Raw genomic sequence first — 72,089 nt, 5'->3', positions numbered from 1 at the left:
AGGGAGATTGGTATAGAAATATGGAAGGCAGGGAAAGATAGGGAGAGATAATGATAGAAAGACGATGATGTGTAGAGGGTAGAGTAAGAGAGATAGATAGTAAGGATATAGAGAAATGTATGGATATTGAGAGGAAAATAGATATGAAGGGGCGAGAAGATGTTAGATATAGAGAAGATGATAGATTGATGAGATAAGAGAAAAATAGATAGAGAAATAAAGATAGATCTATAGAGAGATGACATTTAGAGAGGATGGGAGGGAGAGACACATATAGGGACAAATAATTAATTGAATTCCATATCTCCAAGGCATACCCATTGCACACTAAGGGTTTATTGGTAGTAATATTTTTATATTATTACATATTTAATATAAGAGTCAACACATCATCTATATGAAGTATGATGGATAGACCTAATATGTCTTGACCCATCTTCATATTATGTGTATGATGTATAATGATGTGTGAGAGAAGAAAGGCATACATGGGTTTGAATTAAATAAACATAGCTTCATGAGAAAAGCTCTAGCATAGATGTTTTGTTTCAAGAAAATTAGCACACAAATGGAAGCAATTGGCATCTTGGGAAAGTGGTACCTTTAAGGCTTGGCTTAATTGGCACACTGGAAGCTTTGACTGCTTCGAGTGTTTGTAATGGGTGCCATCCATAATTGTCCACTTAAGATTTTCCATTCACAAAGACTATTAATGGATGGATCCTATCTCATCCTCCATCATTTGTTCATCTGTTAGTACGATTGTCTAAGCAATCGATGATCTGGCAGACAATTATGTTATTTTCAAAAATTCCAACTCTTGCCCAATGATTAAACATTTTCTCAAATCAAGATAGAAAAATAATAGTGGCTAGGGAAGAGGCTAAGAAGATGACTTTACAAGGTTACATTACTGCGAGCTAGAATCCAACCAACATTTTAAGCTGAATGATTCATATTGCAACCAATTTTATTACATAGTTTTGTAACATTAAGTCATTTTTTTTCCAAAAGTTTGGACTATAAAATATTTGTAGTGCTTTTGTAAGAACACTTTATTTTTTTTCAATGGTGCATGGATTCGAATAGGTGAATCAAATACAAGAAAAATAATAACATTTCAATAAATTATCAATTAGGTACAATACAAAAAAAAAATTATTATGACCCATTTATAGAAGATTTAGAGAAATGATATTAATACTTAGTCATTCAAAAAATTATGGCATATTAGAGACCATAAGATTTATAAGACATAAACTAAAATAGGATATCTATTGTTGGTAGTTTAGAAATGGACAATTTGACTGCGTAAAATGAAATCCTCTATTTCGTACCATTTGAGCTAGTATTCAAATTATAGATTACAAAAATATCTATATCTTAGAGAAATTAGATTTGACTAACTTATTCTATAACTCATTGTAACATTGGACTCAATTACAATATTTGCAATATAAAAGCAATATATATTTATTAATCCATGTTAATAAATTTATGAAAATAGTAAAGCTATTAGTTTCAATTAATTATAATTAAGGTTTTTTTTTTAAAGTTAAGTATAAGGGTATGTGCAGGATAATGGTGTGCCAAAATGTGGGGATGTGCAAAAAGTGGAGTTTGAAAATGTCTAAAAGCATTCCAAAATCTACTTTGACTTTTTTCTACCCACCCTGATACCAACGCTAATACATTAGGGGTAAATTTGTGATGTCAATTTGCGACGGCAGGCAAATGTAATGTGTTTTTGGCTTCTTTTTTTCAATTGTAGCCCGACGGCGCTGCAATTGTGATGCTAATGGGATATAAGGAAAAAAATAAGCAGCTCCACAACAAATTCCTCTTAGACCAAAGTGATGACTTCACCGTCCTCAATAGAGCACTCTTGGGTGGACTCTCGGGGATTCTCAGCCATGTATGAAAAATGTTTACAAAGCTTCTTTACCCCTCCTCCTGTTTTACGTCATCAACTTCAATTGACTATTTTTTTCATCTCCATTTGGTAAGAACAACATTACTTAGTTATATCCCTGTACTTGCCCTTTTGCGGCCTAATGTTTATTTGTGTAAGTAGAATGTTTTTCTTGCACTTTTTCACTCCCTCAAAGGTTAATCAGAATATCAAATGGCCCAGTCATTTCTAAGGATGGGGAATGTCTAGGTTTGGACATTGAGCAATGCTTTTGTATGATTTGGACATTTATTCTTTTTCTAGGTCTTCCACAACTTGTTAGATAACTTTTTCATTCTCTCTTCATTCAATTTCCTCATCATCACTTTCCTTATTTATAGATTTATGACCTCTTCTTCTATCCTATTTAGCATCTAACTAGATAAGTACATTTTCTCTATTCTTCCAACAATATTAGCAACGGCTTGGCCTCTACCCATTCTTCAAGGAGGAACCTTGACTTTGGACCTTATGCAAACATCCTTTAATTTGGTGATATATCTACAAACTCCCCTACAAAGTACCTCAATGTCTTTCTTTATTTAAAAGCTTTCAATGTGGATAGCCAAAAATTCAATAATCTATTTACAAGAAAGAAACTTGGTTGTCTCTCATAATCTTTTCTCAACATTCAAAGTCATGCCTTGATACCATTTTGTACAGCTAAAGGGTCCAACTATGCAATCAAGTACAAGCATATAATGGAACTCAATATATATCAAATAAACAATGATAGGCCTTTGTTGATCAGCAATAATGAAATACATTACAGTTTGTTAGTATGGGCTTACAACAAAAGGCCTAAACCTTCAAAGATATATATGGGTGCAAATATGTTGTAAACCACAAAACCGTATGATATTACAATAAAATTATATTGATATGCTATCAACCTATGAGCCTTAGTTCTAGGTTAAAATCTCTCAATTTGATCTATTGAGAATGCTACTATACATTGCTCAGGAATGATGTTTATAAAGTGATCCTTAGCCTCTAAAATCATTTGTATCAGCCATAAGATGGTAGACAACTTGATGCAAGATAAAATATCTAATTGTGATACATGTAGAAGGGAATCTTATACATCAAATGTAACTAAGAATGTGAAATGGATCTATAAGAAATTCAAACCACAAAATTTTTTGAACCAGTGAGCTTGGAAATTTAAAAGTGTGGCTACAAAGTTTAAATGGTTGCCAAAAACTAAAAACTCTAATGCGCCTATGAATGAGCCTAAAAATCATAAGCACCTTAGTGATGTGAACCATAGATTGTGAACATATGATGGTTGGAACATTATAAAAAACCTGCATCAAATGAAAAAGGAAACATTTTTTGTTGATGCAAGATTGCTCATACACCTTGATTGCTTGCATTGGCTCAATAGCTTAGAAGATCTATTCATAATTACATCTATTATTTCTAAAAATCTTTCAATCTCTTGGTTAATATAATTGTGGTCCTCATGAAATTTTTGAAAACTTTGATACATGAGAAATGGTTTTAAGACATGTGCTCTATGGCATGGGTGATGATGATAAGATGCAAACAATTCAAGGTCGGTAAGTCAATTTGAATGGAAATCATCCTACATTCTAGCAAGAAGCCTAAGGAGGAAAAATGAATTTCCATCAACATTTATATCCTTGCTTAATTTAAGCCCTTCCAAGATTTTGTATAAATTTGATTTTTTCTCTAAAATTTCAAGGATTCTTATTTTCTATACAATGGAGAGATATACCCATCAAAAGGAAATATGCAATAATCTTGTCAGCGAGCATCTCTAACACCAAAATATTAAAGTTCCAATGAAAAAAAAAATTAGTCATCTTGAAAATTGCGCAAATTCATTTATCCAAGATTATATAAAAATAGATTTCCATAATAAATTTCATAGAAACATTTATGATGTGAATTTAAGCAAGAAATAAGTCAACGACACAGCATTATCTCAACAAACCTAAAAAGGGCTTCTTTCTTTGCTATGATGTTTATCCAGGTCAAACACACAAAAGAGTTATATAGTAGTCAAACTTACTGGCAGAGCTTTTATGTACTCCAGAATCATCTTGAAGTTGTTATCGTCCATTGATCCTTGTTTTGAAGTTGTAATAGTTGCTCTCTATTACATTTTACCAATGGAAGAAATCATAATTTGTCAAGTTATAAATAAAAGCAAGTCCTATTCAGTTGCAGTCTAGCCACATACAAATCTTTTCAAGTGCTTTTTATTTGTTAATGTGAAATAAGAAACAAATAATGTAAATAATACATGAACTAGAAAAAGGATTGCCCACTTTCCTGGCTCAAAGAGAATTCTCATCGTATGTACAAGGAATGGATCCAATCCAGGATCATCAGGTTTCACAAGCCAAAAAATGGAGAAAGGTAGCCTACAATACATGACAATAAGTAGCAACCAATTTCAGTAATTTGTGTTCACTATTTTTAATCTTTAGAGCTTTTATGATCATAATTAAATTATGTTAATATGTGTATGTGCTATAACCATTAACTGAATTTCAAAAACCAAAAGTTGTCTACCTTGCCATAGCCTATACATGTTGCAAACCATGTCAACTATAGTTTACATAGAGACGTATCCCCAGCTAGCCCAGTTTAGTATTATAGTATATGCCTTTCCATCTCCACCAACAGAGAATAATAGGCCTTCATATCTGTCAACAACAAGTATAGAAAAAGTTTATAGTTATTAAATGTTCAAAGGAAATTTACAATGCACTAGTATATATTTTAATTTAGTCTATGTCAAAATCATTTCCTATCAACTTTAAAGAATTTATTTATGAAATTAGATACTTCAAAAAATACCTCAAGGAAAGATATAACTTAAGGGGCTAAAAGTTTCTTTAAGAAACATTTATAGATACAGAAGTTGCTCTAAAATTGTTTGTACCATTTCGAATCTATTAATTGGCTAGTTAGATCATAAATGTATTTATAGAAGTGTTAACAATTAATCTCACTTTTATAATTACTATAATCTGTAATGATTTTTCCTCATGTTCCTTACATGTATACTATAATGAATAGTCCATAAAAGGAAAAACATCCAATTTTAATAACACACATTTGTACCTATCAAGTGTAAAACACAAGGGAAGAGAAAGCCTCTTTGTTATCTCCACATATCCAGTTCTAGTATACACAAATCCTACAAATGAAATTTATATTTATAAAGTAATAGACTTATCTGATAAGGAAAATACTCTTTTAGTGAAGGTGTCATCACTTAAGTCATGATATCATGTGGCAATTGAGATAGCAAGGAATTCATTCGATAAGTAAACAATTGAAAATTTATAATTGTATCCATTTACCATGCCATTGAAAAATTGTAAAGAAATTAAAAACTAAAGGACTACTGAGATAGTTCTAAATAGAAACATGAATGAACCAAGTTACAATTGTTTGTAATGGAGAAACCAATTATTTTAGTGATAGCGAGGATCAAATCAACTATAGATTTGCTAGATCTCTCATTAAATAGAACTTCCAAAGGTGGCCCCCCTTTGATTATTTCGATTAATTACCATTTTAAAAACGAAAGAAGCAACCAGATTTCCCTAAGACAGTCTTGTATTTTGAAATAAGTCTAGGCACTTGCACTTAATTTCTTCAACAAGAAGTTATTTGGTAAAGAATGAAATACGTATTCCTTTCCTTTCTCAGCATGTTCTACAATGTTACTTATCAATTGGTTATCTATCATGCATTTAATTAGCAATGACTTATCATTTTTATTTACAAAATGAAATTTGCAATAAATCCCAAAGGAGAAAAGTTAGAAAATCCTGGGACATTAAGAAAAAAGAGGAATCAAAAGAAGCAAACTTAATTTTGATTGGAGTCTAGTATTGCAATAAGTGGACCTCCTTTTAGAGATGAAGAGGTCATGAGCAAGAAGAAGTGTTGTCTAAATGTTGGATGGTGTTTTTGATTGAGTTAGCTAGGAAGCAACCTTGATCCCTCACAAGTTTAGTTTAGCTAACAATATCCAGTACAACCAACATAGAAACAATAGCAGGCAGAATACAGACAGAAGCATAAAACCTCACCCTACTATATAATAGCCCAATATACAAAAAAAAAGATGATCTATCAAAAACCTTAACCCATAGATCCCATTTAACACTATCATAGCCATAAGAAAAGTATTGGTATCACTAAAAGACTTATTAGTCCCATGCCCATACTTCTCACCAATATCTACAGTTAAACCATTATAGCTAATCACAACCATAGTAGGCATGCAGACCTTTACATTATTACTAGCATTATAGAAAAGCATACTAAAACTACATCTAAATAACTGCACCATCACACAGCACCAAGGCCTCAAAGTTTCAAATAAAATAGAAAACTTATGAAATATAACAAGACCAAAATGGCATAAAATCTAGTCGACCAATAGGAGAATCACCATCATTTAGAGCGTTCCTTGCAGGGCTCAGCTTCTCATCCATTGGCTATGGCACGAAATTGAAATTAGGGCCATTTAAAGTGCAAAATAATTTACCTTCCCTGCATTTAAACCCATATTTTTGGAACAAAGGTTATTATCATTTCTCAATCCATTTTCACTGTGATAGTGAATAGAAAAATTTCTTTATTTATTTCTTTTCTTGATACATTCACTACTCCCTCGACGACTACTCTTGTGTCTTATAAAGACCTTACTTTTCTAGACTTTTTCCCATCTAACTGACTCATAAAACTAAACCAAAGATCCCTTGGTCACCAACTGTCCCTCATAACTGTCACATGATAGTAACAAACACTTTTTTAACAACGCTCATTATTTTTTTTGTTATCCTTCCTGACAAGGACTTATAAATCCTTGTTTTTCATTCCTAGGGACTTATAAAAGACTTTTAAAACAACCTTCACACCCCTATAATCTCAACTAACCCATTCAATCCTTATTTGGCTTATGTTGCCAACATTGGCAATTTACAAGATCTTGCACTTTTAGTGCATTTTACCCTAGTTAGAGCCTTATTACATTATGTAAACAGTATTATTCATTGCCATCAACCTATAACTCTTCCTAGGACACTCTAGGACTTCAAATGACTTCACAATGACCCCTTACTTCACATTGCTATTCTTAGCAATACATTACAATTTGACAACTTTATGAAATTCCTTACATTTTGATGGCTTCAATAGCCATAATCCATCATCAAATGATTTAACATGTCTTTATTAGGCATTCATTTCCCTTGGTACCTTCATGGTCTCCTTCATGACTCCTGGTGTACCCTATAGGTTCATGTGTCCCTTGGGTGCCCCTGCACCATTGTACCACCTCACTAGTTGTGCTTCCTACATCAACCTTGTTTGTATCTTCAAAAATTACATCTCAAGTAGTAGCTGTTAATGTCTGTTGTGAATCATTATCTAGTTGAGCATCGATGATGTTAACTCCCCGAGCCTACTAAGAACTTTGTTCTAGCATTGGTGCATCAAAAATATTAACTACAGATGCCTGCTAAGAATTTTGATCCAAATTTGTGGATGTTTGATTTAAATTTTCTATCATTCTTTAGAGGGCAAGACAAATTCCAGCTGTCCCTATCTAACTATTTCATTTCTTCAATATGCCCCATGGATGACCATTTCATTTCTTCAATGTGCCCTATGGATGTCCCTATCTAACTATATATCTTTTGATTGCATATAATAACTAATTTATGTACTTTTTCATGACTATGTTTGACTCATATAATTGTGATATCTCTAGCACTATGATGTCATTTAATATGTCTTGCTAAAGCTTGTAAATTTTGTTCCTTTTTCCATGTCATGTAATATATCTTGGTTTGTAGATTATATATTTTGAAATTTCTGTTAGGCCTTGTAGCTTGTATAATTTGATTTCTCGAGAGCTTCTATAGCTAAGCAAGAAGGCCATTGCACGAGTTATAGCTAGGCGCTCAGGTATGAAAATTGTATATTTTTTAATCTAAAGTATATTTTAACTAGACTTTTATCTTATATGTTTTGAAATTTCTTTTAGTGGCTTAATCTTGTAAGATCTCTTGAAATAAGACCTTCAGGTAGTTCATCAAAGTTTTACAAATAATCTTATCCACAAATTTTCCTAGAGCAATTGACTGAATGTTATAAAAGTTGATTGGGTTAAATGTCTTAGGAATAAAGTCAAAGAAAGTATTTTAAAAATATTAAAGTATTTAGCTAGGTCTAAGAAGATTTGTGTGCTTTTGACAATTTTTCTTAGTTTGTGAAAGTTGTAGACTGAAGTTTTCATAGCCCAATTTTTGCTTCTTGTGAAGAATGATCATGTCAGATAATATAAGTGAAGAACAAAAAAGGGAGACAATTGCTATATTTTTGTCTAACTTGAAAAGAAAAGGTGATGGAAAACTTGCAAAATTTGTAATGGCTTAAACCGTAGAAGACTGCTAATCAAAATAGTTAAGAGACATTGTAGGGAGAATGGCCACATTGAAGGGGGGCATGACTATCATCCACTGGTAAGTTGTTCATTATATCATTTTAACAATTTATATACATATGAAATCACTTGATGATGAGTTGATGATCATGGTTTATTTATGTTAATCAATTTTATATAAGTTGATCTCCCTAGGGAAGTACATGATATGAACCACAACAACTTGAAGAATATGGTTTTCAAAGTGGAGGAACATGGAGGTGTGAATATCCAAGGTGAAGATAATGATCCCATGGAAGATGATGATCATCTACTAGAAAACACAATTGAAGATGATGGTATAAATAAATTGATCCATAACACATTTTGTCCAATCATATCTAATCATGATGATGATGATAGTCTCGATGTACCTCCACTTCAGAAGGCATACAAGCCCCTATACAAATACTCCCAAACAACTCTTCTCTCTATTGTATTGTTGTTGTTGAACTTGAAGGTTATGAATGGTTTATCCAACATAACAATGTCAGATATGTTAAGGTATGTCATATATGTCTTTATAGTTAACAAAGGGTGGATAATGTACCACTGATATTATTTATATTAACAACTTATATTTTTTGTTTTCGATTGATAGGTGAGTTTCTATTACCACCATCAAATATTCTACCTCACTCATATCGAGAATTAACTACTCTTATGAAAGATATTGGAATGGAGTATGAAGAAATACATGCTTGTCCCAATGATCATATTATATATTATAAAGAACATGAATTTGCAACACAATGCCCTATATGTCATACGAGTAGATATTGAATAGACTGACTAACAAAAAAGGTGCCTCAAAAGGTTCTTTGATACATCCCCATTATTCCACGGATGCGACAATTATTTAGGTGTAGTGGCTTGGCTCAATTTATGGATTATCATGCATGCAATAGAAGTTGAGATGACATTATTCAAATCCTTGCAGATGGTTTGGCATTTATGAACATAGAGGAAAAGTGGCAACACTTCAAAGAAGAACCTTGTAATCTGAAGCTTTCATTGGCAACAGACGGTGTCAATTTATTTGGATAGATGAGATCTGTTTACTTAGTGTGGCCTATTGTTGTTATCAACAATAACATTCCTTCATGGATGTCAATAAAGAAGGAGCACATTATGTTGGCAATGATTGTTCTAGGTGTCTTATCATTTGATAGTTATTAATTTACATGTACTTACAATCTTGTAGTGAAACAATCACAATAATTATGTAATGTTACTATTCATTCAAGTAGGTAAATATCAAGTAAAAGATATGAATGTATATATTGAGCCTCTTATCAACGAGTTGGTGGAGTTATGGAATAGTGTCACTATGTATGACACATCTAGACCAATAGGACAAAGAAAATTTCAATTCCATGCAATACTTGCATGGACAATACATGATGCCCCAGGGCTAACACATTTTTGTGGTATGTTATAGTGAATTCAAGTTGCGCACAATAATTCTAATTATAAAAATCAACATATTTAATAATCCAATTATATCATTATCTTGTAGGTCTTCAAACAAAGGGAAAATTTGCATGTCCAATTTGTGGTCCAAAGATGAAATCTTGTCATTCAAAAAGTTTAGGAAAGCAGGTGTTTGATGAGTGTAGACACTTCCTCCACAGGAATCATAAGTATCAAAGTATGAAAAAACATCTTTTCAATGGGAAAGAAGAGGCTACATCAAAGCCACGAAGAATGACACCTTGCCTATGGAAGTTGGAATATAATAGAATTAATCGTCAAGATAATGTCATTCCACCTAATAGTTTATATTTTTAATTTGTATAATTCTATTGTGATTTTTGTTTACTAATTGTGTAATTGATGATCATGAAGGTCGTCAAGGCAGTACTGACAACCTTCCAAAGGGACTAAAATGCTATCCCTAACAATTTAGTAGGTTGCCCTACTACATGCCCTTACAAATTGTGCATTTATTTGATACTATGCATATTGGAAAGAATATAATAGAGACATTGTGGAAAATATTGGGTGGAGGGCATGACAAAGAAAAAATTGTCAAAATTTGTAATTACATTCATGAATCCAATCATGTATTGAAGAATTTCATTCACTCAAATAGCAACAGAGATCAGATTAATATAAGTGCCCTTCCTTGGTTATTAACAAAGCAACAAAGTGATGCCATAAAAGAAGTCATATGAAAAATTTGATTTCCCACAGGATTTGCTACGAACATAAACAATCTCATATAAAAAAAAAGTGAATTTGAGCCAGGGCTCAAAATGCATGATTGGCATACTTTCGTCAAGGTAAGTTATGTTCTTTTGTATTTATAATATATTCATAAACTACGTGTATTTTTCATTATGTTATGTTAGGAAGTCATGAAATGATTGGTTTATAATTACTGCAATGCGTGCTTCCTCTATCTCTCCTAGAGCACTTCAACAGTAACATCAAACAAGTGATATACGATCTTGAAAAATACATGAGGTAAGCAGTAATATTTGTTCAATTTGTTGTATATATTTATTATATTTGCAAAAAAAATTTCTTCCTATGTAATCTATTGTATATTATTTTGTAAAGTCTCGTATCTATATATTTTTTGTGACTTGAATCTCTTAATGTAGGTGGTTGTCATCTAAAGAAATCCATAAAGAAGATATAAACTATTGGAAGAGAAGAATTCCTCATTTATTGTGTGAAATGCAAAAGTGTCTACCTCCAACTTTTTTCAATGCACAGGAACACTACCTCATACACCTAGTTGAGGAGATTGAATTGTGTGGACTTGTACACACTAGGTCAATGTGGATGATTGAGAGGAACTTGAAATGTTTGAAGGCTTTGGGTCAACAAAGAGCACATCTTGAGGGTCTATGGTAGAGGGATATATGGTATACCAGACTATGGTATACATTACTAAATATCTTCCTAAGTTTGCATTAAATATCTATGTAGATCGCATTTGGGATCTGAAGCCTTTCAAAAAATTAGAAGGGGAGTACTTGATGGAGAAAGGTACATTGAGGAAAGTGAGACATAATAAATTATAAGATTTTATTCTAAAAAATTATTTCTTAATCTTCAAAATAAATTGGTTGTAAGTTGTCCCTTTTTTTTTGTATAGATGCTGGAGAGTGGGATGCACTACATTTGTATATTGCAAACAATCTTGATTGATTGATGGTATGGATTGAATGATGTCAACATTCTAGTTGCACATTAACATGGGAAGGTGTATCTTCATTGGTTAAAGAAGCTCATTGTAATGGAGATTCCAATGTTACGCAAAGGAAAATAGATTTAGCACGTGGTTCAAGAGATTTCTAGGTATGTACAAATTTATTAATCACCTGTATGTTTATCAACTCATGATACAATAATTCTGACATGTTTCACATATTATTTTTGGTTAAACACCACAAGGCTATGTTCTATAATGGTCAAAAATTTTGCGTCAAAGTGTTGGATGACATGAAGAAAACTTGTGATTCAGGAATAATTGTAGTCTTTCAAGTGACTGATATTTCATCTAGAAATGACTTACATCCTTCAGAGTCTGAAAATTGATACTATGGCATTTTGGATGATATAATTGAGTGTGACTTTAGTTTCTTCAAATTAGTACTCTTCATTGTCAAATGGTACAAGCTACAACTTAATCCAAATGATCTTGATAGAACTATTATTGAACATGATAATGGATTTACAATGGTTAATACAAGGTCATTTGAGCTATTTGGGGATGAGCCCTATGTTCTTCCAAGCCAATGTGAGCAAGTATTTTACTCAGAGGTTCCACATAAACTGTGTTGGTCATTTGTTGTTAGAAATGAACTGAGAGGAAGGCCAATAAAGTGTAATGCAATGGAAGAAGAAGATATCAAAGAAGTAGAAGATGATGTAGATGGTGATCATGATCGATAGTTATTGGATGATGTTCCTGACACAAATTTTCATGAAGAAGAAGAAGAAGATGATGATGATGATGATGCTACTGATGATGATGATGAAGATGATGTTGATGTTGTTGATGATGATGACGATGATGACGATGACGATGATGGCAAGGATGATGATGACGATGACGATGATGATGATGAGGAGGAGGATGATGATGATGATAATGATGATGATGATGATGACAAAGATGATGATTATGAAATTTAGAGGTATGCCATCAATCCTTAATCTATTTAATATTCATTTCTTAATAGAAATGTATTTGTCTTTTATGGTTACATAGTGTATTCATTATCTATTTAAAAGCTACAAGTTTCAACTACAAATAGAATATTGCTAATCTAAATTAACTATTAATCTAAATTAATTAAATAAAACTATTTAAAACACATATTGATGCGTGAATGTATTGAGCCTTATTTTCTTTCAAGTCAAAAGCATTTGTAAGTGTTTAGTTTAGAAAAGTGAATTCATTAAATATCTATAAAAGGGAGTTGTATCTAGAATAAAATTCATAGGGAAAACATAGTATAAGTGCTTACCCAATTTGTTGGTTGATAATTCTACCTCTATAGGTGATGTAGAGACCCTAGGTGGACTTGCAATCATTCATAACAAGAGGGACTTCCATAGCGTTCTCACAACACCAACCAAGCATCTTCATAAGATCCCTCTCCTTGATCCAAGCCAACTGCATAACCTATCAGAGTGCATACCAAATCCGTATGCCACCTGATGTTTTACATCTTTGGAATAATCCCATGAATGTCCCTCAATCCATCCAATGGATTCATCCAAGCAATCTAATCAACAAACTATCAAATGCTCACAATGCCTCAATAGGTGCCAAACTTGACTTCACCTTAAGTAGGTGTTTCCTCCACCTCCACACACATCAAACAACTTCAAATAGCATGTCCCCAAGGTGACTAATCCATCAACTCATCAGCTGATAAAAAAACCTAGTTTTAGCCCTTCACTAGGCCTACTTCCCTAGTAGGCTTATAATGTGAGCCTGATTTAAGTGTTATATTGTGTACCTTTTAATGTTTTTAATTTTTATGTGATGCTTATGATGGATGTGATTATTATTATGATGTGATTATGCTCACAATAATTGAATTAAATTTGCTAGAAACTGAACCCCTTTCAGGAGCATCCCGCATAGTCGCATTGATCGATAGGTATAAGTCAATACTCCTTATAGACAATATATTTAATACACTTATCAATATTAAGATTGATGTCTTCTAAGATCCCTCCCATTTGTAGGTACCAGCAAATAGGTATTTGTCAGAAGTGTCTTCCTTGAGTGAGGGAAATATAGGAATAGAAAAGGAAAGTGAGACATGTAGTTTATCTAGAACAGGGAGATTAACTAGAGGTCAAAGGACTAGAAGGAAATTCAATAAAAACATGAAATTTTTCCTTGCTCAAGAGTGGTCATGTGTGAGGCCTCACCCTGACCCATCATAGCATAGTGATACATTACCCTTATTTTGTTATTCATGACTTGAGATGTCGAGACATTATCTGATGCTTAGAACATATTTTATTATTTCATGTTGTGTGATGTTATTTTTAGATATATTTGATGATTGTCATTTAATGTTTCATGTATATGTATGTTGATGAAATCAGTAAAAGTAGGATTGAGACTTTGATTTAAGAGATTTTAAATGATTAAGAATTAAGTAGGATAAAGAAACCCTTATTGATGTATGTTTTAATTTATGTGAATTTCTGAATACGTATACATTTATGTACATATGATTTTATGGGACTACTGATGTGTGCAATCAATGTGTAGATATTTAGCCGAGAAACCCTATGGAGGAACAAAATTGATCTCCATGTGCTAAATTTGAAAACCTTGTTGTTCGTAATTCACATATTTGTACTGTGAGATGTATGTATGCATCTTCTTTGTTTAGTGAATGTTAATGTTTGTAATTATGCTCTTTCAGTGTCGCTTGACACTCGTAAAATGTTATGTGCTTCAGTGGCTATTTAGGGTTAATTGTTTAACCTTTGGACCAAGTTGGTTTAAGTTAGTGTCAGTTTTTCTATTAGATTCTTAATTAAGGTTAGTCATCCCTTAATCCAGATTAGTGCTTGGTTGCATGTTAGAGTAGTTTGAGGGTGCTATTTTATTCTTAGATTTTTATTTAGCTCTAAACCTCCTTCCTAAGGCTTAAAGCATGATATTATTCTAACCAAAGGGTATGGGTATGGGTTAGGGGTCTTTTCCAACCCCTAAGCCCCTTTTTATGACTTTTGAGGTCACTCAAAAAGTCCCTTTTTGCCTTTGTACGAAAATTGACCATGGGTATCTTGTGTTACCTCACCTCATCTCCACTTAGGGTTTAACCATAGTGTAGATTGAGTTAGGAGTTTCTAGAGTTGCTAGTGGGTGGAGATAGTTATTGCTCCTTTTGGGTGGTTGAGTTGGAGGCTTATTTAGAGGCCTTCCTTGGACTAGTTGGTTGTTACCCAATCTCTACATTTCAAGAGGTATTCTTGAAGGTTGAAGGAAGAAAAGGGATACTCTACTCAAACTTGTTCATTGCCATTACCTCTTTGTGAAGGTAGGAAATTCTCATCTCCCTTATTCAATTTTTATGTTTTGTTTTAGGTTCATGTTACCTTGTTGTTGTTTCACTGTTGTATGGTTGTGGGTATGTTGGGAAGATTTGAAAACCATGTCATTTTGGTTGTTTTCTTTTTTGTATATGCTTGCAATTTTGTGTTTTTCCTTGCCTAGGTGTTTTGGTATTACTCACCCTTGGAGAGGGCAGAAGTGACCAATTTAGGGAGAGGTCTGTTTAGTTGGACTCCAACCAGTGTAGAGTCTCTTCTCAGGATGAGAAGAGGGATAAAGGGTAGGGTGTTATGGGCCCCTACCCGTCAGCACAAACCTAGTATGAATATGGCATGTGTAAATGGAAGAACGAAAGTTCTTGATTATTAGCCCCGATTGGGCATCTGAGTTGGTGTTGTGCTTGACTTCTCCTATTGGAAGAATCCACCTTTCCCTAGTCTTGATTCATTGTGAATCCTAATGCGTAAACCATGTATGATTATGCATGTTTGTGCTGACGGGTAGTGTGTTATGGGTCTCTTTTCTGAATCAAGACTAGGGAAAGGTGGATTCTTCCAACATTACAAATGTCTTGACTTTGATCATGAAGAAAATTCAATTTAAAATTTTGTAATTGGGATTGATATCCTATGAGATTGTATTTTAAACCTTATTACAAATGGCAACGAAGCCGAGTTTTCTTCCTGATTCTTTCCCGGCTGAGCCTTGAATCAGGTTTGCCAATAAAATTGGTGTTAAGTATAATTGCTTGTCATCTGATTTAATCATAAATTTTAATTTGGATGGATGCATATCAAAATAGGATGGAGTTATGATGATGGGTTAATCAAGCAAAATTTTCTAGTTCCTTATATGTTCAAAATGAAAATTATGTTAAGGAAAGAAAACAATGGCTATGGTTGATTTATTGCAATTCAAGTTATTTATGAGATCAAATTTGCCATGCATTATTGTGACACAATTATTAACTCCATGTTATAAATCTGTTCTATTAATATATTCCTTGTAGAACAAAAGAAAAATAAATATATCCATCACTTTGTAATCTATGCTTATAAGAAATTTAAAGCTTCAAAAGAAAATTTCCAAGAGCAAAATGCTCTCTGGATTTTGCATGGGAAAGGAAATTAAATCATTGTAGAACAAAGAATATTCTCTGTAGATCCTTTTGTTTAAATTTAAATTCAAAAATAATAATAATAATAATAATCAATAAATTAAACATGAATATTTTAAGTAATATAAAACTTATATCTAATACCCATAATATCCTGCCATACCGAATGAACTTTAAAACATAACTCCTTAGCCCTTACCTAAGCATAGTAGTTGGAGGCAAAGTCAACAATGGACATGGGGGGGGGGGGGGGGGGGGGGATGTCACCCTGTCCCCATGTCACATCCCCCCCTTTCTTTTCTCCTCTCAAAGCGTGCGCTCATCTTTTCCTTGGATGGGAAGTTGAGTGGTTTGTTTTAAAAAAAAATTTCATCCTTGCCTCATGTCAACTTGGGTTTCACTGTGGGTGGGGGACGAGACAAGATTGACATAGACCGTCAGTCATGTGGATCATTGCGCAGGGAAGTTTGGGAGGTCGATTTGATAGGTGGGTAGGTGTCTTAGGTGTAGGTTAGTATTAAGTTTTGTTTTTGTTTTGTTAGTTAGTTTTAATTATTTTAGTTTGAGTTTTATTAGATGTTTTAAAATTATTTTATAATGTTAAGGGGTTAGTTTAGATATTAGTTAGGTTAGATTAGTTGTTTTAGTAGTTAGGTTGTTAAATTTAATTTGGGTTTTATTTAATGTTAAAATATGCTAGTGAGTTTATTTTTTAGTTTTATTATTACTAAGCTATATCTTAGTAAGTGGTGTTAGTATTTAGTTTTTAGTTTTTATTAGTTTACAGTGTAATTTGTTAAAGTATGTTGTTTAAATTTTATATATATTTCTTTAGTAATGCTAGTTTAGTTTCATGTTTTAATTAATAGTCTTTAAATTTTATTTAAATTGTAAATTTAAGTTCTATTTAATAGATTAGACGTTCTTTTATGAATGTTTAGATCAACTATAAATTTAGTTAGTTAGTTTAAGATAAATTAGTTTAATATGAAATTAATATTAAATTTAGTTTAGATCTAATTTATATTCGATTAAATTTTTGTTGAAAATTAAGCTAAGTTGGAGATTTAAGAAATGTTGGTATTAATAGTATCTTTGAAAATTTGTTTAATTAGTGTCCTAATAGCTTAAGTTATTCGAATAATCTAAACCCAATATTTTTTAGATTGTTATTAAAACAATTTTCACATGATTGTTTGAGCAATGTAATAACGAATCAGTAAACATTTATATCAACCTAATAACAATGTACTTCAAAATCCTGACGATGTATTCCTCCACAAAAGTTTTTAAACCAAGAATGTTGTAGAGAAACTTTTCTTAAAACTGTAATCAATCTTTTCAAACTTAGAGCATGTTTAATTATTAATTATATTTAAAAAATAAAAAATAAAAAAATTGTGTGTGTTTTACCCTCGTAGTCTGGGCATGAAATTTTGGTATCAGAGCTCGTGTTTCAACACTAGGAACCTTAAACCATTGTGCTTCCTAAACATAACTCAAACTTTTAATTGTGTAGATGCCGCCTGTTACTCATAACCGGTGAGGCAGAGGTCGTAGGACTAGGGGTGGTAGAGTGGGACAGGAGGATGGACCACCACCTCCTCCACCACCACCTCCACCTCCACCTCCACCACCACCAAACCCAAACCAGGACATTATAGATGCACTTTAGACTTTGATCAGTGTAGTTTAGCATAGAGTAGTACCTGTAGTTCAGCCAATTCAGCAGATTCTAGTAGTGGAAGCAGAGGGACTTGGAGGAGGTGGGCCTAGAGTCAGAGAGAGGACTAGGAGTCCCCCACCGAGACAGTTAGAGGGTCAGGGTGAACACGAGGAAGAGTCCATACACAAGAGAGGACCCCCTTTTGACAGACCTCCTAGACATGTAGGAGATGACATCAGGGAATTGATTCGACTCAGACCACCATTGTTTACCGGTACCACCGAGGGTTCAGTAGTAGAGGCATGGTTACAGAGCTTACAGCGGTGCTCTGGGTTACGCCCTTATGGGAGTAATCTAAAAGAACGCCTAGCAATTTATCAGTTGAGAGGGGATGCCTCCAACTGGTGGCATCAGGAGGAGATCATTGGTTGAGTGAGGATGGACACCCTCACATGGGAATCTTTCCTAGAAAGATTCTGCGAGAGGTACTTGTCGGAGCATTTCTGGCAGAAATAGATAGAGGAGTTCCATTCTCTTTATCAGAGAGGCCTTACAGTGGCTCAGTACGAGAGTAGGTTTCTCGAGCTCCTTCCCTATGTGGAATACATGAAGGACGAGAAACTATGGGTGCATCGCTTTATCATAGGTTTGAATTTCTCTCTTTAGGGTCCAGTTAGGATGGCCTTCCCTACCACCTTCAGATAGGCAGTGGAGATAGCACTAGTTGCTGAGGATAATTGAGGTAGGTAGGAGTCACAGGATCGGTCTAAGAACCGAAACTCCTCCCAGTAGGAACCCCCTTGGGAAGGGAATCAGAACTATACAGCAGGGTCCTCTAGGGGCCAACAGTCTCAGCAGCCAAAACACTAGCAGCAGCAGTAGCAGAAACCTTCTCAGGGTTATCAGGGCTCTAAGCCCAAGCAGTGGCAGTCACAGGGTCCTAGGCAGGATTAAAAAGTATAGGCCCCACAGTCACAGTCAATGAAAACTCAGCAATCTTCTAGGGGATGATTCAGTGGATCTAGTAGGTCAGGAGGCCCACAGTAGTCTGGGTCACAGGGTGCATGATCTTATACTCGCAGACCATGCTACACTTGTGGTGGCATGGGTCATATAGCTAGGGAGTTTCCACAGAGATAGGCATCCAGTGGTCAGAGCAAGGCTTTTTCAGAGCCGACAGTTGGTGACATGGGTAGATCCCATAGAGTTTTTGCAGCGGTTGACAACCACCAGGCTGAGCATCAGGCCACAGTTATCGAGGCTACAGGTATTATGCAGGGCCATATGGTTGTAGTTTTATTTGATTTTGAGGCTACTAACTCTTGTATATCTTCATTTGTGGTAGAGCATTGCGGGCTAGTGGCAGTTAGACAGGATGTTAGTTGGGAGGTAGAGTTAGCCTCAGGAGCCAAAGTGTTAGTTAGTTCCATGGTGCGGAGTTGTCAAATGCAGATTGGAGACATGTCCACTAGGACTGATCTACGCATTACCCCTCTAGGTTCTTATGATGTTGTCCTTGGCATGGATTGGCTTTATGCCCACAGTGCCAAGATGGATTGTCAACAGAAGAGGGTGGAAAGTGTGGATGACGATGGTATCTCTAGGGAGATCTTCGGAGCGAAGAGGCCAGTGTACCTTCGTATGATTTTTGCTATGTAGCTTAGATGGTGCATGCGAAAGGGTTGTCAATTGTTTGCTATCACTATTAGTGACCGAGAGGAAGATTCAGAAAGGGAGCCATCCCTTGATGATTTTCCAATCCTTCAAGAGTTTGCAAATGTGTTTCCTTCAGAGCTTCCTGGTATGCCTCTACTGCGAGCAGTGGATTTTCACATAGACCTAGTGCTAGGAGCTAAGCCAATTTTGAGAGCACCATACAGGATGACTACTCATGAGCTTAGTGAGCTAAAGGCTCAGTTGGAGGAACTCTTGGAGAAGGTGCATATTTGACCTAGTGTGTCACCTTGGGGTGCACCGGTGATCTTTGTCAAGAAGAAGGATGGATCACTTAGGTTGTGTATCGATTATCGACAGTTGAACAAGGTGACCATCAAGAACCGATACCCTCTTCCCATAATCGATGATCTTTTTGATCAGTTGTAGGGTGCCCGAGTATTTTCAAATATTGACCTAAAGTCGGGTTACCATCAATTGAGGATTGTGAATAGTGATATCCCCAAAATAGATTTTCGTACTAGGTATGGCCACTACGAGTTCACTATGGTACCTTTTGGCCTTACAAATGCTCCAGTTGTATTCATGAGCCTCATGAATGGATTATTTTGTACCTTTTTGGATAAGTTTTTGGTTGTGTTTCTTGATGACATTTTGATTTATTCTCATGATGAGAGAGAGCATGAAGAGCACCTGAGACAGGTATTGCAGAGGCTGAGAGAGAATCAGTTGTTTGGCATCTTGTCGAAGTGTGCATTCTTCAGACCCGAGATACATTATTTGGGTCATGTCATATCAGGTGATGGTGTCTCAGTAGACCCATCAAAGATCAAGGCTATCATGGATTGGCCAACACCCACCAGTGTTACTAAAGTGAGGAGCTTTATGGGGCTAGCAAGTTATTATCGATGCTTCATTTCAAGATTCTCTAGATTGGCACACCCCATCACTTCTCTTTAGAGAAAGGGGAAGAAGTACGAGTGGATAGAGAAGTGTGGTAGAGCTTTTGAAGAGCTCAAGAGAGCCCTCACAAGTGCACCAATTCTTGCAGTACCAGATCCTATTGCAGATTTTGTGGTGTGCACTGATGCATCTTTAGATGGTTTAGGAGTAGTCCTTATGGAGGAAGGATGATCTATTTCCTTTGAGTCTAAAAAGTTGAAGACTCATGAACTCAATTATCCTACTCATGACCTAGAACTAGAGGTAGTGGTTCATGCCTTGGTGAGATGGTGACATTTCCTTCTAGGTCATAGATTCGAGCTTCATTCCGATCACCAGAGCTTGGAGTACATATTTTCTCAGCCAAACCTTAATGCTAGGAAAAGAAGGTGGATGGAGTTTCTGTGTGAGTATGATTTTGATGTACATTACATCAAGGGAAAGGAGAATGTGGTTGCAGATGCCTTAAGTAGAAGGTGCCATGAGCTTTCATCTGTGACTAATTGCACTGACTTGAGAGAGTGGATTTTGCAGGACTTACTAGCTGATGAGCTTTATGCAGAAGTTAGTCAGTTAGTACATTCTCAGAGACCTTTGGAAGGGAAGTTTGTAGAGTATTCCTTGGAGTTTGATGGACTTTTGCCTCATAGGGGATGTATGTATGTACCTTCCATTGGGGGTTTGCGTGAGCTCATTGTACTTGAGGCTCACAGAGCACCTTATGCAGTGCACCTTGGTGTTAAGAAGTTACATGCAGATTTGAGGTAGTTGTATCATTGGCCAGGCATGAGAGTGTAGATTGCTAGCATAGTTGCGAGATGCATCAAGTGCCAGAGGGTAAAAGTGGAGCACTGTCATCTTGGCGGGCTTTTTCAACCACATGAGATTGCAGTGTGGAAATGGGACACTATATCTATGGATTTTATTGTTCGTCTTCCTATGTCATCTCGTCGCCATGATGCCATTTTGGTGATAGTTGACACATTGACCAAAGTTGTCCATTTCTCACCCGTGCGTACTACATTCACAACATGAGATATATCTCAGGTGTTCTTCCGAGACATTGTTAGACTTCATGGTATTCCTTGTAAGATCATCTCTGATAGAGACTCCTTGTTCACTTCTTCATTTTGGAGAGAGTTGCAGTCGACTTTGGGCACCAGGCTCAATTTTAGTACAGCATACCATCCTCAGACTGATGGCCAAATTGAGCGAGTGAATCAAGTTTTGGAGGATATGCTACGTATGTACGTGATGGACCATCAGGTCAAATAGGAGGAATACCTTCATCTTGTCGAGTTTGCCTATAACAATGGGCATCATTCTTCCATAGGTATGCTTCCTTATGAGGCTTTTTATGGGAGACCGTGCAGGACACCCTTGAGTTGGGATAGGATCGAGAATCGAGTATCTATTGGTCCCTAGTTAGTAAAGGAGATGGAGCAGTAGGTGACCCTGATTAGACAGCGCCTGAGAGAGGCACAAGATAGGCAGAAGAAGTATGCAGATGCGAAGAGGACACATCGAGAGTATCAGGTTGGAGATAGAGTGTTCCTGAGGGTGTAACCACATAAGAGTCTGATTCATTTTGGAAAGGGCTCTAAGTTGGTACCCCTGTTTGTTGAGCCATTCGAGATCCTTGAGAGGATAGGACCTATTGCATACCATTTAGTTTTGCCACCTAGCTTGTCATGCATCCACGATGTGTTTCATATTTCAGTACTTAGAGAATACATTTATGATGAGTCTCATATTATAGATTGGGATGCTTTACAGGTGGAGTCAGACGGACAGCTAGCACTGGAGCCTATCTGCATTATTTCTCGATGGACCCTAGCACTTCGAGGCTGAGAGCTGGACCAGGTTAGGGTCCAATGGGATTGTTATGATGAGGTCACGGCTTCATGGGAGGATACAGCGCAAATGTAATCTCAGTACCCGTACCTTTTTGATGAACTCCAGAATGTAGTTCATGCCTAGTGGGGGAGGATGTGAGGCCTCGCCTCGACCCATCGTAGCATAGTGGTACATTACCCTTATTTTGTTATTCATGACTCGAGATTTCGACACATTATCTGATGCTTAGAACATATTTTATTATTTCATGTTGTGTGATGTTATTTTCAGATATATTTGATGATTGTCATTTAATGTTTCATGTATATGTATGTTGATGAAATCAGTAAATGTAGGATTGAGACTTTGATTTAAGAGATTTTAAATGATTAAGAATTAAGTAGGATAAAGAAACCCTTATTGATGTATGTTTTAATTTATGTGAATTTTTGAATACGTATACATTTATGTACATGTGATTTTATGAGACTACTAATGTGTGCAATGAGTGTGTAGATATTTAGCCGAGAAACCCTACGGAGGAACAAAACTAATCTCCATGTGCTAAATTTGAAAACCTTGTTGTTCGTAATTCACATATTTGTACTGTGAGATGTATGTATGCATCTTCTTTGTTCAGTGAATGTTAATATTCGTAATTATGTTCTTTTAGTGTCTCTTGACACTTGTAAAATGTTATTAGCTTCAGTGGCTATTTAGGGTTAATTGTTTAACCTTTGGACCAAGTTGGTTTAAGTTAGTGTCATTTTTTCTATTAGGTTCTTAATTAAGGTTAGTCATCCCTTAATCTAGATTAGTGCTTGGTTGCATGTTAGAGTAGTTTGAGGGTGCTATTTTATTCTTAGATTTTTATTTAGCTCTAAACCTCCTTCCTAAGGCTTAAAGCATGATATTATTCTAACCAAAGGGTATGGGTATGGGTTAGGGGTCTTTTCCAACCCCTAAGCCCCTTTTTTTGACTTTTGAGGTCACTCAAAAAGTCCCTTTTTGCCTTTGTGCGAAAATTTACCATGGGTATCTTGTGTTACCTCACCTCATCTCCACATAGGGTTTAACCATAGTGTAGATTGAGTTAGGAGTTTCTAGAGTTGCTAGTGGGTGGAGATAGTTATTGCTCCTTTTCGGTGGTTGAGTTGGAGGCTTATTTAGAGGCCTTCCTTGGACTAGTTGGTTGTTACCCAATCTCTACATTTCGAGAGGCATTCTTGAAGGTTGAAGGAAGCAAAGGGATACTCTACTCAAACTTGTTCATTGCCATTACCTCTTTGTGAAGGTGGGAAATTCTCATCTCCCTTATTCAATTTTTATGTTTTGTTTCAGGTTCATGTTACCTTGTTTTTGTTTCACTGTTGTATGGTTGTGGGTATGTTGGGAAGATTTGAAAACCATGTCATTTGGGTTGTTTTCTTTTTTGTATATGCTTGCAATTTTGTGTTTTTCCTTGCCTGGGTGTTTTGGTATTACTCACCCTTGGAGAGGGAAGAAGTGACCAATTTAGGGAGAGGTCTATTTAGTTGGACACCAACTAGTGTAGAGTCTCTTCTAAGGATGAGAAGAGGGATAAAGGGTAGGGTGTTATGGGCCCCTACCTGTCAGCACAAACGTAGTATGAATATTGCATGTGTAAATGGAAGAATAGAAGTTCTTGATTATTAGCCCCGATTGGGCATCTGAATTGGTGTTGTGCTTGACTTCTCCTGTTGGAAGAATCCACCTTTCCCTAGTCTTGATTCATTGTGAATCCTAGTGTGTAAACCATGTATGATTATGCATGTTTGATTTTCTTTTGGTTCTTCTTGGTTGTCACCCGATCAGATATTGGTTTCCTCCATGGTTCTTGAAATGAGATTCAGAAAATATTACAAATTTCTTGACTTTGATCATGAAGAAAATTCAATTTAAAATGTTTTAATTGGGATTGATATCCTATGAAATTGTATTTTAAACCTTATTGTAAATGGCAACGAAGCCGAGTTTTCTTCCTGATTCTTTCCCGGTTGAGCCTTGAATAAGGTTTGCCAATAAAATTGGTGTTAAGTATAATTTCTTGTCATGTGATTTAATTGTAAATTTTAATTTGGATGGATGCATATCCAAATAGGATGGAGTTATGATGATGGGTTAATCAAACAAAATTTTCTAGTTCCTTATCTGTTCAAAATGAAAATTATGTTAAGGAAAGAAAACAATGGCTATGGTTGATTTATTGCAATTCAAGTTATTTATGAGATCAAATTTACCATGCATTATTGTGGCACGATTATTAACTCCATGTTATAAATCTGTTCTATTAATATATTCCTTGTAGAACAAAAGAAAAATAAATATATCCATCACTTTGTAATCTATGCTTATAAAAAAATTAAAGCTTCAAAAGAAAATTTCCAAGAGAAAAATGCTCTCTTTATTTTGCATGGGAAAGAAAATTAAATCATTGTAGAACAAAGAATATTCTCTGTAGATCCTTTTGTTCAAATTTAAATTCAAAAACTAAAATAAAAATAAATAATCAATAAATTAAACATGAATATCTAAAGTAATATAAAACTTATATCTAATACCCATAATATCCTACCATACCAAATAAACTTTAAAACATAACTCCTTAGCCCTTACCTAGGCACAGTAGTTGGAGGAAAAGTCAACAATGGACATGGGGGGGGGGGGGGGGGGTGACATCACCCTGTCCCCATGTCACATCCCCCCCTTTCTTTTCTTGGATGGGAAGTTGAGTTGTTTGTTTTAAAAAAGAATTTCATCCTTGCCTCACGTCAACTTGGATTTCAATGTGGGTGGGGGATGAGACAAGACTGACACAGACCTTCAGTCACATGGATCATTGCGCAGGGAAGTTTGGGAGGTCGATTTGATAGGTGGGAGGGGGTAGGTGTCTTAGGTGTAGGTTAGTATTAAGCTTTGTTTTTGTTTTGTTAGTTAGTTTTAATTATTTTAGTTTTAGTTTTATTAGATGTTTTAAAATTATGTTAGAATGTTAAGGGGTTAGTTTAGATATTAGTTAGGTTAGATTAGTTGTTTTAGTAGTTAGGTTGTTAAATTTAATTTTGGTTTTTTTTAATGTTAAAATATGTTAGTGAGTTTATTTTTTAGTTTTATTATTATTAAGCTATATTTTAGTAAGTGGTGTTAGTATTTATTTTTTAGTTTTTAATAGTTTAAAGTGTAATTTGTTAAAGTATGTTGTTTAAATTTTATATATATTGCTTTAGTAATGCTAGTTTAGTTTCATGTTTTAATTAATAGTCTTTAAATTTTATTTAAATTGTAAAGTTAAGTTCTATTTAATAGATTAGACGTTCTTTTATCAATGATTAGATCAACTATAAATTTAGTTAGTTAGTTTAAGATAAATTAGTTTAATATGAAATTAATATTAAATTTAGTTTAGATCTAATTTATATTCGATTAATTTTTTGTTGAAAATTAAGCTAAGTTGGAGATTTAAGAAATGTTGGTATTAATAGTATCTTTGAAATTTTGTTTAATTAGTGTCCTAATAGCTTAAGTTATTCAAATAATCTAAACCCAATCTTCTTTAGATTGGTATTAAAATAATTTTTGCATGATTGTTTAAGCAATGTAATAACGAATTAGTAAACATTTATATTAACCTAATAACAATGTACTTCAAAATCTTGACGATGTATTCCTCCACAAAATTTTTTAAACCAAGAATGTTGTAGAGAAACTTTTCTTAAAACTATAATCAATCTTTTCAAACTTAGAGCATGTTTAATTATTAATTATATTTTTTTATTAAAAAAAAAAAAAATTGTGTGTGTTTTACCCTCGTAGTCTGGGCATGACATCATGTTCTTATGATGATGAGACAGAAGGTGACATAGAGGTGCCCTTGAGGTACCAACATGTACAAAAACATTGGGTAACCAAGGAACTTCCTCCAATAAACACTGATTTTTGTGTTAACGAGAGGATATATCGCATAGCACCATCATCATTACATGGTTTGGGCCTATTTTCTATGGATGGCATAAAGGTGTCTTACAATAAAGTTTTTGAATTGATGGAGTATGTTGGACCATGTTATGATTATAAAATTTGGATGCATATTGTTCAATAAAAAAAAAGTATGCATAGGTATACCCTCTCGAAAACTTATATATACAATAGCAAGACAATAATCAAAGTAAAAGTGTGGCTATATACATTGATGGAAGGCCAAAAGCAACAAGGAATATTGCAAGTTTTACAAATAGTACATGACTTGTTTCAACTATAAAGAAACCCAATTGCATATTTGAGGCCCGCAAGGGAAATCATGTATATATCTGTGTGATAAAATCAATACATGTAGGGGAAAAGCTTCTTATTGATTACAATTTGAACTGAATAGATACAAATGAGGCTACCATGATGGGGATGGTACATACTATTAAACCAACTTCTAATCAATGACTCCAACATACCATTTAGTCAATATATTTTTGGCTAACATTTTTATACTTGATCTTTGACACAGGGGCACAATATGGAGTAACCGCCCAAAGGGGATGCTGGTGATGTTCCTGGCTCATCTACACATGAGCAAGTAAAACTCATTGTAATTGTGCAAACTAGATAGAAGAAAAATGTTATTTTTTTAATGTTGTTTTCTTCATTGTTTTGGAGTAATTTTGATAATACTAATACTATTGTTGTACAGAGGGCTAGTGGTTGGAGCGAGGGAAAGGAACCTGCAGTCCCTCCATAGCCCCCCCCTAAGGAGAACCCTTTCTATATTGATTTAGCAGAGACTGATGACCCGATCGGTTTGATTAAAAAGGTGCCAAAGAAAATTGGGAGAGAAACTATACGTTTGGCAACCATAAAGCCTACTACTCAGGAAATAAAAGATAGGGGATCTAAATTTTTGCACACCTCTAAAACCTTAAAAGTAAGTATTAATGAAATTTTTAATTATAACAAGTGTTCAATAATGGTTTTTATGTTATGCTCTTTTATGGCATTAATTAAAATATGGATGCGTTGTCTTTACAGAGTTTTTTGCATGATTTCGAGCCCCATTCCCATGATGAGGGTGCTGCAGGTGGTTTAGGTAGGTCACATGTTCCATTCCCCACGTGTTTTCCACTGAATATATATAGGAATGATCATAATCATTGACAATACATGCTCGAACAATCCATTTTTTTAATGCTCTAACAATCTTGTCCATCCTAGTCCACACGTTCTATATTTATGCATGCTCTAACAATATTATTCTTCAGCTTCAAATCAATTGTATCCTATGATGATGCCGACTCCATCCAGGGAAACCACAAATCTATTTCCGACTGTTGAGTCAACAACACATAGCTTACAAGCATCAACTGTTACACCATCTACTGGTACAAAAATTCCTCTTTTTCTCTCTTATGAAGGATGTCATATTGATCGTCAGTGACAATGAAGGCATTCCATTAAAAGTAGCCAAAGTTCCAGGTAATTTAAAGTTATTATTATTCTATAGTGATATAATAGTAATTTAGTTTTTGATCACTCTTCATCAACTAATGATCCCATGATATTTTTTTAGGGAATGATGTTTTTTGGAGAAAACTTGGTGATGAGTGTTTGGGAATATTTGGGCCCACCCTACGTACCTGGTGGAACATCATATCCTAACTAAAACCCCAAACCACTATTTTGATTTCATAACATTGCTAGAATAGTTTTCCTTTTCATCCATTTCTTGAACTATATTAAAGGTAGCTTCACTTCATTTATGAGTCTAACATGTTTTTTTTTTACTTAAAGGGTGGAATAACCAAGGAAAACCATTGAAGGATGATCTAATAGAGAGCATGACCCTACTCTTTGGACTACGTGCATTCAAGAGAAACAAGCTCCTTGAAAAAGTTGGTTTATGTTTGAAATATATTAGGGACCAATACAAAAAAAAATTATAGGATAACCCCAGGTACAAGCGTGTGCCCTATGTTCCTGAGGCTAAGTGGCAGGCTCTGATTTTGGATGGAAAGTATAAAGCTGACAAGAAAAATAATATTACACCAGTAGAGGGTACAACAATGTATGTGATACTATTGAGAATGTAATTATGTACTCATTAACCTCTATATTTATACTATCTAACATATTTCAAACTTTTCATAGATTGCCCAACACATCAAAGGCAACAAAGGCAAGAATAGAAAAGCATGGGACACACAAGCTCAGCTCTGGTGGTTTTTTGAAACTTCAAGCATGAGTTGTAAGGATTAGTAAATGAAAAATTGTATCAATATTTTTATATAATGTGATGGGAAACGCTAGGATAGACTAGCTTGTCTATGATCCTGATCCTCAACTTGGATCTCAGTGTTCCTCCACACCAATATATGATGCAGAGTAACATGCTTTGGAAGCACCAAAAAACTCCTAGCACCTTGGAACAACTAAGAAATTCAAGTTATCACCCCAATCCTCTATTCTCCACAAGAACATTCAAGGCTTGATTGACCTTCAAACAAGGAACTAATCTGCTATTACAATTTCTCCTTTAATTCATGGACGCAACTCAACACATAAGGTTTCATACTAGTTACTTCTCCCTTGTACCATTCAAGGCCTCATACACCCAACCTTGACACCAATTGTTTTGGACAAATCCAACCCTCTAACATAAATGGAAACTAGAACAAACATCAACACAACCCAAAACAAATCAGGTCTAAGGAAAACTTGTTGTTACCAGTCACAGGGAAAATTGCAGCTCTTGACCTTTATTCTACACACCCAACCAAGAGTGCAATTGGATCCTCTAGGAGTCCCAAACACCAAAGATAGTTTAGAACAACTCCAACATGACCAAAATAAAGTGTAACAAGGGTTGGAAACCCTGCTAACTATTTATTGTTTCCTTTTGATATTTTAACTACCCTCCATTGGTTGATGAAAAAATGCAAGTAAAATTCACCATACAATGCTAAAATACAGGGCTCAGTGTTCAAGAGATGCCTCATAGAAGAGGATAAGAGAATTGGCTTCCAACAAGGCTATAGAGCTATGGCTAAATGGCTACGAGCTGAAATTAGTGTGGAATGTTCTAATAATGATGCACTGAGCCACAGGTAAATCAACTAAATGAAATTTATTTCAAATTGAATACTTTACCAATTAGTCTATTTGATGTTAAGTTCCAATATAAAGTGAGTATATCTATTTTAAGCAAGAAATGATAACAATGTGTAGGATGTTGGAATGCATCCTGACAATCCTTCTACACAATCTGTGGATGTTGAAGGTTTGCATTATGTGCATCCCAGTGGTGGAGGTATACATTTGCAATTAAAATTTTTTATATGTAATTGCAATTGGTGTTTGGATTAATGTAAGATTTTGTATAGTAGTTATAGAGGATCGAGGGGTCAATGTTCATGAGCATGTTGATGTTGAGTCTAGACAAAATGATGTGGTCAAATCAGGTAAAGAGCGCCACAGTTATGTTATTTAAAATAATTAAATACTTGTAACAATTATAATAAATTATTTTTAATTTAACTCTTTTATTTGTTATTGCAAATGACCCCCCTTCGCAACAACATAGGAATTTGAGATCATCAAGAATAGAGAATAGAACAACTGATGAGGGGGGAATTGATGATGACACTAATGCTCCTCTTAGAGCTTACATAGAAAAAATAAATAGAAAGAAAAAAAAGAAATGATTGTCATCTACATACCTTAATTTATAATGATGAAATTTTATGTCTCAATGAATTTAATTATGTGCTAATGAATGTTCATGAATTATGTGTTAATGTAGAATATTGATGAATGTTTCATGCTAACGAATCTAATGTGTTAATGAATGTTATCATGCGATATTGATTGAATGTTGTCATGTGATATTAATTGAATGTTATATTTTATTAATGGTTGAAAGAATGAATGAATGTTAGATGTTAACAAGGAATGTAGAGTGATGTTAGGGGGAGGAGGGTGGGGCCAAATGAGCTTCCACCTTCACATGGTTGGCCCTGTTTAGTAGAGAATATTAAACTATTCTCGAAACAAAGTGAAGCTCAATAAGATACTAAATATTTCTCTATTTTTTCCTATGTTTAGACTATTGTCCTATGCATCTATGCTTCATGCTTTGAACTATCATGAAGTTCTAAACTTGTAGCTTTTTTATTGCTTCCTTGGATCTCAGCACTATCTTGGGATTGTGTTATCACCAATGATATGATTATCATAATTAACTAGGGAAATAATGAGTCCCTATGTTTCATTGGATCTCTTGCAATGATAGAAAGGAAATGAGAGTACAAATACTTGTGATGAGAATTGAGAAAACCTTTGTGTGTCTACCCTACATTATCATACAATCAACTTACAATTGATGCATGTGTACAAGATCTTAAAATTTACAATACAATTTCCTCACTATCATGATCAGCCTACCTTTTCTAGATGATTCCTAACTCAAAAAGTGAGAGGGGAAAAAGACTGACCAGTATCCACCTCATGCCAATAGATTGTAGTTAGACAATGTCAAAATCAAAAGATCACAATTCAAGTCAATAGAATTAATTAAAATATTGCCTGTATATGATTTGTAAAACAAAATCAATTTTACCAATCTTATTTATAAATTATTCGAATAGGAGGACCTATGGAAAATATTTAGACTAACAAGACATCAAGTCATAGATATTCATAAAATAATAAAATACTAATTGACATAAATTTGTATGTAGATTCATCACATTTAGTTCATTGTATCGAAACATCAAATGCACACGAATAAATAGTTAGTTAATAATCAATTTTTTTATTCACATAACAAGTTAATAAAATGGGTTGTGAAAAATAATATAAAATGCTCATTGAATTTGGAAAAGACAAGAAAGCTTATAAATAATATAATCAGGGCCACAAATGTCATACTCAGCATCTCACCTCACTGTAACTGAGCCTAAATTGGATAGTTCAATCTTCAGAAAAAATCTCAAACCTTACTTTGATTTCCACTTTTTTGTATCATGGATTGTTTAAGCAGTATACAAATCTAGTCCTAATGTCATTATTGTATTTTCTTGTGAAGGTATATGGGCAAGTATGAAAATTGTGTGCTATCTTGATGGGAAAACTTATGAATGGATGGGAATAAGTCAAGAGCACAGTATTATGGGTAAGGTAAGTATTATCTTCATGCTCAATTTTCCTTATCCAAGTAGAAAAGTATACTATTTTTTAAAATTTCTATAGTGGCTGTAAGGGAAAGTATGGGCAAATGCTTATTACCACTGTAGACGAGGTAGGAACTTCTTGACTATAGACTAGTAGCAAGTGAGCTATTTGAATTCCATCATTTAAAAAAAACAATAAAATAAAAAGGAAAATGCCAAAATGGGAGCTTTTGAAAAAATGTGCAACTACTGAAGTAATTATGACATCTTACAGAAGACTTCTAAACTGTATGATCCAAAGTCCAGACTATTGAAGCATAACAAGGCACATGAATTGTCTTGTCCAGACTATTAAAGTAATGTGTTCTTTTGTAATATCCAATTACAAGATAGTTAAACATGGGCATTCAAATGGAATCCCCAATGTTTTTTAAATGAAACTAACCTCTCTCATCTGATGCTTGTCAGAAATAGATAGATTGTTGAAGGAATGATCGATTGGGAAATTCCTGCAGACCTAACTAATTAAATATATTTATATTGTGTACATGATTTACTCACACATTTGCCTCAACCAGAGAATGAGAAAAATATGTGTTCAAAGGCTTGATTCACCTTCAAAATTTGTCCCTCATTCTTACAAAAAAGGAAAAGAATACTGAAAATAAGAATACAAAGGAGAAAAGAGAACAAAATTTAATATTACAGTTTCTTAGGAAGTCATTAAACCTATCAAGAAAAGTTGAAGAACTTAATGTTAAAACTAAAGGATTCTTTTAATGTTAAAATTTTCCTACCTACAGGCAAAGCCGAATAACTTAAAGAAGAAAATTAAAAGTAAATTACCAAGCCAATTCTAGAATTCAAGACACTAAACCTTTTCAACTAGCAACTGCCACTAACTATGCTATTATTTATGATTTTATTTATGGTCATGACTTGTATGTAATGGAAGTATCTCCCAGGAATGACTATTGTGTGATCACTCATGATGGCTAGTTCTATATTTTTGAAGGAGCCTTGAAGATAATTAGTACCCAGATTACTAGTTGATTTGGTTAGATAGATGTAAACAAAAATATGGTAAATCTAGTATTTAGAAAAACCAAAGAAGAGATTAGAGAGAGATGTAATAGAAGTATGGTAAATCTGATTTTTAGAATGGCATTTCTCTTTAAAAATGTTATGATTGTAACATACAATGAAATTTTCTATTAACATGTCTTCTCTTGAGGTAGAATGTCTATATCAAAAAATGTAAGCTAATTCATATAGATTTGAATAGGTTCAAAGTAATGCAAATACTAATCATTATTATATTCGTAACTTCTCCTCCTACATTTACATTTCCCTGTTTCTTGATTTTTCTTTATATATTTGTATTTTTCTACTCCTATTGTGATCCAAAATTTTCTATCAAACCTATCTCTGTTTCTCATGTTTTCCTTTTGAGCTTACTTCATTAGTAATTGAAATTATTGAAATGACAATGCATATACAGTGCTTACTTCATTAGCAATTGAAATTATCTAAATGGACTCTAGTCATAACTTCAAGGTAAGCTTCCTTCTGGCATGGGGGTTTCCAAAGCCTAAAATTAAAAGGAAGTTGAGTACATCAACATTCTTAACAATAGTATCTCACCAACTATGAGAATTTATCAAAGGAACCATTTGTTCAAGCTACCCTATTTTTGCTAGTGGCTCCTTGCAAATCAATCTTAGGAAATCAAACATGTTGATCACACCATCTTATATAACCTATATGAACTTTTAAATCTTTATTTCAATGATTTATTGATGACAAATTTTATTTATAGTCATTAGCTTGTGGATTAGATTGTATTTATATTTTTAATATTAACGTTTTGAATCACATTCAATGATCTCTCTTTCATTCTGATGATAGGTTATTATAATTCAAAAACTAATCATTATAATTGTAATGAGTAATGCTAAAGTTTCAATGACAATCTAATTCAAAAACTAATCATTGTAACTGTAATTGTAATGGATTGTGGAAATCTGATATTTCTAAAAGATTCCATATCATCATATTCAACCCATATAGAAAAATGATTATATGTTATTTCAATCTTAACAACTTTATAATTAATTTTTATAAATGTAAATAGGGTTGTCCACCTGTAGAGTGGTTCTCCATCTAGGTATAGGGAGGTCAAAATCTAGAGGGGGTGGCTTTTGGAAGGGATGGTGAGCTTTTGAAAGGAACACTTAGATTATTTGTTTTTCAGGGCTCCCTTCATAGAACTTGGTTGGTTGTTTTTCCATGTGGAATATTTCTTGCCTTTTGAGGAAGCATATACCATTGTGGTGTACCCATCTATGCATAAATATACATTGGCGAGAAAGAGTTTGGGGTAAGAATTGACATGTTAGCTAAGCTAAAGGGATTGATGATTGTAGATATTGGGTAATCATTGTAACTCATTTTCTTGTGCCTAACTAAGAATTTTAATTTCACCCGCGAGTTTTCATTGCACTAAAGGATGTATTTCTCAAAGCATTTTACCGTAGCGAGTCAAAGATGAGTAACAAGTAATTTCTTTAGAAGGAGGGCTTCAGAGTTTCTTCACAAGTAATTTCAAATCTATCTAAGACTTAATTGAATCTCATTCTTATTTGAGCAGTGTTAATTGGTAATATTTGGGCATTGGATTAACCTTATGTTGTCCCGTTTGTGGGGAAGAAGACTATTTAAAAAAGTTCTTTTTATTTTGTTCTTGTGTGAGATTATTATGGACTACCCTTAAAACCTCCATTTAGTCTTCAAATTTGGAAAACTAAAGCTGATGTCCAATCACAATTTTCTGCTTAGAAACTCCTTCAAGCCAAACTTCCAGTCAAATCTTGTCTTAAATTCCTCATTCCAACCCCATGTTGCCACTTTTGTGGGGAAGAAGAATATTTAAAAAATTATTTTTGACTTTGTTTTTGACCTTGGCTCTTAGTTTCCTTTGGGCTTTTCTCCTCCTGCTGTAATGTTGTTGCTATAGTTATTTTGTTCATGATGCTACTATGATTCTAGTGTAACAATTTTGTTAACTTTGCTTCTTAATTCAATTAAAAATAGATATGGAATACACATTATTGTTATTATCAAATCTTTGTATAGAGGGAAAGGAGATCCATGTCCCTTGTATATGTGTTTCATTTTTTTCTAATGCTATGAACATAAAAATTTATTACATATTTATCCAAATAATTGGCACCTATTCTTAGTATTTTGACATCATCCAAAATCTTCCATAATCTTGAAATTACTTTTTTTTTATAAAAATTATTGATACATTTGTGAGAATGCTCAGCTAATACTATAAGGAAAAGTTAGACAAAGAAAAAAGTTAAAACCTCCAGAATGGCTCAAGGTATATCATTCTTATTAAATTCATTAGAAAAAAGTTACATAGTACTTAGGCAAACTACAAAGTTTGGTAAAGAGAAATATAATGTGTGGGGTCGATGAATTATTGGACATGATATAGGAAAATTCATGAAGTATGGTGAATGTCCAAAGTATAATTATTTTTTTGCATACACATGTGCATTTGAGAAAGAAAAGCGGGCAGGAATTCAAATCTTGTGAGAAGACTTGACTAGAGAGTGTAACTAATGGAGTGAAAACCTAGTGTAGTAGAGGATTTGAAACCTAGTAAGGAAGTGTGACTCCTGCAGGCTGATGCTACACTTTCTTGCATACTTTCTGGTCCACACACTATAACACCCATAGTTTTTCCATCCATTTCCAGACCAAATTTTCCAATTATGTCTTCCAATTTGACATGCCAATCACAAAGAAGAATTATAAGCATTTGGGTCAAGAAAACTACAAGAATGTTTTAGTTCATAATAGAGCCATATAAAATAGTTGATACAAAAACAAAGGTATGCAACACTTGGAGTACTAGATACTTGTGATATTTCTATCAGGATTCAACTGATGAATTTATTTTTTTTGTTTTACTTTGTATCTGTCACAATTACAATGTCAACCACAAGCATTGCGACGAGGTCGCTATAGCTACAACACCATCTGCTATCACAATTGCCAGGGTTTCTGTCACAATTGTGACATTGGCCACAATAATTGTGATGGGGTTGATGTCACAATAAAGTGGTTGCATAGCGACAGATACTCATCATAATTGCGACGGTATAGGATAGACATCATAATTTGCGACTAAAAAACAATGACATCTTTTACTGTCACAGTGGCAACATATTTCTGTCATAATTGTAACACATAGCTGTTGCAAATCGATGCCAAATGTATTAGTGCAAGGAAAAAAGGTTAGGCCAAACCTTATCGGGTATCTGATCCATTATCAAGTATCTGAGATCATATCAAGCATCCAATATGAGATCGAATACCCAAAACCTGTGATATGAATTTAGAAAAAAAACATGAGAGCAAATAATACATTTGTGTTTGGGTTTGTTTTGAGTTGACTCCATTTTAGGTATATTATGTAACAATGGGTATATATTATTGGTAAGGATTTTATTTTTATTTTTTAATGATTTTGAATGAATTTTAATATAAATTAGGTTTTTTAAATAGAAATGGTTGAAAATTAGTTTTTTTTAATAAAAATAGTTGAGAGTTAATTTTTTTTAATAGAAATGTTATTTTACAATTTAATAGGTATGGCTAACTCGAACGATGACACTAAGGCAGGAATAAATGTTCCTCATAACTCTCCACCAAATGATCCAGTACCCCCTCAAAACCATATACCAAATGATCCCCTACCCTCTCAAAATCATCCTCAAGTTGAAGATTTGATATATGAATATCTCACCGAACTAAGGGTTTTGCAAACCACATATAACAATATACTTGCATTGGCTCCCATGTTATCCATGATAAACACCATAGTGGATAATATTGAAACACTTACTAATGAACATAATGTTGCTCTTCACTAGCATGAGAAAATGCATGCCATGTTTGATGATGGGTCAGAATATGATGAGGTTGCAACCCTAAATATAAGTAAAGATGATATAGTTAACCCTTTTACAGACCCAAAAATCGGTTAACAAGTAGAATGATGAAAGCCCAAATTATCAATTAATGGTGCACAAATGAGGCTATGTGTGCAAACTTTTGGGATTGTTGGTAAGTGGTATTTGAAAAGCCTCTACATAGCAATTTAGAGGTTCCATTCTATTTCATTAAAAATTTGTATACCAAATTTGTATTGCACCTCAAGGTCAACTAGTGGAGCATGAGGCCCAACATAGGTGTAGGAGGAGGATGAGCTCCTCAAAATAGACCCTTTGCCCAATAGAAGAAAGTTGGCACCTTTGTCCCCTCTACTGATATCTCCCCCCATCCTCTAGTGCAGAATCCTAAATCATTAGAGAGGCTAGCTCTAATAAAAATTAGAGCCATCCATAGATTGAGTAGCCTATTGATGTCTCAGGCTAGGTCAGTATTGCCTCCCCATGTTGATGATGCAGGCACAAGTTCATCATTTGTGAGCTCATCACATGTTTGTGTGCCCCATACTTGCATAATGTGCAAGAATATTTTTTTGGATCCCATAGGTGATCTTTCTGAGTATCAATTTCTATTTGAGGAGGAGGATACACCAGATGCGTGTACTGAGACTATACACCTTGAAATGAGAGAGGAGGGGCATGTAGAGGCATTCCATCCTACTGTGTCAGTACATGTATACATTTTTTTGTTACAACTTATGTTATTTAAAGTTAATCTTTATAATAGAGTAATTTTAATCCATACTAACTTATACATGTATGTGATCTTCATTTATGATTACATGATGATTGAGGAGGAGCTTAGTGATGCAGGAGCATCTAGAGGTATAAGGGCAATCCTGTGTCACCCAAAAAAATGTACTTAGACTTAGTTTCTATTTTATGTCTTTGCATTTTTGGATACCCATTTGGCTCAAATAAAGGTTCCAACTCTCATAGTTCAACTATCAGTGCATTTAAAAATCCCGAAAAAATAGGAGCATACAATTTGACCATCATTTTGGTGACCTAGAAGGTGTGACTTGGCCAGATGAATGTAATCGAGATTTAGAGAATTCCAGAAAAAGAATCAGGTCAAAAGGCCCCACGGTTTGAAATTTATTGCAGTTTTTCAGGTTTTGGAGACCCCCTAAGAATGCTTCAAAGTTAGGTTTGGGGCATTAAATGACCTCGAAAAGGGTCGAAAAATGGGCTATAGAGCTCTTCGAGAGCTTTTCAAAAATGTAAACGGTTCGTCAATCAGAGTTACGGTTCAAAAGTTATGCCTCCCGGAAGTTCGACTACCATTTTTGGATTCTTCTAGAATTGCACCGACTTCTAACGCAGCTTTCGGAACCTTCTATTTTGTCGGTGAATGCCTACTAGCACTTTCTAGAATGTACTCCTAGTCCTTAACCCTCCGGGGTCTATTTAAGGAGATTTCTGTCATTGTAAAAGGCAGTTCGGGGTGGAGTTTGAGAGGAGGTGCTATAAGGAGAAATATTCTCCAGATTTATGCTATTGTAAGCCCGTAGGGCATGTTTTGAAGTTTATTTTCTCTGCACTGTTTGTACTAGCATATTTTCTTGGTTAATATAATTCCCCCTTTCTGTTGTGTCTATTCTGTTGTTGGGTTGTGTCCCCATCACTTAGATAGGTTGATTTTGTCATGCTCTCAGCTATTTAATTTTTCCTTGAGACATCTATGATACATTATGTTGTGTTCTCATTATTATTCTATTTGATATTCGAGCATATATGGTTTCTAATCTTTCTTTTCTCTTGTAGGTATCACCTGTCAGTGGGGGCTAGAGTGTGGGGGTGAGGCACAACCCATTGATAAGGGAAAGGTAATTAGGTGCTTTAAAGTGATTAAATATCAATGCATTCTTGTAAAATGTTTGTGGTAATGAAATTTAATTACATTCTTTATTGTACAAGGCATGGCTACTAGTGATCAATCCAGGAAAATTTGGTGTCACAGACCATTTGACATTTCCATTTGTAGTGAGAGCCCCATCGTATGTATAAATATAATTTATTTTTTCAGTTTCCTTATTTTCATAAACAAATTTAAAACTAATTTTTGTGATATTAACAACTAGCCTTTGTATCTCATAGGAAACACCTAGTGCATAGGAGGCTAGATGACAGAGTTTTGTATCTTTTCTCATGAAGCCATTATATCCAAAGGAGGATTTGACAAAGGTTAGTTGTAATTTGAATTCTTGATTATATGCTATAAATTTAGTATGCTATGAATTATAATGTTATAGTTTAAGCTATAGATCTGTCTGAAAAACATACTTGAACATATATAGGCCATAATCAGCGAGGTTCAAGCATTGTTGAGCAGATATGAGAGGACTCATGACCGATGCAAGAGGTTGATGAGAGAGGTATTTATGACGAAATTTTAATACTATAAAAATTAATTAAAAAAGGATCATTATGCATTTGAGTAATTTAATTTTAGATACATAGAGTCATATAAATTTAGTAGTCTAACTTTGGATTTTCCTTTTTTGTTTATGTAGGAGGCATTTGATCCATCTAGTGCAGTGAAGAGGCTACATTTTGATCATCCACCAATAGCATGGTATAGTATAGTTGTCATAGGATGCATCTAAGACATATTGAGATGGCATATGCCACATTATATATAGAAACATTGATACTATACATATTTTGATGGCATGATCAGCCACATTTTGTATATGTATCTATGTATTTTGATATATATTTGCATCATTTGTCTATGGATATGTCAAATTTTGTGTGTGTGTGTAATTTTTCTATGGATACATGTATTTTGATATATATTTTTGTCATTTATGTGCACAATGATATACATATTAATTAATATAGTATTGTTCAATTTATCGTGGATCATGTGTATTTTTCATGTTTATGGAATATCATTCATTTTGATCATGTTTGTTATATTTGGTTCAAATACAATAATTTGTAAAGAACATTTTAACAACTATTATTATCAAATTTTGATGCAATATTTAATTGAGATTATATCATTATGTTTAATTTGAAATTATCTATGCAATCCCTTAAATTTTCACTATGGTTCACCCAACCAAAGGAAATTAGAGCACCTTAAAGACTCTCCAGTATGGGGTGGCCACGAATGTTGGAGGCTCTATACAGTTGAAATAATGGTGTCACTATGGTTCACCCACCCATTGGAGGCAAATGATGCTTACAATTCGATGCCAAGATCATTAGTTTCAAAGCTACACAATGATGCATCAATGAACTGAGGTACACTACAAATTTTGGCATTGAGCAAGATTGTTGTGCCATATAAAAATGAAATCTAATATCTAAAAAATGAGATAAGTTATTATAGGTCTTGGCATGACTATCTTGTAGCATTCAATATTTCACTGAAAGCCCCCATGAGCTTCGAGTTACGACCCTCAAAAGGTCGATCTCCAAACACACTTAGAGCACATTCGAGACTCTTTAGTACGAAGTGGTTGCAAATGTTGGAGGCTTTCCATGGCCAAAAAAAGGGTTTCACTAGGGTTCCCTCACCCAACTGAAGCTAATGGCACTAACAATTTGATGCCAAAATCAGTGGTTTCAAAGTTACGCAGTGATACACCAATGAATTGAGGCACACTAAATTTTTTGGCATAGAGTGAGATCATTGTACCAAATCCAAATAGAATATGATCTCTTAGAAATGAGTTGGGTTATTGTAGCCCTCGACATGACCATCTTATCACATTTGAGGTTTCACTGATAGCTCCCACGAGCTCTAAGTTATGACCCTTGGAAGATTGACCTCCAAACACACTTAGAGCACCTTAGAGACTCTTCAGTATGGGGTGGTCGTGAATATTAGAGGCTCTCCATGACTAGAAAAAGAGTGTCACTAGGTTTCACCCACCCATATGGAGCTAATGGCACTGATGATTCAATGTCAATGTCAGTGGTTTCAAATTTTGGTGTTAGTATTAATTAAAATAAAAAAAATTTAGGTCCCTCCACATAAATTACATTAAGTAAAAACATATTTGTTTCTTACATTAAGTTAACAAGTTTATATTTACAATATCTCAAGAATTTCATCATTATTACATCAATACACAACTACCAAAAATCATAGTGTCAAAAATTGTAGTGTCAAAAATTGCAGTGTTGAGAATCGTTGTGTCAAAAATTGTAGTGTTAGAAATAGAATAGATTTTTCTTCATTCTACTCCTTATTTAGTTTTTGTCTTCATCTATGGCTACTCTTCATGATGTACCTACATTCCAATATCATAAAAAAAATTGGTAAATAATGGTATTAAACAAGATAATCATCAGTTCACGAAATCATTATGAAAAAAAGAACATAAGAAGTAAATATACCTAATTGAGTGTTCCTATAGGATCCTCTCTCTATTTTAGGGTCTCCAATAGGGCTTCATGATCAGTATTAGTAATAGTGAAAAGTTCTTTCACTTTGGTCTTCCTCGATGTTTCAACAACTTCACATTTGTTGCTATAATAAGATGTAAATATATGAGAATTATTTTATGCTTTTGATAGTATTTGAATGCAGAAATTCCATTCCTTCTAAGCATGTATGTCCCCAACCATGTTCTAGGAACAACAATTGAACTAGTAGGATATTTGAATCCATCATCATTTGTGATCAGTTGTGCAAACTTTTGCTTACCTCTTACACAAATTCTAACCAATAATTTGATTTCTCATCATTCCCCTATGGTACAACTAATGCAAAGACATGCCTTGGCTAAAGAAGATCTGATAGCTAGTTATGCTCAAGTGAGAGGTGACCTTCCTTTGTATTTGATTTTTTTTAGAAATTGAGAGTCTTGATCTTGGGGTGTAATGAGCTTCATGTTCATCCTACTCGGTCCATGGAAAACCTCACAAATCTATAGGTTCTAGATTTATCAAACAACAAGTTTGATGGAGGAATACCCACTAATCTTGCTAATCTCTAGGTATTTGAAAAGCTAGGAGATCCAAAATTGAGTGGAAACACATTGTATGAGGACTTATCCATTGCAATGAAAGGAAATGAGTACAAGGTGCAATATGTAGTTGTTGGAATATCTTATTGGAAAGAATTATTTTGAGAGGGGGGGTGAATCAGAAGTACTAGCTTTTGACCTATGTTTAAATCTTTAATAACATATCTTTGAAATGAACATGCATGCATACAAACTTTAAGCAATCATGAAAAAAAAAAATGCATCGCCACATAACACTTGAGATTTTGGTAACCCAGAAACCCTCCAAGAATAAGAAGGTAAAACTGGGGTGGGGATGATACCCACAAAATCACTACAGTAATAATGTTCGACCACTTCTGATGGTCCGCCCTGTTAAAGGCTTGCCCTGTTAAAGGCTTTACACTGTATCAATAGTGACCTAGTTAAAGGATTTACAAACACTTTACATAAAGTGTTACCCTATCAAAGGATTTAATCACCTATTTAAAGGATCTACAAAATAGCTGTTAAGCTAACCTATCATCATAGGATTTCTTTTTTAATACAATGGCTAAAGAGTATTAGGTATAATAAACCTGATAGCTTACAATCCTTGATTGTTGAATACAAGCACTTGATCTACTTTCTTCTAATCTTGATCCTCTGAGATCTGATACTCATTTGTATTCCCTACTTGTTCTGAATAACTGGATATTTAACTGCTGATCTCTTCCTCTAAGTCTTTTACTTTGAACTCTGAACTCCACTAGAGTTTTCATTCACTCCTTCATCAATCTACATGATTCAATGAGATTTTTTCTTCCTTATAAAGACATTCAAAGACTTAGGGTTAGACATGGATCTACAATCCATATTGAATCTCTAATTCCCACTCATTCCTTGCACTTTTATCATCGATTGCATGCCTTCTCCATTTTTCTTATTGGCTACATGTAGATTGCATAGGAAATATAATTGATTTGATCTTATCACTTAAGTAGTTCAAGATTCGACATATGTCGGCCATGAGAAATGGTTTACATCTGAGTTTGTGAAGTTACAAACTCATATGTTGATTCTAAGTTACTTGACACTTACTGATTCCTGATGCTCGACACCTTCTGTAACTCGGCTCCTGTATTGTTCCTATCTTGCTTGGCATCATTTATGACTCAGCACTTGAGTATTGCTTAACACTTGGATCATGCTCAACACTTGGATCATACTTGACACCTATAGTCACTCGGCACTTGAAGGCTGTTCAGCACTTGGAGATCACTCGGCACCTGATGGATTTCCTGACTCGATACAAGCTGTGCCTCGGCATACATAGTGTACTTGGCTTCAATGTAGAAAGTGGTTAAGTGTTTTGGCACTCAAGTGTCAAAACCATTTTGAGACTAACAGTAGTGACATCAAATACCATACTTGATTTTTCATGTAACAATCTCAGTGAAAGGATACCCGAAAGCATGGGGAATATGAGTAGCCTGAGATTGCGGGATCTATCTGGAAACCATTTGGAAGGAGAGATACTAGACTCTCTTAGGTGGATATCAACTCTAGAGCAGCTAGATTTGTTTCAAAACAAGCTAGAGGGGAGAATTTTGGAGGATTTTTCTATGTTCACAAAGCTAGCCTCATTGGATCTATGTTCCAATAGGTTTTGTAGACAGATATAGAGAGGAATGCAACTACAATCATTCAACACCACTTTATCCCAGAAGAACTTTCCATGCTTATGTGGGGAACCTCTAGAGGGTTGTAACTTGAAGAATAAAACTCCTCTACTCCCATCCACAGAGGGTGCAGGAAAATCAATATGGACTATAATAGATGAAAGAGTCTACATGATTGTTGTGGGGATGGGCTCTGGGATTGCGTTTGGTGGAACAATATGAGGGATTGTATGGTGGAACAATATCAGACTTTGGTATAACATGAAGTCCCTCAAAATTAGAGCATTATATGAATTTGTGGATTCTAAAACATGTAGCTAGAGTTTGAAGTATCGCCCTCATTTTACATTTCACTCATCCATGTCCATGTCCACATTTGTCATCACTAGCTAGACATTGTTCTGTCTATTCTTCAATTTTCGTATAGCCCACTTGTTGAAAAATTTAATAGTTTCCCTATTCCTTGTTAGATGATATACTAAATAATTAAAGATAAAATAGTACAATAAAGCATGAGAAGGGCACTATCTAAATAGCCAAAAGTTTGCACCGTTTAACTTTTTGCTATTTACCTATGCCAGTCTGTTTGGTCAATCTATTTACAATAAGGCATATTATGTCCATAGAATTTTTATTACTTGCAATGCAATGACAAGACATGTTAATTATCATGCAATGATAAACATACATTAACTCTTAGGAGTTATAGAAAATTTCTTTTCTGTTCTTCTTCTTAAAATTTCATAGAAAAAATTATATGTAGCTTTATTTAATTTCATAGTTTTTAAGAAACAAATTAAAACTTTTTTTTGTTAATGAAGTTATAGAATTTGTATATTATATTATGTTAATAAAATTATTTTATTTAATTCATTTAAGAAATATGGTTCTATTTTTTTAAAGGTAACATTAAGCTACAATCTAGCTTAAGAGAATTAGGTTAATGTTTTTAATTGTTATTAAACTTCTATAAAAAAAATTTAGCATTAAAAGTTATTTCAATTTACTCAAGTCTTTTAAATTTAAACATCTAAAAAATTTAAAACAAATTAGGATAGAAAAATAATTTTATAAAGTTTTAAAAGAGTAATTAATTTAACTTTGCTTGCTTATGAATCATGTGCTCAAATTTTTTACATAAATTTGAAGTTAATTTTATCTAAAACAATTTATTTTTTTAATACTATATAATATTTTTTTAAAGAATTTTCTAATATAATATAATCTATTTATTTTACTTTGTTAAATTAATAATTTTTAATACTAGATAATTTTTTTTTTTAGTATATTTCATAATATAAATATTTAAAATAAAAATAAATTATTATATATAATAAAATAAATGATTACACACACACACACACACACAATATTATTTAAAGTTAATTAAATAATATTTAAAAAGTTTTTTAAAAACTTGAATTATTAATTAAAATAAAGTTCTTATACAATTTTAAAAATAAAAGTGTAAGAAAAGAAAATGAAAGAAAAAAATTAGAATCTTATGTTCTTATATTTGACTTCTATTATGAAAATTGTGTAATAACTCTTTTTAAAACATGATGAAATTTATTCTATACTAAATTCTTACAAAATTTATGTATGTTCGGATTTGAAATATTTTTAGATGGTAATAAATTACTTTTGAAAAAATTGAATAAACTGAAATAACTTCAAATTAATGTTAATCAAATTGCATAAAAAATTTTAAAAAGATGAAATTAATACAAATTCAACAACATAAAACTAATTATCATTAATTTAAAATAAGTTTATTAAAATCAAATAACATATTGTTAAATTGACAAATTTAAATAAATTTAACAACAAAAATACAAATTAATTCATCTTTAAAAACTTAAAGATTTAAATAAGATAAAGCTATTGTATTATTTTTTCTATAAAATTTTAAGAAAGGAAAATGAAAAATAAAATATTCTAGAACGCATATCTTATATTTCATTGTTTTCACATTTTGAAAGATAGGGAGAGATTAATACACCTTGTCATTGCATTGCATGGTAATAAAAATGTCATCGATACAATACCACTTGATGCAACCAATTTGACGAAGGTAAATGACATTAGCTATCAACGAGTTCAAATTTTTGGCTATTTAGCTAGTGCCCATGGGAAGCACATATTCTCCTTCCAAGCTTAGAAGTGCTCTACATATACTATATTGTGTGTGAGTACTAATACATTCCTTTTTTTTAACATATTAACTATCGATCACACCTTTGGGTACAATGGGTGTGTTGAAGTGTACTAGTATTTTATAGATTAAAAATGGTAGCAATTTATTGTTTTATTTGGCTGTGAAAATTTTATTGCTATCTATTAGGTAACATCATTGAAATCATAGACACATCTCTATGGGGAAATGTACAATGTATTTATAAAAATACAAAATAAGTTGGTTATATAATATATATATATATATATATATATATATAATAAGTTGTAGATATATTGTATTTTTTACAATATTCACATTCGTTTTTGTTCATTTACTTTGTGTTGTCTAGAGGAGTGGTGGGTTTAGGCATGCTGAACTAGTACAAGGGCCATTACAAGATTTGTAATGGATGGAACGTACAATTGACTTGGGTCCATGTTGGTACTTCATCTTCAACAATTATGCCGAGTCGTTCATATAGAGTGAAGGCTAAATATGTGCCTTGTGGGCCCCATTTTTGTACAATCTATTGGTTCCATAGGGTGTTGGAGATGACTACAAACCATGGTTTCATAGGGTTTTGGAGTAGGCTACAAACTATAGATGGTAGATACATCAGTGGTATTGTAGGTCTTGTAGACCAATAGTATTGGCCTACGGCATGTGAAGCATATTTTCAATCCACAATTGTCTTGTTCCTTGTAGGAGACTAGTGTTGATATTGACACTAGTTGGAACATTATTTCACTTGTTATATGGTGTAATTTTGATTGAGTGCACATTATATAGGTTTTATATGTTATTATTATTTTTATTATAAGGAGCATTTGGCTTTTACATGTTATTAATCTTTTTTTATTATAAGGAGCATTTTTCTGCTATTCCAATAGACATTTCTTCTTGTTGGAGGTTGTGGAGGTCCATGTGTTTGAAGAATTCATTGGTCACAAGTGTTCTTATGTGTTTGAAGAATTTGTTGGTCACAAATGTCCTTATGTGTTACATATATCTATGTAGCAAAACAAGGTGAGTAACTAGTTGTAGCAGAGGAAAACTATAGTAAAATATAGTAGTATAAAAATGGAAATGTAGAATTGTATTAAAAGGGAATCTTGTGCAACAAAGCCATGTTTGTTAGTACTCTCTATTTGTGCCCAAATTAGTAGATTAGGTTTCATATGGAATGATGATTCAATTATGGTAACTCCTAATAGCAATTTTCCCATTGACAAGTTCCACTCTAAATGAATGTGAACCACTACAATTTTGGCTCTGCAAAACTAAGTTTGGTAGGCGTATATCTCACACCTTAGAGGCCTTTTTGAGAAGATAACTTGGGTGACCTGGGTATGTAAAGGAAATCGATTAAGAAGTTGAGAAATATTTTCTGGTATGATATGTGAATGTATGATGTATCGATGATCTTTGTAAACTTGGATATGTGTCCTTTTTGCAATAACCATAAAAACTTAGTATAATAATCAAAAGACCAGTGCCTTAACCAATGGAGTCTTTACCATTATTCTATCAATCATTAAAAAAATTTAAAGTAAGCCTGAGATATAGACAATAAATCCCTTCAAGAAAAATTGTTATGAATTTAATGATATATGAATTGTTGAATACTTAAGTAATTTTCAATACTAAGTCTTATTGAATTTAACTCTCCTCAAGAGCTATACAAGACAACAATGTAGATCAGCTAATCAATACAATATTATTAATTTACAAACATTGAAATAACTTACTGCATTCAACCAATTGAACATTCAATTAAAGAAAACTTAAAATTTGATCTGAGGAAACAAAATGAATGAGGCAATAATGATATTAGTGCCAAAAGATCAATCAAGAACTTGAAGCCCTTGTAGTGAACTTGAAATATTTGACCACAAATACACGTTTTATTTGTGAATACATATAACATAATCCAAGGTAAACAGGATAGTGAATTGGTTACAAAATGAAAAGGTGTGCCCTTTTGTTTACAAAATTTATCATAATCGGCGAACTAATAACTAACTCTGATTTGTCAATCAATCAACACAAGTATATAAGAGAAAATTTTTCATTAAGATTAATCTAATGTCGATTCCTCAATAAAATCATTGCATTGTCTTATATGCTCTTGATATTTATCATCCTCAAGCAAGTTTACATCATAGATCACTTCACAAGCCCTAATCTCAAACTAAATCATCTGCTTAATCTGCTCACTAGTTCTAGTCATCTCCAAATTGTCATTCCTTAATGCTCCCAAGGCCTATTGCTACATTGCATGGAAAATTATCATCCATGTTTCCTAATTGATAGCTTTTCCATCTGTGTCATGCCAGGATAGAACTTCATGCTCTATTACCAAATCTTAAAATAACTTGAAAGTGGTCTTGATTAATTTATCTACCTCTTGAATATCTTCCTCCTCTACAAGATCACCCTTTTCTTTGACAATCTTTCAGTACATCTCATTATGCTAGACCGTCAAGGGTTTTTACTCATTGTATAAATCTCGAACATGTCCTAGTTTGATGAACAACATTCTAAAATGAATTTTTAATATGGAGCAAGATATTTCCCTTCTAATCAAGTATACATCCTATAGACTTTTATTTTCTCCCTCCATTCTCTTCAATTCACTCTTCAAAGCATCATCAGGTGATTGAATCATAGACAGTGTTGTTGGCTTTCCTATTTTCAGCAAGCTCTCATACATTTCTTTCTAATTGTCTCTACCAAATTTCACTTGCTTCATGTGTGACCAATTAAACATGGTCATGTCTACTTGTATAGTTGCTAATTTGTTAAGATTTGTTACCCCTACTTTCGAGGTCATTATATGTCCAAAAGCTTGATCAATATCAATAATATATGGCCTCTTGTGTGGAGGATAGAGGGAGCATAATAGCATAGAGCTTTCAATAAATTGAAGTTGATCATAATAATAATTAATAATTAATTATAATAACCTAAATTTCTAACCTAGGTTGCATCATAATAATTAATAAAATAATTAATTATTATATGCCTAAAGTTTAGCTTAAGTAGACTAGAGTTAATTAGGAAATATCTAATTACTCTAACACCCCCCCTTAAGAAAAACATAGGGAGTAGCTAAAAACCTAGAAACTACTACTAAAAGTAGATTTGGGTCCTGCCAAACAAGGCTTGATGAGGTACCCAAGCACACCTAAATCTTTGAAAAGAGGAGAAATAGCAAAAACCACATGGAAAAAACCCTACTCCAAAAATAGAAGGACTGAAGAACTGAAAAAGCCTCCAAATTAGGGAATGGCCCAGAAGATAGCAACAAAATATGATCATGAAGAACACACTAAAGAATATAGAGGCTAAAAAGCTCTATCAAAAGTAACTATTGATCTAAAAAACCTTCACTGAAATAGAACCCAACCAAGTAGAGAGGATTGTAATCTACATCAAACCATGAAGTATACAAACACAAACAACTGAACTCTAAGATTTAGATGGCATGAAACACCAAAGCCTGAAGAGATGATCAATTAAACTAAGGAAGCATGGGAAACAATAAAAGAATCCCCTTGAATACAGATAAGGTTGAGGTGATAGGTGACTTGAAACATGGGCCAAAAGAACTACAAGTCAAGGAACCACAATCAAGATGCACAAAATAGTATGTATGTGTACTGAGGTGATCAACCTTAGACATGTCATGAGGCTAATGTCACAAAAGGGACACTCACTGGACAAAGGAAGATGGAAAACAAAGAAAAAACATCAACCCCCCATAGCACTTCAATCAAAGTAGTGCATGTACAATAAGGAACAAGATATGATGAATCCCAAGGATACAATAATTTGCATGAGTTTCCTTAGATGAAACTACTTGAATCAGAAGACAAAGTAAGTCAAAATAACTAAAATGAAAATATATATGCAAAAGGACACTTTATCTCAGTGTGTTTGTGAAAATGTGTACAAATGATGTCTAAATAGACCAGAATAAATATAGGACTAATATAATAGATAGTACAAGTCATGATGAATCATATAAAGTAATGAAATTAATCCTCAAACCTGAAACAACCAAGTTATCCCATAGAATGCAAAAATGTAGAAAAATGAATAGAATGTGCCTAGAGTAGAATCTAGAAAAACAACCACCATCACTGAAAAGAGCTCGGAAAGACCTTACCAACAATATAAAGAATTCCCAAATCAGAGATTGGATGCTCAAGATATGTCTCCCAGAGTGCAAAACTATACCGCTGACTTTGATAGTAGAAGAAGCTATTAAAAAAGCATCAAAATTAAAAATCACATCTACCACTGTGATGGGCTTGGAACTAGCTTTCCATCGATATCTTAGTTTTTCAACAAGTGGAGTGCTAATGTTTGTGGGGTAAAAAATTTCTTCCATAATTAACATATAGGTCATCTATAGTTGGCACAAAAGTTAAAGGCGTCTCCTCCCATCAAAACTCTTAGCAAGGTCACACCCTTCACATTAACAACCACACTCTAATCTCCACTAGTGGGACTTCCATTTACATAAGGAGAGATCTGAAGGTCATGATGAGGTGCAGGTGATTGAAGATGAAGTGAGCCACTTTTATGAGAACTTTGGCCTAATGAGACTACCATTGGCATATGGTGAAGCTCGATGATCATGAGGAGGTGAAGATCATTGCAGAAAAGATGAGTGATTTCTATAAGAACCTCTGCAATAGGACTTTGATGATCATAAGGAGATGTTCATGGTGTTAGCACTTTGAATAGGAAAGCAAAGAGTTTCTTGGAGAATTCTTGTCAAGATTGCCTATTCCAATGCCATTTTGAGGAAGAAAATAAAAACGCATGTGAAAATAGAGCACGACCTCCAAAAAAAAGTAGAGGAAGTATAATTTGGCCAATATAAGACCTAAAATGGCAACAAGAGTTCTATGCAAAGTCATTCTCTACACCAACACTATGCTCTGGAGCATTGCAATGTTGATCTTGAGAGAAGTGACCAGATCCACATGAGCCCAACACACCATGTGAAGCTAAAACATAGGCTCCACCATGAAAAAATAGATGATGCACTTTTAATTTCTTTAACCAAGAAATATGGTTTTAAAAAAAACCTCACCTCGGTTTGCATGCCCAAGTCACAAAATACCTTGGGTACAAATTTTATTTTATTAAATTTGTATGTTATTGAAATCTAAGGCAAAATAAAATAAAATTTCCCAAATTAGATGTCTGATTTTATATGGTATTTTATCCAAATTAGATGTCTAATTTTCCCAAAGTTCCCCCCCCCCCCCCTCCCCCCAAATCCAATACAAAACACTCCTAAAAACTAAAATCCTTTGAAAGAGAAAACTTAGATCTAAAAAATGATGTCAAATTTCTCACAAACAGAACTAGGGCATGAAGATTGAGAGCTCTAATATCATGTTGAAGTTGATGAAAGATCAACCCCATAGCTCCCAAGAAACACCTACATGCAAACACCTATCACAAAAAGAAAGGAAAAAAGCTATGGATGCAAGAACTGCCAAATCCATAGATGGGACATTCTTGATGAGAAAAGAAGAGATTGCTATTATCAACAATGAATTGATCTCAATTAATGTTTACAGTGAGAGATCATCCTTATAAGGGAGATCGAAGCCCTAAAAAGGTCTAACCTAGGTTGCATCATAATAATTAATAAAAGAATTAATTATTATCTGCCTAAAGTTTAGCTTAAGTAGACAAGGGTTAATTAGGAAATATCTAATTACTCTAACATCATCTTCCACAAAACTATAACCAATGATCATATCCTTCACACCCTGCACATCCAATTTCAAATCCTTCTTTCAAAATTTAATTAGACTATCAAAGATATAGGATGCACTCAAATCCTATCCTTGCAAAATAATGACTCCTTCCTCATTAAGAAATTGTCTCTCTCTTGCTGGAGTCATATTCTCCACTTCCCTCTTGATATCCTCCTTCAAATTAGCCATCAACTCATTTTCATTTTATGAAGTGATGTTTTGAATACTCTACCTTAACATCTCAACTTTGTAATTTTACAAAACATAAATAAATTCTTTATATTTGACCAAGTCATCATCACCGAAAAACCTGCTAGATTCAAGGATTCTTTCATCCTTTTCAACATCTATTCTATAAAGTATATGAACATCATATTCCAATTCTTGATGTGTTGCCTTGTCTAGAGTTCTAGTCAATGGAACAGGGGAATCTAGAATATACTTTATGTCATTTTTGAATTTCTCCAATTCTTGATGTCTCTTCTCTTTGAGCTCTTTGTTTCATTCCTACAACTTTGATTGAACTTCCAACCATTCCATATGCTTCAAATTCTCTTCATCTTCAATGCTCAGATGGACATAGTCTCCCAATTTTTTTGACTTTCTATAGGTATGGATATATCCTTCAAGATCATAATGGGTCCATGGATCCATAGTGTACATATGATATTCATTTTGTAAACTTTCCCTAATTTTATCTTATGACTTGGTGGCACAAATAGTAAAATCTCGAAAGGACAAAGTGGTAGGGAGAAAAATTTTCTTCCTTTACTTCTCTCCAAAATGTTGTTTGCTTGATTCTAACATTTTCCTTACAATCTACAAATAAGAAATTCTATCAGGTACTAAGACTGGTAGTTTGTATGGTTTACCCTCAAATCCAAAAACTCTAAAACATGTGAAATAATCATATGCATACCAATCACCCCAATTGTGCTTAATCTTTTATCCCAACCCATTATCCTTAGGTCTTAGAACCCTTTTAATGTTAGGGTTGATGGAAGGAAAATCTTGATGTCCAAATAGAGTATATAAGGGCTAAGACAAAATGATCTTCAAAAGTAAGATAGAAAGACACACAATATCTATATTCCCATATTGAATTCCACATTTGAACTAGCCTCTCCTTGGATTTTTTTTTTTCCATACATTTAATTTCAAATTTTCATGCCATAAACCTCTCAATTGACCATAATACAAAACCATATGCATCAGCAAAAGATAATGTCTAAAAGTAGGGCATTCAAAATCATTAAAAATAACAAAATAAGAATGAATATTGTCAATAAAATAATTAGCATGATCATAGGGCCCTGGCTCCATCATTTGAATTTTAGATGCCAGTACCATTGGTTCAATCTCCATTAGGTCTGGAACTCCCATTCGTCATACTTGCTTACATGATTGATATGTCATGTCAAGGTATGTCTTGAACATGTTAATATTAAATGGAGGTCCATCTACTATAGTCAATGGTTTCCTAACAACCTTTTGCAACATTAGCTTCCACTACATGTAGAATATATCTAACCTCTCTTATTTAGTTTTCAACTCAGTAAATGAAAATTTCTTTGTGGGACCATCTATTAATATGGAAACTTCATTTAAGGAATCAATTGAAATCTCCACAAATTTCTCCCCCAAATTTTCATAGATAAACATATCATCAACATTATACTTAATGGTAATAACCTTCAACGATTCAACATTTACGAATACATTAAAGATGGTCAGTTTCCCTAAATTCATCTCCCATGGATGAAAAGTAGGTGTTTTGTGATTTCTCCTGACATAGTATTATAGGAAGACTTCATAACCCCTTTTTCTAGTGTAGGAACCTCCTACTTTACTGTGTTTCTCTTCTAATTTTTCCAAAGAAGTCAACTTACTTGTTTTGGATTTGGTCTTGACAAAATCCATTTGTTTTATCAAGTCTTCACTTAGCTTTCTAGGTGAAATTTCTCCTTCCATTCTCTATTTCTTCTCAGCTTTACCGTTCTTCACCTTCTCAACCTTCCTTTTCTATGCCAAACTAGAACTCTCCATATTTTACTAAAAAATTCTTTATGAATTAGACCACTACAAACTCAATGTACTAAAAGAAAACCTTACCGCTCTATGAAATTATTTGAATTCAAAATGCAAAATGATTATTATTTTTGTACAATGCACCTTATATGTGTGTGCATTTATTTCCCACCATGAATCAACACCATAAATATTTTGATCATTGCAATACAACATACACTGACAGTATTCATTTCCTATCATTACTTCCCCACCTTATAAAATATATTGAAATATTTTATCACCAAAGGTTCCAATGAAAAACATATGTACACCTTTGACCACTATGTCTTAGACCCTAAATAGTGATTCTATTCTTTTTTTCAAATTTATTGTTATAATAATGTTGATAACCCTATCACTCATCATGGTTTCAAAAACCCGTTATCTCTGAGCTTTGATGGATGGTCTTGCTATAGGGTACAAAAATCAAGAGCTTTAGTCTTTGTTGTAGTTTCTCATACTATTGCTATAGTACATAGTGATATGTAGATGCTCATCACTTATCACAATGTTCATATTTCTCCATGTATGATCCACAATCAATTTTGATCTATTGCTATAGGCAATAGCGATCACCATTGATAATCATACTACTTTATCACTATAGAACGTAGTGACCAACCAATCTTATCACTAATAGCTAAAACCAAAATCTTATTTCTTCAGTTCTCGATGATTTCTAAAGGTCATAGTGATATATCTCTCTTTATTGTTCATCCCTATGTGAATAATGTGTCCTCTTTGCATAACAATAGACTTGATTGCAATATGTTATAGTGATATCTCACCAAACTTTTGAAAATGACTACTTTAACATTACTATAGCATACAACGATACTTGGTGCTTCATCATTGTAGTGATAATGATACATGAAAATCACATATCTCACATAGTTTCAAGAAAATCAAAACTAGGATACATTAAAAAGGATTTCCATGTGATGAGTAAGCCCTAGGAATGCATTTTGGGATAGGCACCTTTGGTTTAGATGGTATATTATGATTCCTTGCAAACACAAAGAAATGTAGTAAGTGATTCTTTTATTTGATCACAATCATAAAATCAACTTAGGCTATGAATACAATCCTTGAAATGATACATAATTTGCAACATAAAAATAAATCAATGAGATCAACTATAATCAAGGAAAATAAAAGGTGGAAAATACCTTTAAAATACTGAGTTCCACCACTCTCAACTCAAGAAATTTTTACATTTTAATTGAAGTAATTTAGGCATAAAGTAGTATTCTCTAATTGAAAGAAACCTTTTCTCATATTCTAAGTATCTTGATTGGTGGCTTTCTTCTTTTAATAAAGTATAGTCCTTTGAATTAGTTGAGTTTTGTAATGGTGAAGAAGATGTTTATTACCTAGCTTGGTTCATTTTAGAGTTGAAAAGAACATGTGGTTGGACATATAGGTTATCTCTTGTCTTATTTTTCATTTAGTATTTTAATAGTGACAAGAATTTGGATTCTAGTTTTGTTTGGAGAAATGGTGATCATCAGTTTGTGTGTTTTACTCTTCTTTAATAAAAATAATAGGAGTTTTCTTGACATCTTTCTATTATTTAGTGTGAAGTAATTGGGGAAGCTATTAGAATAAGTTGTAAGAGGTATTGTACTATTTTTTTTATCGAGGTCTTCTAGAATATCATTTTGGCTATTTGGTGCAAGAGTACAATTCTTACAACTAAATCTCTTTAGCTAGGAGCCAAAGACTAAGAGGTATCCATCTTGCCAAATTCATCAGGGACACAATCTTGACATTGTCCCTTTTGATTTTGGAACCTTACACTCAGCAAGACATGATCTCTGGTACCTTTCAACTTCACCAATAGACAAAGAGCCCATTGACAAACATTACACTATATTTGTTTATAACATTTTTTATATTATGACATATTTAATATAAGAGTCAACACATCCTATATATGAAGGATAATGGATAGACTTGATATGTCTTGACCCATCTTCATATTTTGTGTACGATGTATATTGATGTGAGAGAGAAGAAAAGCATATGCAAGTTTGAATTAAATAAACATGGCTTCATAAAAAAAGCACTAGTGTAGGCCTCAATTTTTCAAGTAAATTAGCAATTGGCAGCTTGGCTCAAGTCAATATGACATGAGGAGTAGAAGGAATGGTAGGCAAAAGACACGGTACTAGCTTGGGCATTGAATTATTGGGGGTAGGCTTGGTACTAGCTTTCACAACACCTCACTTTCTTGTCATGCCTATGCCTTACAATTTCATGATGCCCTGAGTATAGTGGTTTCTCTTGTGAAAGCTCATATGCTACTCAACAAAGGTGATGAAGTTTTTTTGACAATTAATGACTAATAACTTTAAAAATAAAAATAAATTAAATCAAAGTAATAAAGAGAAGATAACAAAACAAGGGACAAAATGAAAAACTATTAATGACTAATAAAATAATCCAAATAACAAAAACCTAAAGACATGTGCCTATGAATGAATGGGTACTATGTTTAAAATTCATATATATTTGTATATGAATAAATTATATAACTAATATATAAATAAGTACAATAAGTTTTAAATTATATATATATAGATTGATATATAATTTTTAATATATATTAATAATAGAGAAACTAAAAAAAGAGAAATAAACAATAAAAAGACACTTTAGGAGGCAAGGCCTCACACCAAGCATATCAGCATAAGACTAAAGTTCACATAGTATCAGCTATTATAGAGTTCCAGATACATCATAAGAACAAAAGATACAATGAAGAACAATAGAAGAAGGCAAAGCTAGTGCATCAGGTGTGAGTATGACTGAGTCCATGTGGTCCACCCTTTTAGGCCTTCTATTCAAACAATACCCATTTTATCCTGAATCTAATCAAGCATAAGGATCTTATTAGAAGCTTTTTTATATATTTTAATCTCTTGGTTAAGCTTCTTGACCACAACTTCAAAGGTATCAAGGTTCTCAATTATCCTACTCTAATCATATCTATTCTTTATCTTGAACACAGACATTGTCGAATGGCAAACTTAAATAATCTTTTGAGCCTCTCATGATCTATCATTAAGGTGACTATAACCTATGAAGAGATTTTAAAATAAGCGAGTCTTTGAAAAGACTCAATAAGGGTTCTCGCATTATTTTGATACCTGTCTTCATTTTTTATTTTCCAAATCTGCCTCCTTGTTTAAACCAAAAATATAACCATTGATAATTTTAAGTATAGAAACATCATTTGGATAAGATATGCCAAAAGGTGTCCAAATTTATTTAGCAATACTACAATTACACATATTATCTGACATCCTAAAAATATTACACAATTCCTACAAATATTATACAATTCTGTACCATTATGGTCTTTTCTAAGAGGCAGCCAATCCAACATCACAAGACATTTGAAATAGTTGATTTTGTGGTCAACAGGGTTCTTCCAAAGAATTTTAAAGAATTTCTTCTAGTCACTATCATCAAGGTCAGTATACCAAAGGTTATTGACATGACTAATAATGTTGTTATAATAGGACAAAACATTGTAGATGTTCTTGGCTTTAATGCTAGTAATCAAAGTACCATTAGGCCACTTCATATCAAGAAATCTATGGGAGTCAACATGGAAAATGGTGGGAAGATACTTGCAAGCTTTAATAATCATATTATAAGTCTTGTTTTGGGAAAGGGGAATCTTTTAATCAACTCTAAGATTTTCCCAACTTATAAGCTTATCATTTTTAAATAGGTTTATAAGTTGAGAAATTCCCAAGCCAGTCCAAGACCTAGTCAAGCATCCTTGGGAAAGAGCAAGGGGCTTACAAAAAATATTGAGGTTCCACCAAATGGATTTCTCAGCATAAAGAAACTTATTATCATGAAAGGATATGGTTGGGAGGAACATCCTAACATGTTCCCAAGCCTTCCAAATGGATCTGAAAATAGTTGAACCATGCACAGTAATAGGGAAATTCCCCTCAATAAGATCTCCAAGAGGGAGATTCTTCCAATTCTTTTCATTTTTAGGAATGACACATTGGATATTATTCCTAACCAAGATCTTCCATTTCTCATACCCTTCAAGAGAGTGAAATATCCATTTGGTTGCAAGGGCAATCCCTTACAACCTTAAATCCTTAAGCCTGAGCCCCTTGAAGAGTTTATCTATGTGACACCAACCCCATTTGATAGAGTGCATCTTCTTATTTCCTTTACCATCATACAAAAGAAAGTTTCTGATGGATTTTTGGATTTTCATAATTTGGTAATTGCTAAACATCCAAATGGAGGAGTAGTAAATGTTGTAAGAGGAAAGAATCTTCTAGTAGACCTAAACTCTTCCAGCCAAGGAGAGAGATCTATTATGCCATTTGGAAAGCTTGGTATTCATTTTATCTTTTATCCACAACCACATCTCCTTAAGTGAGTGCTCCATAGAAAATGGTATGCCAAGATAACGTACAATTTTTTGAGTACCCTCCCATTGAAAGCCATATTTAATAATCCAATCCAGTGGCTGGTTATCCCAACCCAACAAAATTTATTTGGCTTGAGATAATCGAGCACCAAAAATGGAGCAGAAAAGGTTAACCTTACTGTGCATATTTTCAAATTTAACTTCATTGCAATCAAAAAATAGAGTAATATCATCTGTAATTTGATAATGGATAAGATCAAAGTTATCCAAAAAAGTTATACCTTTAACATAAGGATAAAGAGAGTTATTTTTAATAATATAAGAGAACATGTCTGAGGAAATCACAAAGAGGGAAGGGGAAAGGGGGCACCCTTGCCTAATGGAACTACTAAGCAAAAAAGAAGGTGAGAAGGAGCCATTAATATCAATTTAGGTAGAATCATCCTTGAGAAAAACCTTTATCTTGTAGTTGAAGGAAGGGAGAAAGCCAAAGGCCTCTAGCATCATAAGAATAAAATCCCACTCAACTCTATCATAATCCTGTTCAAAGTCTAGAAGAAACATGGCTTCCTTTTGATTAGAATTCTTGTCAAGATATATATCAAGTTTTCTAATATATATTTTCCCTTAATGAAACTAGTTTGGGTGGAACAAATCTAATTGGGGAGGATGCCCTTGAGTCTAAAGGCTAATATTTTACAAAGGATCTTCTATGAAACATTAAGAAGGGTGATGGGCCTCTGGTTTTTTAGGAGGGCCTTATCCCCATCTTTAGGGATTAACTTAATGATTCCATGGTTAATGCAACTACCCCTGGAACCTTTATTGAAATCTTGAACATAGATATCATTAAGATCACTACAGATTCAACTAGTATTAGCTTTATAAAATTCAATGGGAAGACCATAAAGTGTTGGGGCCTTGTTGTTCTTTAAAACAAAGATATATTTATGGGTATGTGTAGGATCATGGTGTACCAAAAAGTGGGGATGTGAAAAAAATAGAGTTTGAAAATGTCTAAAATCGTTTCAAAATCCACTCTGACTTTTATCCACCCATCCTAATGCCAAAGCTAATAACTTAGGACAAAGCCTTTTTGGGTATCCAACTTAAAATTAGATATTTTATATTATATAGGGTATCCAATATTATATCGGGTACCTGAAACCTGTAACATAGATTTATAAATTAAAAAATTGAGAGCTCGTTTCACATTGGATTTTTGGTTGTTTGAGTGTTTACCTCCATTCGAGTATCAGATTTTGGAACATATATATGATAAAGGTATTATTTTTGTTTTTTAAAATATTTTTAATGAATATTATTATAAATTAGTTATTTTTAATTGAATTTTTTCAAAAATAGGGTTTTTAAATATGAATTATTGAAATTTGGATTGTTTTTAATAGAAATTATGTTTTGCAAATTAATAGGTATGGCTAACCCAAATGATAATACTAAGGAAAGAAACAATATTCCTTGTAACCCTCCACCAAATCATCTAGTACCCCCTCAAAACCGTCCACCAAATGATCCCCTACCCCCTGAAAACCCTCCTTGAATTGAAGATTTGATATTTAAAAATCTCATTGAACTGAGGATTTTGCAAACCACATATAATACTATACATACATTTGTTCCCATGTTATCCATGTTAAACACCATAGTGGATAATATTGAAACACATAGCAATGGAAAAAAAACTACTCTTTATTGGCATGACCAAGTGCATGCCATGTTTGATAATAGGTTAGACCATGATGAGGTTGTGGCCCTAAATATAACTAAAGATGATATGGTTAGCCTTTTTGTGGACCCAAGAACTAGTAAACAAGTAGAATGTCCAAAGTCCAAACTACCAATTAATTGGTGCACAAATGAGGCTATGCATGTGAATTTTTGGGATTGTTGGTGGATGGTTCTTGAGATCCTTCTACACAGCAATTTAGAGGTGCCATTTTATTTCATTATAAAACTGTGTTCCAAATTTGTGTTGGGCCTTAAGGTAAACTATTAGATTATGAAGGCCAACATGGGTGTAGGAGGAGGAGCTCCTTAAGATAGACCCTTTGCCCAGTGGAAGAAAGTTGACACTTTTTTCCTCCCTACTGATGTCTCCCCCCATCCTCAAGTGAAACATCCTAATATCATTTTAGAGGCCAGCTCTTTCACTATTAGAGCCATCCATAGATTGAGTAGCCTATTGATATACTAGGCTAGGTTAGTGTTGCATCCCTATGTTTATGATGTCGGGGGGAGTTCATTATCAATGAGCTCATCACATGTTTGTGTGCCCCATACTTGCATAATGTGCAAGAATATTTTTTTGGGTCCTATAGGTGATCTTTCTGAGTATCAACTTGTATTTGAGGAGGATGGGCTAGATGCACATACAAAGGCTACACACCTTGACATGAGATATGAGGGGCATGTAGAGGTTGTTATGACATATGCCATTTAAATTTAATCGTTATAATCGAGTAATTTTAATTTTAACCCATACTAACTTATACATGTATGTGATCTTCATTCATATTTAGTTGATGACTGAGGAGGAGCTTAGATAGGTTGACAATGTCATGCTCTCAGCTATTTCATTTGGCCTTGAGACATCTATGGTACATTATGTGGTTTTCTCATTATTTTTTCTATTTTACTTTGGAGCATATATGGTTTCTAATCTTTCTTTTCTCTTGTAGGTATCACCTATTAGTGGGGGGTGGAGTGCAGGGGATGGGGCACAATCCATTGACAAGGGAAAGGTAATTAGGTGCTTTTAAAGTGATTAAATATCAATGCATTCTTGTAAAATGTTTGTGGTAATGAAATTTAATTACATTCTTTATTGTATAAGGTGTGGCTACTGTGATGAGTCTTTGTAGATTCCATGTCCCAGACCCTCTAGCATTTCCACTCATAGTGAAAGCTCCATTGTATGTATAGGTATTATTTATTATTTATTTTCCTTGTTTTAATAAATAAATTCAAAAATGAGTTTTTTGATATTAATAACTAGTATTTTTTATCTCATAGGAAACACCTAGTGCATAGTGTTGGGACTAAAAATTGCATGCTTTGTTTTTAGTCACATTTTGAAAATTTGATAATTCAAGCCCCCCATATGTTGGAAGAGTTGTTGTGTTTTTTGTAGCTTATTCCTACGCTAGAGTAGGAACACGCCAAGGGACTACAACAATAGAAGAACAGGTGGTGGAGGAAAATTGAGCACTTGTGCTGCTACTCATCCTCCGTGAGGAGGTGTTGGAGGGACTTCCCTTGATAGTGCTTTTAACACTTATGGTAAGCAACATAATGGACCTGGTGATCAGTCTAGAGGAAATCTGAATGTAGGGGTTTCACATTCAAATGCTTATGCCAAAGTTTAGGATGGTGGTATTACACAAAAGCAATAAATGGGATCAACATTAGCAACTTCAGAGCAAAGCATGGCATGAATAAGAGACAATTGAAGGATGCCTTTCAAACCCTTTATCCCACATTATGCGTGGGTGGATTTTTAATTGTTTTTTAAATATGTTTGCACTCAATGGACTTAATATCAATAAGACAAGCACTTTTGAAGCACAAGCTTGGCTTATGGGACCCGCTCGACTAGGTTGGTGGCAGAGTCAACTCTATTTTGACCTGTAAGAGTAGAGAGAAATATTGGAGGCTTTATAGGGTTACGACCACTGTAGGGTCGGGAGACAGATTTCAAAGGTCCACACTCTTACGGGGAGGCCCAATTGCATATGGTCATAAGGAAAAATTTGGATGTCCCCAGTGGTATGCTAGCATATGGGCGTAAAACAAATATTAAAGTGCTACGGATTCACGGGAGCGTAAGCACGTAAAGAAAATTTCAAAGGGTTGTGGAGCTACGAGAAAGGCTAAGCTATGAGAGTGTAAAGTAGTGTATAAGCATGAATGAAATTTTGAAGGGGCTCGGTCTGATGCTAAGGTCGTAAAGACATAAAGGAAATTGGCCCCGTATGGGCATGAAGGTAAAGTGATAGACATTCTGACCATATGCCAAAGTGATGACCTCGTATGAACATAATTAAACTTCTAAAGCTCTCCAGTCTTATGCTTGAGCGAATGATTTTAAATCAAAAATTGAAAGCCTCTGATGATACGCTAAAGAGGTGAATGTAAGAGCATAAGAAATTTTTTTAAGACCTCCAGTGTTATGCTCAAACTCAAGGTCATAAAAGCATAAAGAGGCCTAGATCATAAGAGCAGAGGATGAATTTTTAGAGGTCTCGATGTTACAGGAAAGGCTTTTACCATGAGAATGTAAAGGGTAGCATTCAGCATGAGGTTGCAAAGTAAAATTTGCATGTTCTTGGGTCTACGGGTTATGAAAAAGACAAGTAAAATATTCAAGCAGCATATGAACGTAAGGAAAAAATTGGAAGCTCACAGTGCTATGGGAGATGGATGTTGGAATAAAAGGGTTAATTAATTAATTAGTTTTTTCAAAGGTCATAGGCAATCAGGATCCGACACATGGTGATAGCAGATTGAGGAAGACAAAAAAGTGAATATCAAATTGAAATTTAGATGATTTCAAACACATGAAATGAAAATTTAAATGAATTTGAGTTTTTATATAGTTTAAACTATATACCTTTTTAAAAATTTCATTTTAAATGTTCTGATTCAGTCATGGAGGCCTCTTTTTCAAATTGCCATAATAGGGGTTTTTTTTTATCAGAAATAGGCAATGTAGTATACTATTGGAACTAGGAGAATCCAAATTTTTTGAATTTGGGATCAAATTTTGCATAGGTCATTGCGGGTTCATTCTATAAGTAGATTTTCAATTTTTATAGGCATTTTCAGTGCAATGACTGGTTTTCATTATGAAGCATCAGAGTCTATTACAGAGTTGTTTGGAAGGCCTACTAAGGTCTGAATATGAAGAAAATTAGGTGTAGAAGATTTTCATGGCTTTTAGAAGTCATTTTTTAAAATTGATTTTCATTTTCACCATAAGTAAAAATCAAGAATCAAATCAGTCATTTGTTCAATCATACTTTCAGATATTTGATGCTTTTGGAGCCATAACTGAAAAGGATTTGATTCACCAGTTGAGGAGAGCAGAAAGAGGTTGTTCAGTTGCTAAGAGAGGGAATTTCAAGTGGATAGATGTTAGTTGTATATTAGATCTAGGAATTCACCTTTTTCTATATCTTTATTTCTCTCATCTTTTGTAGGTGTTGGAAATTTTGGAAAGTCTCTGGGATGAAAAAAACTTAGCAAAATTGGCCTTGGAATTGATGAAGTTTGAGTGAAAGACCTGGGATGTGCTGGTTCCAAACCATGAAGCTTTGCTTTGGCTACAATACCCCCTTCCCATCCCATCAGCTTCTCATTCCCACCAATTTCTCTCTAGTATGACAACATTTATTATTATATAGTCTAGTTTATTAGGTAGCTTGTGAGTTAATTTCCTACATTTTCATGTATTGTTTCAAGGAAACCAATACAAAGAACAGCAAATGTGAGTTTCAGTTTGAATCTTGTCTCCATTTTTAGTAAGTTGTAATGTTTTATGATCTTTGAACAAAGAGCCCAGGTCATAGTTGTAGTCCTTTAAGGTTGTATGTTGTTTCATTGTCACTGATAATTCATAGAGTTGTGTAAATGCTTCATAGATTCAACAGGGTTGGAGATTTACTGAGAAGGATCTTAGGTAAGAATGAGATTTAAGTTGAATATTGATGTGTATTTACAAGGTAAATAGATAGATCATATATCTGAATATATAAATCAGTATCAGATATCTAAAATGCATGAGGGAGATTCATAAGTTTGCCCAATGGATCAGGCGTTGATTAGATACATGGTCATTAAGATGTGGATTCATGCTTGGTTTTCATCCACTTTCCCCCCCCACATAAAATCAAATCAAATTCAAATCATCTTTACATTTTATGTTGAAGAGCTAGAATGGTCAAACCCTCACTCAGCTTGTGCATTCCATAGATTTTCATTCAACTATTGTAGATCTCTATTATTGCATTAAGTCATTAGGAGATATAAGGGGTTTCAATCTGCTTAATTGATTCAGGGATATGTTTTTGCATTGGTACGGTATCATTTGAATCTAAGGTCTGCCCACCTAGGTTTAGCAGAGCCTGAAGTAAAAGAAGGGTCATGCCTTATAGTTGGCCTGGTGTTTGAAGTGGGACATTGAAAATGGGAGTTAGCTGCCCCTAGATATGTCATGTTCTCATGGGGATAATTGAAAACCCTCCATAATTTTCAAACACCAACACATAGGAGGCTAGACGTCAGATTTTTGTATCTTTTCTCACAAAGACATTATATCTAGAGGAGGACTTGACAAACATAAGTTGTAGTCTGAATTCTTAATTATATGCTATAAATTTAGTATTCTATGAATTATAATGTTATAGTTTAAGTTGTAGATCCATCTAAAAAAATTACTTGAACATATACATGCCACAATCAATGAGGTTCAAGCATCGCCGAGGACATATAAGAGGACTCTTGACCAATGCAGGAGGTCGACGAGAGAGGTATTTATGATGAAAGTTTAAGACTATAAATATTCATTAAAAAAGGGATCATTATGCATTTGAGTAATTCAATTCTAGATACATCAAATCATATAAATTTAGTAGTCTAACTTTGGGTTTTCCTTTTTTGTTCATGTATGCGGCATCTAATCCATCTAGTGCAGCGAAGAGACTGCATTTTGATCATCCACCAGTAGCATAGGATAGTATATTTGTCATAGGATGCATCATGAGATATTTTGAGATGGCATATGCCACATTGTATACATAAACATTGATATTATACATATTTTGATGGCATGGTCAGCCACATTTTGTATATGGATCTATATATTTTAATATATATTTACATAATTTATCTATGGATAAATGAACCTTGATATATATTTGTGTAATTTTTCTATGGATACATGTATTTTGATATATATTTTTATCATTTTTTGGCTAGAAAAAGGGTCTCAGTAGTGTTCACTTGCCCATCTAGAGCTAATGGCACTGACAATTTGATGCCAAGATCAATGGTTTCAAAGTTATGCTGTGATGCACCTATGAACTGATGCACATTGCATGTTTTGGCATTGAGCGAGATCATTGTGCTGAATCCAAATAGAATGTAATCTCTCAAAAATGGGATAGGTTATTTTAGGCCTTTCCATAATTTTCCTATAGAATTTGACATTTTATCAATAACCCTCATGAGTTCTGAGTTACAACCCTTGAAAGATTGACCTTGAAATGCACTTAGAGCACCTTGGAGACTCTTCGGTATGGGGTAGCCGTGAACAATGGAGGCTCTTTGCAGCCAAAAAAAGGGTGTCACTAGGGTTCACCTTTCCATTCAAAGCTAATGGTGCTGACGATTTGATGCTAAGATCAATGGTTTTAAAGTTACACTATCATGCACCTATGAACTAAGGTACAATACGAGTTCTGGCATCGAGCGAGATTGTTGTGCCGAATCCAAATGGAATGTGATCTCTCAAAAATTTAAAGCTTATTTTAGGTCTTGGTATGACCATTCTATAGCATTTTGCATTTCATCAATAGCCCTTATGAGCTTGGAGCTAAGACCCTTCGAAGATTGACCTCAAGATGCTCTTATAGCACCTTGGAGACTCTTCGATATGAGGTGGCCACAAATGATGGAAGCTATCTATGGCTAGACCAAGGTTGTAACTAGGATTCACCCAACAATCTAGAACTAAGGGTGTTGACAATTCAATGCCAAGATCGGTGGTTTCAAATTTATGTTGTGATGCACCTATGAATGAGGCACACTGCAACTTTTGGCATTGAGTAAGATCGTTGTACCAAATCCAAATGGAATGTGATCTCTCAAAAATGAGATATTTTATTTTAGGTCCCATCTTCTTGCATTCAATGTTTCATCTATAGCCCTCATGAGCTCTGAGTTATGACCCTCAGAAGATCAATCTCGAGACATACTTAGAGCACCTTGGAGACTCTTTAGTACAGGGTGACCATGAACGATGGAGGCTCTCCATGGAAAAAAAAAAGGGTGTAACTAGGGTTTACCCTCCCATACAAAGCTAATGGTGTTGATGCTTCGATTCCAAGATTAGTGGTTTCAAAGTTATTGTATGATGCACATATGAACTGAGGCACACTACAAGTTTTGGCATCGAGTGAGATCGTTGTGCTGAATCCAAATGGAATGTGATCTCTCAAAAATGAGATATTTTACTATATGCCTTGGCATGACTATCTTGTACCATTCAACATTTCATTTATAGCCCTCACAAGCTCTAAGTTACGACCCTCAAAAGATCAACCTCAAAATGCACTTAGAGCACCTTGGAGACTCTTTGCTACAAGGTGGTTGTGAACAAGGGTGTCACTAAGCTTCACCAACCCATCCAGACCTAATGGTAGTGATGATTTGATACCAAGATAAGCAGTTTCAAAGTTATGCTATGATGCACTTATTAAATGAGGCACATTGTGAGTTTTGGCATATAGTGAGATCGCTATGCCAAATCCAAATGGAATGTGATCTCTCAAAAGTTAGATATGTTATTTTAGGCTTTGACATGATCATCTTGCATCATTTTATGTTTCATTGATAGCCCTCATGAGCTCCAAGTTATGACCCTTAGAAGATCAACCTCAAAACACACTTAGAGCACCTTAGAGATTCTTTGATATGCGGTGGCCATGAACAATAGAGGCTCTCCATAGCCATAAAAAGGTTGTCACTAAGGTTCACCTACCCATCTAGAGCTAATGGTGCTAACGATTAGATGCCAAGATCAGTGGTTTTAGAGTTACGTTGTGATGCACCTATGAACTGAGGCACACTGTGAGTTTTGACATCAAGTGAGATCGCTATGTCGAATCAAAAAAGAATGTGATCTCTCAAAAATGAGATAATTTATTTTAGACCTTAGTATGACTATCCTATAGCATTTGACATTTCATCGATAGCCCTATGAGCTCTAAGTTACGACCCTAAGAAGATCGACCCTGAGGCACACTTAGAGCACCTTGGAGACTCTTCGATACAGGGTGGCTATGAATGATGGAGGCTCTTTGTGGCTCAAAAAAGGGTGTTAGTAGGGTTTACCCACCCATCCAAAGCTAATTTCATTAAAAATTTGATGGTATGATTAGATGTTTCAAAGTTATGCTATGATGCACCTATGAACTAAGGCACACTACGAATTTTGGCATCGAGCGAGATCATTATGCGAAATCCAAATAGGATGTGATCTCTCAAAAATTTGATAGGGTATTATAGGCCTTAGCATGACTGTCCTATAGGATTTTACATTTCATTGATAGCCCTCATGAACTCTGAGTTATGACCCTTGGAATATCATCCTTGAAATGCACTTAGAGCACCATGGAGACTTTTCAATACGGGGTGGTCGTGAACAATGGAGGTGCACCGTGGCTGGAACAAGTGTATCATTAGGGTTAGTATTAAGTAAAAACATTATGTTTTACCTCTCTTGAAAGTTTTTGGCTTTGGACACAATGCAAGTTTGGTGCTAGTATGTATTAAAATCATCATTTTTTTAGTCCCTCCACATAAATTGCATTAAGTAAAATCATCTTTGTTTCATTATTATTACATCAATACACAACTACAAAAAATCATAGTGTCATGAATAGTAGTGTCAAAAATAGAATAGATTTTTCCTCATTCTGCTCCTAATTTAGTTTTTTATTGTCATACATGGCTACTCTTCATGATGTACCTACATTCCAATATCATAAAAAAATTAGTAACTTATTTTATTAAACAAGATAATCATCGATTCACCAAATCATTATGAACAAAATAACACAAGAAGTAAATATACCTAGTCGATTGTTTGAATAGGGTCCTCTCTCTATTTTATAGTCTCTAATGGAGCTTCATGATCAGCATTAGTTATAGTAAAAAAATTATTTACTTTTGTTCTTCCTTGATGCTTCAACAACTTCACATTTGTTGCCATAATAAGATGTGAATATATGAGAATTTTTTTGTGCTTCTGATAATCTTTGAATGTAGGAATTCAATTCTTTCTAAGCATGTATGTCTGTAGTCATGTTCCAACAACAACCACTAAACTAGTAGGATATGTGAATCCTTCATCATCTGTGATTAGTTGTGAACTATTTTGTTTACCTCTTACACAATGTGCTAACCAATAATCTAATTTCTCATGATTCCCCTGTGGTGTAACCCATGCAAAGACATGTCATGCCTGAAGAAGATTTGATAGATGGTTATGCTCAAGTGAACTTTCAATGTCATAATTTATGATAGATGGCATGATAGAAAATGGAGTAAGATATTGTGGAGCCCATGTGTCTACCCACTCACTCAACTAACAGTGATGCCAATCACACTGAAAACAACTAGGACAAAAGCAAGCTAGCTGTCATGTCCGAATGGTCCATGTACAAGAATTAGAGCTCTGAAATGAATTCATTTTTGATGAGTCTCTCACTATAGCACAATCTGATCTATCACCTACGTACCCTTCCTTAACCAACCAAAAGAACCTATGTACTACTGAAACAAGAGTCCCCCTAGGCTATGATAATGCTGAACTAAACCAATCAATAATGCTACAAGCATCAAGAAGCTCTGCTCCTAAAATCTTCAATTTCTCCTTAACTAGAGCTCTCTTCACACATGTCCCTACTCCATTATGTTTCCCTTTCCCATGGCCAAAATCAAAAAAGCTCCAAATACAAGACACCCCCCTCTCTATGTATATCTTACACAACCAATAAAACATGAAAGCATTCTTGAATTGACCTATGCAATTATCTTAAAAAATGATATGTCTATCCATAGAAATTCCATGCTCCAATAAGAAATCAAAATCATTATCAAAAAAATGTTGCACAAACTTGTGAGATTGAGATCTATCATCAGTCATATAAAAATGGTACTCTCTAATAATCTTTCAATTATCTTTCACACTATCAGGGGCATGTCTATATGTTCTGTGGACAAAAATAGCAATTTGAATGGAGTTGTAATACTAATATTATGTCTCATTTTGAGGTTGCAATGTGTAGTTCTTAGCAAATTCAAAAACCCATATAATAGTGCTAATGGGAAAAGTCTCCTTACACATGCTAAATTTTTTATCCAACCACTAAAACCTATGACATGTCTTGCATACTTGTAGAAAATATTTGTCTTGAAATTTGAAATAAAACTAGCCATATTGATATCTTTTGCAACCAATTCACATCTAGAGCCCTCACCCCCAGTCTTCAATGTGTATTTCACCATTTCATATACCATTTTTTTTACTACTATCTTACCAAGATCTTGTTTGCACCCCTCATGGAAACATGTGTCAAGCTTGGATAAGCCACCACATTCTGAACACTTCTCATTTAAGCAAGCATTTCTACAAAAGAAGCAACCATAAAATCTTTGACATAAAAATTGATCTAGCAAGTCTCATGATGATTTTCAAAGACCACTAGCACCACAATTCTCCAACATTTAGTTTCTATGGAAAGTAGAACAGATGGAGTGTAATAGTTCATGGTGCATAGAAAACTCGACATGATATTTGCAACAACATGTATTTTGAATTTTAAGTGGCACACAATAAAATGGCTTCAAAGATTGAAAAGCCCTTTGTGATACATGCAATCTTGGATGACTCTCTTTAAATTCTTTGAACAACATAGTTTGACTTACCTCCAAATAATGTTTAGGATGTGGCGTGCAGTCTTTGATGCCAATTGTCAACTTTAACACATCTTTAGCATTGGGTGATACTCTTGAGCTAGAGTGCCAAAACTATGTAATTTATTCCTTCACATCATCAAATAGCTTCTTATCAAAACATGGAAGCCTCCCACTTCATTTTGAGTAGGATCATCAATTCTGTCTCATGTACTAAGTGCTCTTCTCAAAGTAGTATGATTTAGGTTCAAGTCAATGCAAGTTTGTCTCATATATCTACCCTTTCTCAAATGATGACTTACCAAAGAGGTTGTAATAACCCTTCAATTAGTGCTCTTATCCTTCTCCCTGCTATTTTTCCCAATGCTATTGAGAGAACTAAAAATATTCTTCACAACAATGGTATTTCTTTCCAATTTTTCATTGGAATGAATCTTCAATTTGGAAAGCATAGGTCTCATCTTTTGCATCTTTAATAAGTGTATAAAAAGTTGAAATTTCTCCACCACTGTCTTATTGTTGAAAAACATCTTATATAGTCTTGAAGCCCATAACTGAATGGTTCTTTCTGATTTTTTCCCTTCCAAATTGGTAATAATCGTTTATCAGTTTCAATTATCCATTTTGGTGTTATAGAACCTTCATGTCGATTATAATTAGGAGATATTTAACGTTCATGTGCATTGTCATTTTCAAAATTTTCATTCATGCAATTTACATTATGACATAGTAAAATTTCATTCCCCAAATTTTCATTCTCTAAATTTTCAATCTAGGCATTATCATTATCAATTGGTATATTTTCATTTTCCAAGTGTACATATTCATTATCTGACTCTATGATTTCACCTTCAATCAAAACATCATCAACTCAACTCACATTTAACATACCTTGTCTCTTCCTTCGATAATTTACCTTGTCTCTTTCCTTATATGTTGCAATGTATTTGTTCGATACCTTCATCTTGAATTTAGGATTTCGACGACTATTGCTCCCCATTGAAAAAAAAATATTGGATAACAAATCATACATTATAGAAACTTTTTCAATCATATGGGCCCCCAAAACTTAGTTTTCTCCAAATCCATGAAAAAGGCCTGTAAAAAATGTGATTGTTGAGTCTATAGTGATAGAATATTTTGGAAAAAGCAATATGCTAGTATTTTGAGTACTTGACCCCAAATTGGGTACCTGTAATGGATATCCAAATTTTGGAGGGAAGTTAAAATTTGAAAAGTGTGGGTTATGTGAACAAATTTAATTATTATATATGATTATTATATTATATTATATTGTATTATTATATTATATTATTATGAGTTTTACCCATTTGGTTGGTTCAAATGCATCGAAAGGGGTGCCCTAGGGGCCCTAGGACCCCTAGGTTCACCTATGACCACTTTCAACATATTTCATCACAACAAATGATGTATGCACTCTTTGAAATTTTTATTGAAGCCTTGCACTATCTCCTAGGAGATGAATCCATCTCACCTAAGATTTTTTGTCTCCTCCTACCTAATGGAGATGAAATTTCTAATGTGCAATTTGCTAATGATACTTCGATTCTATTTGAACTCACTGAAGATAATATGCATTATCTCATGGCTAAGATTGATATCTTTTACATAGCCTCAGGAAGAAAAATATCCATTGCTAAATCTATTATTTTGGGCTAGGAACCCAACCCACCTTAGTGGTGCACCAAATTTGAGATCAGATGGGGTGGTCTCAAACATATTGTTAGGTACCTCAGTATCCCCTTTGCGGTCAATCTGAACATTAACAATATGTGGTGCTGGGTTAAAGAGAAGATTAATATAAAGATTTCCAAATGGAAAAAGTTGTATCTTTCTTTGGTTGGCAGGATTCAGGTCTGTCAGAAGATTCTCTCCTCTTACTCTATTTATTTTTCTTTGGCCTAGTTAATTAATGTCAATCAATTTGAATTCTTGTAAAAAATTACTAGAGATTTTTTGTGGTTGGATGGTAAAGGAACTTCTAAAGCCCATGTTGTTAAATGGGAATGGTTCACTAAAAGCAAGGTCATGGGGGAGCTTGGACTTAAAGATCTAAGAAAGTAAGGCATTGCTTTGGCAGTAAAATAGATTGCTAAAGCCACTCTTGGAGAGGAACCCTAGAAGATTCTTGTAAGAAATAATTTAACCCATGGCCATCCCTATGGAGCCAAATTCTAGAATAATTGGGATGCTCTAGATTTTCTTGCACTTGATTGCAAATCTATAGTTGAAGGATCTGTGGTTTTTAAGGCTATTTGGAAAAGCTGGGGTAAAATTAGACCCCTTTTGGGAACCATTAATAGGACTGAACAAGACAACATTTGGTGTGGTTTTTGTTCTATTTGGTGGAATCTTCAAAGAAAAGGAAAACCACTTTCCTTAGTGCAGGGCTATTTAGCAAAATGTTGGTCCAAGGTAGACATTAATACTTTTAGAGATGTTTTCAAAAATAATAAATTGTTGGAGTGGGCAGAGTTGAAATTTAGATTCAATTTATTAGACTCCTATAGAAAAACTTACGTTATGATTTATAAAGCTCTTGAAGCCTCTAGTGTTAGAAAAGCTTGTTGCTCAGCTGACTCTTGCCAATTTCACATTAGGTGGCTAGATTCCTCCCTTCTTCATCTAGTCAAAGCTAAAGTTGTTTATGACTTGCTTTCTTCTAGACCTGTAGTGCTTAACCACCTAAATGTTGTTTGGAATCTCTTGTTTTCCCAGCCTAAATGGTAGAAGATCCTGAGTAAACTTTGGGCCAGACCTATTGAACCCAAGATTAACTACTTTCTTTGGTAGTTGCTTATTCATAAACTGCCCTTCCCCAAACCTAGTGGTGATCCTAACCCTTGCTGTCTTTGTACCCAT

Source organism: Cupressus sempervirens, chromosome 8 (assembly GCF_028749045.1).
Source record: "Cupressus sempervirens isolate cs-2001-9-10 chromosome 8, ASM2874904v1, whole genome shotgun sequence".
Taxonomy (NCBI): Eukaryota; Viridiplantae; Streptophyta; class Pinopsida; order Cupressales; family Cupressaceae; genus Cupressus; species Cupressus sempervirens.
The sequence above is the reverse complement of the archived record's forward strand: the minus strand, read 5'-3'. Positions refer to the sequence as shown.